General features: G+C 63.4%; 1 protein-coding gene across 1 annotated transcript; it reads right to left on the reverse strand.

Moving 5' to 3' along the window:
- Nucleotides 1-5,117: 5,117 nt before the first annotated feature.
- NTSR1 (neurotensin receptor 1) lies at nucleotides 5,118-38,164 on the reverse strand. Its single transcript, XM_012772918.2, has 4 exons — nucleotides 37,475-38,164; nucleotides 11,279-11,480; nucleotides 6,908-6,998; nucleotides 5,118-5,367 (listed from the first exon to the last, which is right to left on the reverse strand). Exons 1-4 carry the CDS (start codon nucleotides 38,162-38,164, stop codon nucleotides 5,118-5,120), a joined length of 1,233 nt encoding a protein of 410 aa, XP_012628372.1.
- Nucleotides 38,165-55,969: the final 17,805 nt, after the last annotated feature.

Consider the following 55,969-nt stretch of genomic DNA (forward strand, 5'->3'; position numbering starts at 1 on the left):
TAAGGGCTGAGCCTGGGCTTCCCTGGGGAAGCCTGTTGGTCTCCCCGCTTAGCTGACTCAGGAACTCCAGATGTGCGGGTGCTCTGCCCCTCGGGGGGTGCCCCCAGGCCGCACAGATCTCAGCATTCTTCCCCCACCCCCCATTGGCCCTCAGGTGTGCGTGCCTCAGCCCTCAGGTGTGCCTTCACCTGTGCCAGGTGCTTCACTGCAGGCTGAGTGGGTAACAAAAGCCTCAAGGCCCCTGAGGGGCAGGAGCGCAGGGCACCTCTTCTGGATGCTGGGGGCAGGACGGGGCAGCAGCCAGGCTGGGCCCATGTGCCACAGGGCTGCGGGGCCAGGAGTCGTTTGACCAGAGCCCTTGGTGTCCTGGAAATGGGACGGGAGGTGTCTGTGATTTGCTGGTCTGTGTTTTCTTTCCGTGAAGCGTGGTTCAGAGCCTGGGCCCACGGCGGCCACACGTTATTAGGGTTACACTTACATTTGCGTGTTCTTACTCTAAAGAGAACTATGTTGTCTAAACCCAAGAATTTTATTTTAAATAAATGTAGCCGGAGTTTAACAATGGCCGTTGGTGGATCGGCCAGCTGTCCACCACACCCGCTGCCCTGGCGCGGCTGCCCCTGTCAGTGTCTCACTGTGTCCTCCCTGGGGCGGAGAGAGGACCTGGGAGGCCCTGGGTGGGGCATCATCGGCGTCTGGGGCTTGAGCGTGTGCAGGGACCTCGTGCACGGTGAACATCTTTGATTTGGGGGTGCAGCACCCCACGCCCTGTCCCACATGCCTCTGCCTGGTTCCCTCCCTCCTGCCACCACCCGGCCCCGCCAGCCCCACCAGCCCTGTGGGCAGCATCTTGGTTCCCCTGGCCCTCGCTGGCCTGCTGGGGGCCCAGGGGGCGTTCTCACCTGGCACAGTTCCTCAGGTGAGGGAGAAGCTGCTACCCTGCGGGTCCCTCCCGCCCGGGCAGAGGGGCTCTGGGAGGGGGAGGGGCAGGCCTGCCTGAGGCCCCACAGCCAGGTCGGAGCCAGCACAGCCCCGTCCCACCGCCCCAGCATCCCAGCGTGCAGAGCAGGTGGAGATGCCTCCTCAGGGGGCTCGCAGGGTGGGTGGCCACGGAGCGCGTGAGGGCTGATGGGACAGTGGTACCCGAGCACACGGAGGCCGTGGGCCCACAGGCAGACCCCGGGGCCACAGGGGTGACCGAAGGACCCTGTGTCCGTGAGCCCCAGGGTGGTGGCTTGGCCAAGGCTCCTGGTGACACCCAGCAGGCACCTGCCCTTAAGTTCTATTTCCTGGTCGTCCTCCCTCCGGAGATGCGGCAGGGAGACAGTTCTCCACTCCATGGTGGAGACGAGAGCGGAGAGCCCAGACGGGGGGCAGTGTCCTGCCCTGGGCACCCCCGGGGCTCCAGGGGAGAAGTGCAGCCCAGCGGCTCCCACTGTCCTGGGGGCTGCAGGCGTCTCCACTTCCCAGCCCTGGGCTCCACCCCTGGGAGGAAGCGCCAGGCAGCACAGCCCCTAGACTCACCAGCCTTAGGAGTCGAGCGCCACCTCCCTGCCCGGGCCCCCTCCCTCCTGCTGCCGTCCATGCCCGGCCGCCCTCTGCCCTGCCCGGGGCCTGAGCTCCTCCCCCAGCTCATGCTGTCTCCCAGTGGTGCGGAGCTGGGATTCGCCAGGCCTGTGGGACCCAGCACCCACACTCCTGACGGCTTTGCTGCCCTTTGGGGAACAGTCAGCCTCGGGGGCCCCAGCACGGGGAGTGCCACCTCCCCCAGGGCCCCACACCCTGGCGCTGGCTCCCTGGGCCCTTCGGCTGCCACAGCTGGGGGAAGGTGGAGCCCCCGGCCGGCCGGAGGCTCTCCCACTCTCATCCTGCCTCTGCCGGGCCTCTGCACTTCCCTCCGGCACCCAAGGCTTTCCGGAGACAAGCCGTAGGTCGGAGAGGACCCTCCCGGAGACCCCACAGTCCCTGAGCTGAGCAGGTGCAGCGGCGGGTGGGCTGTGCCCCGCATGTGCACTGTTCCCACCCGAGCGGGCGCCTCGTGCCCAGCTCCACAGGCCGAGCGATGGGTCTCCTGCGCTCTCGGGGTCAGGCAGGCAGGAGAAAAGCTGCCTTCGCCCTAAAAGGAACACGCCAGAAAGGGCCGGGCCGGCCACACCAGGCAATGTCCGAGCCACCCCGGCCCCGGCTTGGGAGATTCGGATGAGGTGGAGCTGCGAGGTGCCTGGGAATCGTATTTTTAAAGCTCCCAGATGGTCTGGAAACCCCCAGGTGGAAGTGCAGGAGCCCTGGGGTGGGGCTGCAGCTGGGGCGTCTTCCGTCCCCTCGTCTGTCCCCCACGGGGGCCTGGACTGGGCCACAGACTCCTGGGCTGGGTGGGGGGCGTGGAGACCAGAGCTGAGTGCTCACGGGACCCCGTGGCCCTCTGCTCTGAGCCCTGTCTGTGGCAGCTCACAGATCAGGACACGGGCTGGGTGTGGCGGGGACTTGCCCTCCCAGGCTCCTGGTGGTCACCAGGCTCTGCCTCCGGAGCTCTGGGGGCCCCCAGGGCCTTCCTCCTCTGCTGTTCCCGGACGCACGGCAGGGTGGGCAGGGGGTGTGCAGGGGGTCGAGGCCCAGCCTTTGGGAGGTGTGACCGAAGCCCAGGAGTTTGGGTAAGGGGCCCAGTGCAGCCGGCTGCGGTGCATGTGGAGCGAACGGGCAACGGACGGCGTGGAGGCTCTCGGCATGGGGGCTGGTGCGGGTGCTCGGCCTCTTTATTGAGGGACACGGGGTTTGTTCTCGTAGACTGCAGTGTGGCGGGGAGGGCGGGTCTGTGGCCGGAGGCGCTGGGGCTGTGCCATCGCTGCTGGGCGGTCCCGGGGACCCCGGACTCCACCAGCACCGTGCGCACAGCTCCGGGTGGCTTCCAGAGTCACGTCACCACACGGCAAGTGCTCGGTGGCCGGGTGGGGCGTCACAGTGGCTTGTCTGGGGTGTGGACAGGTGGCCCCGCTGACACCAAGTGTGTAGGTGGGAACATAAAGCTACACCAAAAAGTGGACTTCGGGTCCCAGCTGCAGACACCCCCGGGGGGCCCCCACCAGCCTGGGCTGGGGAGGGGGGAGTCTTCTCATCCGCCTCCATCCCAGCACAGCTTCCGCCCTCTGTGGCCTGAGTCCTCCGGGACAGACGGGCTCCAAAAGGGCACAGGGTCATGCCTGCGTCTTAGATGGGGAAATGAGTTGAGGTTCAGAGGAATGCGGCCTCGTCCAGTGCCCAGGTCTGGGGAGGGGTTGAGGCTGGACTGTCCGGCCCCGAGTGCAAGGTCTTGCTCAGAAGCCCGTGCCCAGCCCCAGGGGCCTTAGGGTTAGGTAGACTCTGAGCCACTCTCGGGGCAGGGGTGAGGGCTGTGCGAGCTGGACCCTCGGGGTGGGTGAAGCCCCACTGCCCAGAGCAGACCCCGAGAGAGAGCTCGGGGTGGAGGAAGCCCTCTCGCTGCACGTGCGCCTGGGGTCCACAGGCCTCCAGCACTGGGGCGCGGCCGGCCTGACCACCCCGCTTGTGGGAGGGGAGGTGTGTCAGGAAGCTTAGCTCCTGGGCCTGACTGCCCGGCCCGGTGCGTGGTGAGCTGAGGGGTCTCCTCCCAGCCAGGTCTCTGAGTCCTGAGCCCACGCTGCCCGGCCAGCACCCCCTTCCCTTCTCAGCAGATGCTGGTCCAGGGCAGTAAACACCTGCGTTACCAAGGACCCAGCTTCCCTCCCGCCTGCCTCATCCCGAGACCTGCTTCTCCTGGGCTCAGGCGACCTCTGGAGCCAGGCCAGTCCCGCCCGTTTGGAGACGGCTCCTGAGACCAAGCAGGCGCCGCCTTTCCAGGCGCCAGGCCAGGCTGCTGGCGGGTGACAGATGAGTCTGCCGCGGCCTGGGGCTGCCGGCCAGCTGGTGCCTGGACGCACAGCTCCCCGCTTACCTGTGGCCCGGGTCCCCGGACCTGGCGTCTTGCTCGGGGACTGGATGCCAGCGCCTGCGGCCCGTGTCTGCCCTTCTCAGGGCACCCTCCAGCAGCCGAGGGGGCCTCTGCCCTCATTGCAGTAGAGCACAGGGGCGCTCACCTGTCCTGGCCAAGGCCACCTGGGCAGGTGGGGGGCCAGCGCTGCCCACCCAGAATTCCCTCCGCTGAGCTGGAGGTGCTGAGGCCGGGGCCCCCCAGCACGGCGTCCCCGCAGATCCCCCGGCCCTGGCTGGCGAGGACAGGTGGGCGGAGAGGCCAGGGCCTGGGTGAGCCCAGGCCAGCCCCTATGTGTCCTTCTTGGGTATGTGGCGCCTGCCCCCTCTGTGGGCCACGGCTGCGGGGGCCAGGGTTCTGGGGGGGATTCTCCGCCCCCAGCAGTGGGTCCTGAGCCCGGCCAGGCCTCAAGGGGGTCAGGGGCTCCCTTGGAACTGCCCTGGGGAGGCAGCAAGCTGGCTGGTCCCAGGAGGGCCTGGGTTCGAGGCCCAAAGCCTGGAGCTGGGCAGAGGCGGTGGAGGCTGAGAAGGAGCCCGGGGCCCCCAGCCCTCTCCAGGTCCATCCAGTGGGCGGGACGGCCCAGGTCCTCGGAGACACCGTCACCGGAGACAGCCGCCCGGCCGCCGGGGCCCAGCCCCTACCGGCGCCTTTCATTTTCTTCTCTCTAGACATCCATTAGACTGGAACAAAGCAACTGCCTGTCCCCGAACACTAATTTCTCCTTGTTAAAGGCCCTTTCTGGATCCGGGAGAGGAGCAATCTCTTGTTCTGGCTTCAAAGAGGAGAGGGGGAGGGAGAGGGAGAAGGGGAGGGGGAGGGGGAGAGGGAGAGGGGGAGAGGGAGAGGGGGAGGGGGAGAAGGGGAGAGGGGGAGGGGGAGAGGGAGAGGGGGAGGGGGAGAGGGGGAGGGGGAGAGGGGGAGGGGGAGAGGGGGAGGGGGAGAGGGGGAGAGGGGGAGGGGGACGGGGAGAGGGGGAGAGGGAGGGGGGAGAGGGGAGGGGGAGGGGTGGGGGTAGGGAGAGCTAGGGGCCTCTGGGGCGAGTGTGGGGTCCCAGGCCTCCTCGGGCCACCGCCCCAGCTGGCCTCTGGGGGCCCCCACCGCGGCCGGGTGCCCCTGTGAGCGGGGGCCGCAGGCGCTAGGACAGCGTCTCCCGAGTGGCGTTGCTGGAGAAGGTGTGGTTGCTGGACACGCTGTTGGCCTTCCTGGGGAACGCCGGCCGCCGGCGCCTGCGCGGCCCCAGCGGACAGAGGCAGGCCAGCGTGGACAGGAAGATGTGTCGGAAGTTGGCAGAGACGAGGTTGTACAGGATGGGGTTGACGGTGGAGCTGACGTAGAAGAGGGCGTTGGTCAGCATGTAGAAGTAGTGGTAGAAGTCGTAGAGGAACCTGGGCGGGCGGGGGGGGGGAGAGGCGCTTAGACCCCACCAGGCCCGGCGGGACTCGCGGGGACCCCAGGCAGGGTCCCCAGAGTGACGGCCGAGGCCGAGGGTGGCCGGCCGTGGTGGCCCGGCCACTAATTAAAAGCTACGTGAGAAGTTTTTTGTTTTTTGTTTTTTTGAGACAGAGTCTCACTCTGTTGCCTGGGCTAGAGTGCCGTGGCGTCAGCCTAGCTCACAGCAACCTCACACTCCTGGGCTCAAGCGATCCTCCTGTCTCAGCCTCCCGAGTAGCTGAGACTACAGGCATGCACCACCATGCCCGGATAATTTTTTCTATATATTTTTAGTTGGCCAATTAATTTCTTTCTATTTTTAGTAGAAATGGGGTCTTGCTTTTGCTCAAGCTGGTCTCGAAACTCCTGACCTTGAGCAATCCTCCCGCCTAGGGCTCCCAGAGTGCTAGGATTGCAGGCGTGAGCCACCGTGCCCGGCCTACGTGGGAAGTTTCTACACGGATATTCCATGAAGAATTGCGGGGTCTGGTTTCATGATGAATTCCGGGGTCTGGCTTCTCCCAAGGAGTTAGAAGTCCTGGCTGCCCTCTTGTGGCACCAGCCTTCTGCTCCCGCCCTGCTCTGCCCGGGGCACCTCTCGCGGCAGCCACCTGACTGCCCTTAGGGTCCTGAGCATCCGGGGGTGGAGGGCTTGCTGGTCCCCCACCTAACAGAGCAGCCAGGGCTCCAGCCTCCCCAGCCTCTGGGACGGCCGTGGGCCCCAACCCCAGTCTGCTCCCCGCCAGCCATGGGTCTCGCTCTCCTGCCGGGTGGTTCTGTCCCCCATGGGGTAGCCCCGAGTTTCAGAAACCTTCTTTCGGGCTGTGCTCTGCTCCCTGTGCCTGCTCTGGCCACGGGTCACTGTGGGGAACCCGTCACCCGGATCTGGCAGCCTGGCAGGGTTTGTGCCGAACACCCGCTCTCCCTGCCGGGAGCCCAGATGGGTGCCCCCGTGACCAGCCCCCGAGTCGTCCCGTGAGATGGCCCCAGGAGGGACTCTGGGACCCTTGTCTGCCCCCCCCACTTCACCCCAACTTCACCCCAAGCATTGTCCCCTTTGCAGGCTTTGCCAAGTGTCCTTTTGCTGTAGGAGGTCAGGGCCCTGAGCGTGGCTCCAGGCTGAGTCCTGGGAGTCCAACCTGGGGAGGCCTTGGGCCCCGACAACTGCCACGGACTGAGCAGAGGCCCCCATTTCCTAGTGGAGCCCCCCCGTCTCTCTTCGGGCCTCAGGGAAGCTGCCTGGGGCACCGAGTCTCTCAGGACCGATTTTCCCGTCCTGCTCCGGCCTGTCCTGCAGAGCACATGCCCGCCCTGTCCCCCCACAGCCCCCCGTCAGGGCACACCCACTGCCCAACAGCCTCACAGATGCCTGAGGGGCCGCGGGGGACCCACCGAACCCAGGCCCTGCTCTGGCCTCAGCAGCAACCCGCCCCAGCCCCCCCCCCCCCGTTCTGGGCTCACCCCCCACCCCACCCCCAGCCTCCCCGCACTCACGGAGTCCACTGCTCGTCCGAAATGTAGCAGAACATGAGGCGCCGCACGTGGTAGGGCAGCCAGCAGACCACGAAGGCGATGACCACGGCACCTGCGGCACAGAGACTCAGGCTCAGAGACAGAGAGACACAGGCCTTGGGGAGACACGGGGAGAGGTCCCACGTTCCTGGATGGCAGGACTCAACATTGCTACGGCGTCGACACCACCCCAGGCCAGCCACAGACTCAATACAACCCCAATCAAGTCCCAGTGACGTCTTCTGCGGAAATAGAAAAATCCGCCCTAAAATTCACACGGAAGCTCAAAGGATGGTGGACAGCTAACACAGTCTTGTCAGAGAAGCGTGAGGGTGGAGGTCTCACGCGCCCTGACTGCACGCCCGCTGCGCGGTGACAGTGACGTGCCGCACAGAGACACACGTGCAGCCCAGCAGAGCGTGTGGCTGTGGCCTCGCGCGGGGGCCGAGGCCATTCTCTGGGGGAACCGTCTCTAACAAAGGCCGTTGGGAAAACTGGACACCACTCGCGAAAGCCTGACGTCGGGCTAACACCTCGCACAGACATTCACTCACGCTGGGCGAGAGACCTAAACCTGAGACTGACGCTGTGAAACTCCTAGAGGAAAACACGAAATAAAAGCGTCACGACGTTGAATTTGGCAATGATTTCTTGGCCATGACACCAAGAGCCCAGGTCCCCAAAGAAAAAAATAGATAAATTGAACTACGTAAAAATTTAAAACTTCTGTGTACCAAAGGACATTTTTTTTTTTTTGCGACAGATTCTTGTGCTGTCACTTGGGCTAGAGTGTAGTGGCATCATCCTAGCTCGCAGTGACCTCAAACTCCTGGCTGAAGCCTTCCGCCTCAACCTCCCCCAGTAGCTGGGGCTACAGGTGTGTGCCACCACGCCAGGCTAAGTTTTTTCTATTTTACTAGAGCCGGGGTCTTGCTCTTGCTCACGCTGGTTTCAAACTCCTGAGCTCAAGCAATCCTCCTGCCTCGGCCTCCCAGAGTGCTGGGATGACAGGCGTGAGCCACCACGCCCAGCCCAAAGGACATAATTAGCAGAGTGCGTCAACTCACAGAGAGGGAGAAAATATTTGCAAATCACCTATCTGACAAGGGGTTGGCACGCAGAGTACACAGAGAACTCCTAAAACCCAACAACATAACAACAAACAGCCCGATTCAAACACGGGCAAAGGACTTCATAGACGTTTCTCCAAAGAAGATATAAATAGCCCACAAGCGCAGGAAAAGATGTTCAACATCGTTAGTCACGGGAGGAATCAAAGCCCAGCGGGTCACCAGCTCCAGTCCACAAGGGTGGCCGCCGAGGCCAGGGCTGGCGAGGGCGTGGGGGGGCGGAGGAACCGAACCCCTGGTGCTGTCGGGGGGATGCACAGCGGTGGGGCTGCTGTGGAACACAGGGTGACACTTTCTTAGAAAATTAAACACAGAATTGCCACATGATCCAGCAATTCCCCCTCTGGGTGCGTGCGGGAAACAATCCAAAGCAGGTCTTGGAGACATCCGCTAGCCGCGTGCCTGGCAGCGACATTCAGGACCGTCAAGAGGGGGAAGCGAGGAGGGACAAGCGGATGAGCAAATGTGGGACAAACACACAGCGGGACGTCACTCAGCTCACAGGGAAGGAACCTCCGGCCCATGCCACGGCGTGCCTGAGCCCTGAGGACATTATAAGCGAACTAGGCCAGACACAGAAGGGCAAATGCCGGGCGGCCCCAGGCACAGGAGGTCTCTAGAGGAGACAGAGCCACAGAGACAGACGGCGGGAGCGGGGGCTGGGAGGGTGGGGAGCGGTGTCTAGTGGGGACGGCCTCGGGTGGGCAAGATGGGAACGCTCTGGAGACGGTGGTGGCAGGGGCTGCACACCACGCCAGTGTGCTTGGTGCCTCTGACCGGCACACTCACAAATGTTAGGGTCGCACACTTTATGCCATGTGTATTTTGCCAAAATTAAATAAACAAAAAACCTGAAAAGGACACTTGGGCAAGCTCCCTCCAAGCACGAGGTCCCAGCGCCCAGTGGTGTGGGGCTTGCCAGGGAGACCGTGGAGGGCAGCACAGCGGTTGGGACCCGGCTCTGGGCTCGGCCCTGTGGCAGGTCGCCGTGCACAGCTGGGCGGGGCCCTTCCGCTTGTTGGCCTCGGTTTCCCTGTCTGTGAGATGCAGGGTGGGACCCTCGGGGTCTTCTGGTTTGAGGCTCATGTGGTCTGAGAAGGAGACTGAAGTCTGGACCCCACTGAGCAAGGGGACCCCCAGGTTCTCTGGGGGCAGAGTGGGAGCCCCTGGAGGCCCAGCAGAGCCCCACGGCGGCTCCCTCCCCATCAGCCCAGGGGCTGCGGGTGGGTTAGTTCCTGACCGGTCAGGCCAGGCGGGGATGGGCGTTCGGACCTCTCGACAACACCACGGGACTCCCAAGCAAATGAAGTCCAGACAGACCGTTTGCAGAGTCTGGGCCGCGGCCCTACTACTCGGTCACTCGTCCTGTGTCTGAAATGCAGATTCCTCCATGTCCTGGTCTCATGGCAGCCCCAGGCTGAGGCAGGGACCAGGGGCCGGGAGCGGAGTGGACCAGCTGGCCCTTGCGGGCCCACAGTGGCGACCCCCGGCCCCAAATCACTGCTTCCTTGGGCGCACCACGGTCCAACGTGGCCAGTGCATGCGTTTGCTGCCTCAGTGGGGCCCCTGCTCCCCCAGAATGCAGGGCTGCCCTCACCTCTGTGGCCCCCACATCTGTGAGCAGATCCAGAGTTGGTGCTCAGTGAACCAGGTGGATATTTGAGTGCGTGAGTGAGTGCGTGAGTGAGAAGATGAATGCATGAATGGATGAATGGATGGATGAGGGAGGATTGGATGGAGAATGGAGGGATGGGGTGGAGGGAGGGGGATGGAAGGACAGGGGTGGAGGGAAGAAGCGAGGATGGAGGAGGGGGTAGAGGGAGGGGGATGGAGGGATGGAGGGAGGGAGGGAAGGATGGAGAGGGGAAGGATGGAAGGGGATGGAGGGAGCGGGAGGGGGGATGGAGGGAGGGAGGAATGGAGGGAGGGGGATGGAGGGATGGAGGGAAGGAGGGAGGGAGGGGAGGAATGGAAGGAGGGGGATGAAGGGAAGGAGGGGAAGAATGGAGGGAGGGGTATGGAGGGAAGGAGGGAGGATGGAGGGAGGGGGAAGGAGGGAGGGGGATGGGGAGATGGAGGGAGGGAGGAATGGAGGGAAGGAGGATGGAGGGAGGAGGATGGAGGGGGATGAAGGGAGCGAGGAATGGAGGGAAGGAGAGAGGGAGGGGAGGAATGGAAGGAGGGGGATGAAGGGAAGGAGGGGAGGGATGGAAGGAGAGGTATGGAGGGAAGGAGGGAGGATGGAGGGAGGGGGAAGGAGGGAGGGGGATGGAGGGAGGGGGATGGAGGGGATGAAGGGAGCGAGGAATGGAGGGAAGGAGAGAGGGAGGGGAGGAATGGAAGGCGGGGGATGAAGGGAAGGAGGGGAGGAATGGAAGGAGAGGTATGGAGGGAAGGAGGGAGGATGGAGGGAGGGGGAAGGAGGGAGGGGGATGGAGGGAGGGGGATGGAGGGGGATGAAGGGAGCGAGGAATGGAGGGAAGGAGAGAGGGAGGGGAGGAATGGAAGGGGGGGGATGAAGGGAAGGAGGGGAGGGATGGAAGGAGAGGTATGGAGGGAAGGAGGGAGGATGGAGGGAGGGGGAAGGAGGGAGGGGGATGGAGGGAGGGGGATGGAGGGGGATGAAGGGAGCGAGGAATGGAGGGAAGGAGAGAGGGAGGGGAGGAATAGAAGGAGGGGGATGAAGGGAAGGAGGGGAGGGATGGAAGGAGGGGTATGGAGGGAAGGAGGGAGAATGGAGGGAGGGGAAGGAGGGAGGAGGATGGAGGGAGGGGGATGGAGGGGGATGAAGGGAACGAGGAATGGAGGGAGGAGGATGGAGGGGGATGAAGGGAGCGAGGAATGGAGGGAAGGAGAGAGGGAGGGGAGGAATGGAAGGAGGGGGATGAAGGGAAGGAGGGGAGGAATGGAAGGAGGGGTATGGAGGGAAGGAGGATGGAGGGAGGGGGAAGGAGGGAGGATGGAGGGAGGGGTAAGGAGGGAGGGGATGGAGGGAGGGGGGAGGAGGATGGAGGGAGGGGGAAGGAGGGAGGGGGGATAGAGGGAGGGGGATGGAGGAAGGGGGGAGGGAGGGAAGGACACTCCTCCGCCTGTGGAGCCAGCACTCCTGGGTCTGGGCCCTGCCTGCACCATTTGCTGTCTTCAAATTCGCTCTGGTTTGGGGACTTGCAGCCTTTGCTGCCCCTGGCCCCCCGCCCACCCCGGGGGCCCGGAGGTTACGTACGTAAGACCCGGACACCGTGCCGCAGGGCCTGGACCCTGCCGGGCTCGATGGACATGCTGAAGGTGCCCTGCTGGTCCCCGACCGTGCACACCTGGCCCTGCTCGGCCGCCTGGCGGACCATGACGGTCAGCTTGTTGGCAATGATGGTGTTCAGGACAGAGATGACCACCATGGGGAGCAGGAAGGACATGAAGGTGTTGACCTGCAGAGAGGAGGGGGCGTCAGACATGGCCGCAGGAGACATCGCCCGCCCGCCCGCCTGCCCCTGGGCGTCTGCCGCCCTGGCTGGGGCTTGGGGCCTGGACTGCGGGGCCCCAGGTCGGCACAAGCTCAGAAGGGCGTGTCCTATCCAGGCTGCCCCGATCAGGCCGTCCCTGGCCGCCCATCTCCAAGCCCGGCTTGCAGCTGTCCCCACCCAGCTTGGAGAGGTTTGCAGCCTCCCTGCCACCTGGGTGAGCCCTGCGTTGGGGTCTCGCCTGGAACAGCAGGGAACAGACTCTGGGGTGTCCCGGCTGTGGCAAAGGGCAAAGCTCTGCGTTCTCAGGTGTGGACATGCCGTGTCCATGACAGCCGCCCCTGAGAGTGGCTGTTTCACCCGGGCCGTCCCCAGGGCCTCCCGGCCTGTACGCAGACAGTACACGTGGACCCTCCTCCTGCCCACCCTTGCCTCTCAGAGCATTGGAAGGTGTGTGGCCCCTTTGTTAGCACCTGGGGCCCTGCCTCTGATTCCGATTAGGACCTGCAAGGCTGGGCCATCGTGTCTGCCCCGCCTCCGGGGAAACTGAGTCTGAGAGAGGCTGCAGGTCTGGCCCAAAGATGCCGGCTCAGAAGTGGCTGGACCTGGATCTGAACCTGGCCTGTCTGAGCCCAGGCCCGGCTCCCGTGGGGATGCCAGGCTGCGGCTTTGTCTCCGCAGGTGCCCAGCAGGTGGCGGGGACAGGGACAGCACACATCAGAGGACACAGTGGGAGCCAGTGGGGCTGCAGGTGCCCCCGGTGCAGAGGTGCCCCCCATCCCTGTGAGCCTCAGACCCCATGAGGATCTGGGTCATGTCAGGAAACGGTCCCTGTCCCGGGCTCTGCCACTGCCTAGGGTGCCCCGAGCAGAGCCTGTGTCCTGCAGCCGGCACCTGTCACCACAGCCCTGCCGAGGACAGTCAGCCAAACCCTGCCAAGGGGGCAGTCGCCAGACACGGGCAACCACCAAGAGGTGCCGGAAGTTGCTGGAACTCCAGCTGGCCCACTCCCTGGGCCTGTTCTGGGCACTGGCCGAGGTCCCTCTGGAGACCCCGCCCCTCCCACAGCAGCTCCAGGCTCCGCTCAGGCCTGGGAGGCCTCCTGGGAGAGGCGGCCTGAGTTTGCTCCAATTCCGAGTGAACAAAGTTCTGCAGACAGACTGAGGGGCCCTGCCCTCGCCAGCTTGCAGCCCCACACTCTTGCTACCTGCGCTGCTGGCCCCAGGTGGGTGGCAGGTCCGTCCTTCCCTCCCTGAGGGGGGTCCGGAGCCTGGCGCCCATCCCACCCCCTGGTTTTCTGTTGCTTTTCCATGTGAAGCCCTCCCCCCGAAGGACGGCAGGGGCTGCCGAGGTCCGAGGGGCAGGTGAGAAGGCACCGTGCCCTCCAGGGTTGCTGGGGGCACCGGGTGGCACAGTCCAGTCTCAGGAGACAAACCAATTCCCCGTGAGTCACTGCAGCCCGGCTATGATTTAAACATAACGAGTGTATCCAACACAGACTGTAAATGTCAAAACATTTGAAATACCTCACTGAGCCCGGGCAGCAAAAATAGCTACCTCTGGGGGCTGGTGGCAGCCGGAGGCTGGCGGGGCGTAGGGTCTGGCCCCGGTGGCTGTCCCCGCTGGAGCAGTCCGGGCCCTTGGTCCTGGGGTTCCCGGACAGAGTGGGAGCAGGCTCCTGCCCTGCAGGGCCCCCTGACCAGAGGCCATTGCTGGGCCACGAGATCGTGGGGCAGGGGTGCGGGGCCAACGCTGCCTTGCAGAGGGAGGGCCGCCTTCCCTGGGCTCCCCGCACCTGTCTGTCCTGGAGACCAAGGCAGATCAGGAAGTGGGATACAGGGGTGCACACTCGACTCTTGGGGTGTGGCTTCTCCAGCCCAGGCTCCCTGCACCTCTCTCCTGTGCTGCACCCCCACTTCCCCACGACGAGCAAAGGGGAAGGCATGCGGTAGGCGTGTGCACGCGGTAGGCATGTGCGCACTCGCCGGGAAAGGGGCCGTGTCCCACGGGAGGTGGGAGCAGGCTCGGCCGTGGGGAAGGACGGGCCCCTCCCTGGACAGGACTCGCTCACATCCTGTACGTTCCTGTACGTCCAGTCCCTGCAGAGCACACAGCTAATTGCACGGACACACTGACTCTACAACTTAAATGGAAAAAATAATCTAAGAATAGCCAGGAAGGTTCTGGACAGGAGGCGTGACGGGCCACGAGACGGCCGACCCAGCCTCTGGAACGCGCTGGCGGGCGCTTTGCTGAGAACAGTCTGGCCGGACGGACGGACAGACAGAGCGGGTGCCTGGTCAGACGGAACCCCAACTGCGACGGGACGGCATGTGGGTCAGCGGGAGGCAGGCCGTCTCGGAGCAGCTTTGGACGGCGGGGGGCTGGACGGGAAGCTGGACCTGTGTGGCCGGCGTGGCACCGATGCCCTTGAGTGGCAGGGCCCCCTGCCCTGGGGCCGGCCGGGTACTTGGCAGCCCGGGGCTTGGGCCCCCGTGGCCGGGTCTGTGACTTGGGTTGGTGGGGCCTCCCGGAGCAGAGGGCCTGGAGGCAGACAGCGATGTCAGGACATGGCAGCCCCTACGGGCACCTGTGTCCCTGCAGTGTCTCCTGCCACCTGCGCCGCCCTGGCTGCCAGACCTCCCCTCTTGGCCCCAACTCCGGGGGGCTCCAGAATGAGCTGGAAATCGCTGGCTGACAGGCAGGGCCTCCGGGAAGCAGCCTGGGGCTGGCGTGGGGCCCTAGAGCCGGCTTGCCCCACGGCTGGCAGGCAGTGGCCTGGGGCAGCTCCACGGTGGCCCCTGCCTCAGCGCTATTTCTAAAACAGGGGCCCTGAGGGTGCCCGCCCTGGTGCCCAGAGCACCATGGCATTCAATGCACGCAGGGCTAGTGTTTTGGGGGTGGACTAAGAGGGTGAGTTGGGTGGGGGTGGGGCTCCAGCCTGGAAGCTGGGAGAGGCCACTCCAGGGCCACGGCTGGCGGGGTGGCCCGAGGGGGCGCTCAGGTGGCCTGGCCTCTGCCCTCGGGCATTTGAAACTTCGCGTGGGCGGCGGAGGTGGAGTGGAGTGTTGGGAGACACAAAAGTGAACAGAGGTGTGTTCAGGGGCAGCCGCAGTGGGGCGCAGCCTGCACACAGCTGGGGTGCACCTGGCTGGGGGGGTCACCCTGACACAGCTGCAGACAGTGGCCTGGGCCCCTCCACCCCGGCAGGGTGCTCTCAGCCCTGTTCAGGCTTCCTCTGAGGAATACGGCTTGTTTGTGCGGGGCCTTTTTCTCTCTAATTAATCCCATTGTGTTCAGAGAAAGGCAGAGCCGTGGACCCACACACGCTTCGAGGCTCAGCAAGCCGCCCGCGGTGCGTGGGAAGGTACAAAACACTGCTCGGGATGTTTGCAAGCCCAGGGGCCTCGTGAGACAGCTACTGAGGGGGAGGCAGGGAAGGGGCCTCCTGCCCTAACCCTCCCCACGTGCAACTGCTGGGCCGGCCTGGTCGGCAGGGACTGCCGCCCCAACAGCAGAGGAGCCGCCCCCCGGGCCCAGGCCAGGGCGACCCCTCTGACCTCCTGGCTGACTCCAGGCAGAGAAGGCCTAGACCCAGCTGGACACCGGAGCACACTCCGGGGCTCTCTTGACCCCGTCCGGCATGATGTCATTAACTCCGGAAACGCCACGAGGCAAGGTCCCAGCGTGGCCTTGTCTGAAATAGCAAAACTTCTGGGACAACTCAGGTGCCCCCACTCAGGCAGGTCGGCGAGTCACACCTGCTCCACGCGGCTGTGGAGATGCTCCAACGGCCACCCGACACGGTGCTAGGGAGGAGCCGCAGACCCACTCGGGCGGGGGCGGCTAGAGGTCATCCCCGCCAGGCCCCTGGGGGTTAGAGCCCCACAAAGGAGCTACCTGCACAAAAATAAAATTGAAATGAGCAGATGCTTTTGGTTTGCCTCTCTGTGGATGTGTCCTGTGACGGGTACCACCAAGGCCACCTCCCTGTCCTGGACCTGGGAAGAACTGTGGGCAAACTGTGCTGTCCCTCAGTCCCGTCTCTGCACCTGGGCACCCCTCCTCCCCCGGCACCTAAGAGCAGCTTGCACGTCCTCCCCACGGCTCTAGACGCTGCCGGGATCTGGAAACCAGAGCTGTGGGACTCTGCCCAGCTGGGACGCACGACCCACCGTGGACGAGAGCCTGGACACGGGACACAACTCGAGTGGCATGTCCCTCTGTGGTCAGCAGTGAGCTCCGGCCCCTGCACCTGTTCTCAGAACCGCCCGCGTTTCTGGGCCGTCGTGTGGAGCAGCAGGGGGAGGACGGGGCACTGGAGTCCGCAGGGGCCACAGAGTCATCCTGGTGACTGCGAAACCACGACAGGGAGGGGACGAGAGGGACAATGCAGTGTCCAGCAAGTCCTTGGCTGCCACAAAGCAGTCACGTCACCACCAGACAGCTCTACTATGCAGATTTGGGCCCTATATAAAAATCAACATTTCGAATCACTCTCACTGACGCTTTCTCGCTGACATGGCGCCCTTAGCAACCGCTCCGGGTCCCTCACGGGAGCTCAGCACCTTGCCCACACCTCAGTGACGCCCACATCCAGTCTGTGACAAGAAACTGCCATTATCCTCACGTTACGGGAGAAACCCGGACCGAGCCACGAGTCCCTGGGTCTCACCCACAGCCCACGCCTTGGGCCTTACACATGGAGGACAGAAGTGTGGACCAGCAGCTGCTGGGCACGGACCACAAGCCCAGGGGCCCTGGTCCTCGCTGGCGGAGCTTGGCAGTGACTCACCCTGCTTCGCAGAGGGGACGCTTTCTGTGGGTCACCGCCAAGCTTTGCGAGCATGTTGTCCAAAGCCCACAGTCCCGGTGAGCTCTGGGGACTGAGCCTCCCCTGCAGCCTCTGTCCACGCTCCATCTCGTGCCTTTCTTTAGTCCCTTCTCCTCCACCTGGTCCCTGCAGGGAAAATTCTGGTTTGGAATTTCTGTGGTGTTGGAGTTAAGAGAATGCTTGAGCCGCAGGGAGTTCAGCACCACGGACAGCGCCGGTCGCCACTGGAGGGGGTTCCCTGACTGGCAGGGGTGTGGGCTGGGTAGGTGGCTGGTATGGGGACTCCCAATCCAGCTGGGGTCAGGGGCCCTTCCAGGAACACTCCAGCCCGAGTCCGGACCCTCCTCTGAGGTGGGTTAGAGGTGAGCCACATGTAACCTTGGCGGGAGGTGCTGCCCTCTCCTGGGCTGTGTAGCCAGCAGCCCTCCCTGCCTCCTGAGTGCTGGAGCTGTAGAGGCCGCTCTCTGGGCGAGAACTTGGCAGAGCAGAAGCCCCCAGAAGCCACATCCTGTCTGGGCCCGGCTGTGCTGCAGGACTGGCACCAGCCCGGCTGCTGGGAGACCACGAGGTCAGCCCAGAGGTCCCCAATCGGATTAGGAAAATGGACTTCCCGACATGCCCGCCTTCCCCCACCTGCTCTGGCGAGCAGCCCCCAGGACGGGTGCTCCCCTTGCTGCGCACAGCAGGGCGGGGGCAGGGCCTGGGCTTGGCCCCGATCCCCTGAGACTGTGGGTGGGCTCCCCGTTAACCGCTCTGAGGCCAGCATGTGGGGCGGCCAGTGCTTTGGGTCGTTTGGGCACCTTTCACAAGTGACCTGCAGCCTATGCAGGTGGCAGCTGGCCCTCAGGGGCTGTGGCTAAGTGTCCGTTTGCCGTGCTTTCAAATACTCGTGGCCTGAACGCCCACCGGAATGTTCAAATCAGTGGGTGTCGGCTAAGTGGCAACAAACGAGGCTTTAAAACCCTCGGCGAGGGTGGGTGGCACAGACAGCAAGCAGGTGGGTCCTGGCCTGGGTCTCGGCCCCTCCTGTGCCCCAGTGAATCTGAGCAGGAGGAGGCTTGGTGGCCGCTTCCCTTTCACGTCTTGGACATGGAGAACAGCCCACGGGGGGCTGCCCTGGGCTTGAGCTTTTCCTTGCAGAAAACGGTCCTGCCCAGCGGCTCCCGGTTTGAGTGCCGGCTGCTGCTCACCCAACTGAGACATGAGCCAATTTAATCAGGTTTGCTAAGCCTTTTGTTTGCATTTTTCTAAGACGTAGGGCACTAATTTGACTCTGAAGGATTAGAAGTGGGGCCAACTCACTTAGCACAGACCGCTTTGGAACCTCAGCCTGCGCCTTGATGGAAGCCAAGCCGTCCACACAAGCTCCTGCCCCCAGCTGGAGAAACCCTGGCCGAGAGGACGCTGTGGTGGGTTTCCGGGCTGTGCCAAGCCCTCCGCTGTGACCAGGGAGGCGAGGCTGCAGGCTGGGGCCAGGCGGTGCTGTTGGGGAGCCCCTGCCCCCAGCAACACTTGGCTTTGTGCTCACAATGTGCATTTAGGAAAGCACTGGCTGCGCCCGCCATGGCGCCGGGAACGGTGTGCAGGGCGCCCCCCACCTGTTCTCCGGTTCTCGCTGGCAGCCCCGCAATTTCCAGTGTGTTTCCTTGCCGCGTAATTGTGTGGGCAGTTCGGCAAACATCCTGTCCCTGCCAGTGTCTAATTGCCCTCCCTGGCAGAGCGGGTCACCGTGCTTCGCCGTGGACATCTGGTTCCACTCAGCGTCTCGGTGCCGCTCAACAGCATTACGCTCTGCACTCTTCACGTGAATCTGATTACGGCAACACAGAGCTGCGTGCCCCCCCATGGGAGAGGCTTCGGGGGTGGCCGGCATGGGGGCAGAAGGCCGGGGGAGGACTCATGTCCCCAGAGTCCCCGGCGTGGGAGGGGCTCGCTCTGACTCAGCCGCTCTGGGCTGGCACCTCCTGCCGCACTGGCTGCCCTGGCTGGGAAGGGGCCTGTGACACGTGACAACCAGGGAGGCCTCCTGCCAGCCCGGGACCGTGGGCCTCCGCGATGGCCGTGAGGAAGAGCAAGCCCTCCTTGAGGACCACCCAGCCACGCGGGGCCCTTGTGGGACCGAGAGCCGCTTGGCCCCTCTGCTTCGTGACGGCTCAGCGGGAGAGGCCCTGCCGTGGGTGGCGAGAGCCCCCCGTTTTCTCTGTCTTTAGACGCCGGGGGGTGGGGGGGGGTGAAGATCGAGGCAGGCCGGGATTTCGGTTTTGCCAGGTGACCCGGCTGTGTCCCCCTCACGTGGGACCTGCTTGCTCCCTGTGATGGGCCTGCCTGTCCTGAGATCTCGGCTGAGCCCCTGAGCCTGGCCCCGGCCAGAGGCCGCCCAAGGCCGGAGCTGCCCTCAGGGCCAGCATGAGCCTGTCGAGTCCCTGGCCCCCACCGCCCCGTGGGCAGGAGGGTGGCTGCGCAGGGACTGCCCACCCAACCAGGCGAGGCCGAGGCGCGGGGCCCCCTCAGGAGGCATTGACATTCTCTCTGGAGCAAAGATGTGTGGCTCTCGGCTACCACCAGTGATTTCCCCTCGGTGCCGCTAGCGGCTCATCAGCCCGACCCTCCTCCTGCCGGAGCTCCCTGGCAGCGGAGGCAATTTCGGGGCTTTCTGGCAGCCACTACGCTCACGGCTGGGAGACAGACCCCGACTGCAGACCTGAGCAGTAGTTCCCCATCTGGTCGTGGAATGTTCCAGAACTCTGGCTGCATAGGCCTTGTCTGTCCCCATCCCTGGGTCCACTCAGCCCACTCTGCACCCTCCAGGGCCCTCCAAGTGCAGCCCGTGCCCCAGGCCCCCTGTGCCCGACCCTCGCAAGCAGCTGTTGGGCACCCCCCACGTGCCAGGTGCCCTCCCGAGATGGGGTCAGCGGGGGGTGGGGGCAGAGGGACAGGCCGTGAGGGGAAGGCTGTGACAGGACCCGGGGAGCACCAGGCCCAGCCTGGGGACAGGTGCTCACTGGATGGGGGAGCAGAAACTCCAGTGCTGAAGGCCGTGGCTGGGAGACAGCGCAGGGCACGTGCAAGCAGGTCACCAGGGCCGGGACCCGTGGGGGGAGGCGAGGCGGGAAGCAGCTGCAGCCACATCTGCATCTGGGCTGCTCCGCAGGCGGGCAGAGCCGGGAGGGGCCAGGGAGGGCCAGGACGCCGTCTGCACTGGGTGCACTTGAGTAGGGGTGAAGTGGGAGCTGGGGGGTGTAGGCGTGGGGTGAGGGTGGGCAGAGAAGGCAGCTCTCCGCAGGGCGGGTCCCTCTCTGGGCCTCCCCCGGAGCCTTGCTGTGGGGCTGGGTCCCCGGAGGGCCCTGGCGCCAGCTGCCCCCGTGCCCAACACCCGGCCCCGCGAGAGGCCCACGGGGCTCACACAAAGCCAAGAAGCCTGACCGTGAGCAGAGGTGCGGCCGTGGCCCTCAACCCCGGCAGAGGGAGCCCCATGGACACTCACCCCAGCGTCCTCCCTCCGGACACACGTCCTGGGACAGGGCTGGCAGGTGTTTTCTATAAAGGGCCAGAGAGCGAGTGATGCTGCTTTTCCCGCCAGGCGGACTCTGTCCCTGCTGCTCAGCTTGGCCGCTGTGGCCAAAACTCCGCTGGCGTGGTGAGCAGGCAGGCTGCGCGCCAATAAAGCTTTATTTATAAAGACGAGGGCTGGATTTGGCCACGGCCGCAGTTTGCCGTCCCCTGTCCTGGAAGCCTGTGCTCACGACCACGGGACACACTTGGGCACGCAGATCACAGCACCATCTGCCCGGGAGACACTGTCACCAGCCTGAGCAACCCCGGGCAAGGCGTGTGCACACAGACTGCACCTGCTCCCCCTGCTACGGAGCAGGAAGGGAGGAGCGGGGGGCCTGTCGGCAAGGGTGACAGTGTCCTCGCCCCCCACCCCCTGCTGGGGGCAGCGACTCCCGATTCCAGGGCAGGCCGTGGGCCCCGGAGGGTGGTACACTTGGCTCACGGAGACCCCTGGCCACTCCCGGGGAAGCCGTCTCCCAGGCTAAGGAAGCCTTTCTTTCTCCCTTTTTCCCTGGATGGTCCACAGCATGGTTTAAAACAGCCCCACGAGTGGGGGGCACTTGGCCGAAGCACAGGCAGGTTGCTCTCATGTTTCATCTGCCCCTTCGGCCTGAGCCCGGCCAGCCTCACGTGGCTCCCCCCACAGCCACTGGGGGTGGCGGTCCTGGAGCTGCACTCGCGGGGGGTGATCCCTGGGGTTGAATGATCTTCCCTGCACACGTCTTCACTGCTGAGGTTCTCACGGGGTCCTCCTCCCACCTTTCATCTGACGATTTGAGTCTGTCCCTGTGGAAAGGTCCTACGGAGACCCTCCTGTCCCGCACCCCCGCCTTCCTGGAGGCACCGGCGGCCGAATTCCCGCTGGAGCTGTCAGTCACCGGCCGAGCATGCTTGTCGGGCAGGGGCCAGGTGTCCGAGAAGTGGCATCTGAAGACAACAGCACAGGTGTCCCCGGGCCTCCCTTGGCCGAGCCTGGACACCTGAGGACGGGCCCTCGATGCCTCTGCTGCCCTGCAGGTCGGCGCCACGCACCGTGGACATGCAGGGCACCCTCGGCCCCGCACACCGCGGACGAGCTGTTGTGCTCCGGTGGCGTGGGCAGAGCTTGTGGCTGGGACGTGCGGGCAGGAGGCCGGGATCGGTCGGTGCCACGAGGCCACTGCTGCTTCTGGCCAGTCTGTCACCACCCTCGCCAACGGTTGGGCCAGGTGAGACCAGGTCTCCCGGACCACGGAGGCTAAGGGGGGGGTGTCCACAGCAGAGCCGGGGCCTGGGGACAGGGCGTGCTCATGGCTCATAGCTGTCAGGGGCCCCCGTGGCCCAGGACAGATCCGATTGGCATGGCCATTTCCCTGTGAGACCCATGCGTGGTTCAGGCTGAGTCCCTGGACCAGATGCTCCGTGGTCCCCACGTGCCGGTAAGCGGCACTCGGCTCGCCCCGGCACGGCAATGCCGTGTCCTCACGGTCACCGGAGGCTGTGTTGTCATCAGCACCTCGGCCCTGGGTGTCATCTCAGGCGGGGTGTCTCCCTACACAGCCTGGCCTGCGGGGCAGCTGGTCACGCCAGACCTGCCCATCAACACGACTGTCCTGTTTCCCTGCCAGCCCCTCGGCCAGGGCCAGGCGGTCCCAGAGAAAGCCAGGCAGTTTCTCCCGTGCCAGGCTGCCCTCCCTTCTCGGGGGGCCCCGGCCGCTCCCCGAAACAGAGGTGGAGTCAGTCGCCTGCCCCTTGGCTGGAGGCACCAACCCTGCCAGCCTCACGCTCGGGATGGGGCTGCCTGCGTGGGAGGAAGCCCTGCTTGGTCTCCGGGAGGGAGGGGCCAGGCCCCGTGAAGCCACCAGATGACCGAAGTCACAAGAGTGACCCTGACGATGCCAGCTGAGCTGCCCAATTTGCCATCCAAAGGATCATGAGCAAATAAATAATTACAGTTTTAAGTCAGTAAGTTCGGGGCTGTTTTGTTACGCGGCAGATGTGTGCGTTTCTGACTTATCACTGGTTCCATGTCCTCTCTGGGGACACCCTGCTCCAATGGCGCACAGCCCTGAGGGCTGACGAGGAGCCCGGGGTGTCCTCCCGTCTGCTCTGTGCAGGTGAAGTCAGAACGGGGCCCCGCAGAGCAGCCCGACCACAGCACCTGCGCCCACGGCAGCCCTGGTTCCAGGTGAGCTGACCCGGGCCCTGCGAGGAAGGGAGGAGTTTCGGGACACACTTCCCACCTGGCTCACACCTGGCTTTCGTAATCTCCAGGCTGGTCTCCCCGACGGACGGCAGTCAGCACGTCCAGAAGGCGACCGCCAGGCTCCGAGCAGTCCTTCTTGTAAGGACGAGGGTAGTTGGTACAGACCCTAAATCTGGGACTCAGACCAGACCCCCCCAGAGAAACCTGCACCAGTGACTGCTGGCCAGAGCCCTGCCCTCACCCTGCGGCCTCAGGGTTCCTCTGGACCCTTGCTGCGGCAGGGAGGGCACCACACCCCTGCCAGCGCCCCACACCCCTGCCAGCACCCCGAACCCCTGCCAGCACCCCGAACCCCTGCCAGCGCCCCGCACCCCTGCCAGCACCCCGCACCCCTGCCAGCGCCCCGAGCCCCTGCCAGCGCCCCGCAGCTCCGCCCGCCGGGCCTCCACCTGCACCCTCCCCACACGGAGGACTCAGTCCCTCATGGCGTGTTTGTCTCAAAGAGATAATTGTTCATTTGCGGGACTTGGAGTGTGTCCAGGCGGCAGCGCTAGGGCTTTTGTACCTTGCGCAGGCGGAGGCCGCAATGGGACGTTGATTGCTCCGTCCCCACTAGGCCCGTCGAGGAGCCGTGGCCCCACCTCCTCTGCCAGCCCGTGATGGTGATCATGGCCATGTGCGTAGCTGTGAATGGGGCGGCTGGGGCCAGCCGATTTCCACGTCCCCTGCCCCTCAGCTGAGGACCCCGCAGGCCAGGGTCCCCTGGGTGCCAGGCAGGGGAGCTGGTGGCTGCTCAGAGCCGGAGGGCCTGGCTCCCCTGGCGCACACACCACCCTCGGGTGAGGCCCCTTTGTTCTCACTGGTGCTGCCCATCCCCCAGGGCTGGTGTCCCTCCCTGCTTCTCCCTCCGTCCCTCCCTCCTGTCCCTGTCTCTGCCTCCGTCTTTGTCTCTGTCTCTCCCTCCCTCCTCCCGCTAGAAGCGACCCCCACGGCCCCCAGCCTCGCGGGGGACGCAGCCTGGAGTGAGTCCAGTCAGTCACAGCCGACTCTCTGGAACTTCTCTTTCTGAGAGGGAAAGCTGGAAGGGACTGTGGGATTCCCAGCCGGGGACCTGCCAGCAAATGCTCCCAACTGTCCCCAGAAATGCCCATCAGTGCCCATAAAGGAGAACAGCTCGTGGTGTCAGCTGACTGCTTCGGGCGGGATCCAGGCCCCTCTGCCCTGATTCGGGGCCATCTCAGCCTCCCCAGACTTAGGGGAGCCCCCAGGGCAGGGCCTGTGGGAGGAGACACTTCTCTGCTGGGGGTGACCGAGATGCACTCTGCCTGACACGTCTTCTCCCCAAAGACACCCTCAGGCGGCAAGTGACATTCAGATCACTGGGAATTTGCAAGTCCAATGCCGGCATGAATATTCAGGGCGCTGGCTGCTTGGATACCACTGGGCTGGGTGGCCACGCCTCTGTGCATGACGTGGAAGTCCCGCCGTGTGGTGGCTTCCCACGTTGGAAGAACGTTCCAAGGCTTGAAGGCTGCCAACTGCCAGAGACCCCTCTCACCCGGTGTCAGCAACGTCCTCGGCCGGGGCCACCCGCTGTGCTCACCCTGACCCCAAAAGCGCTGGGGAGATGTCAGCCAGAGAATGGCCCCGCCTGGCCTGGGTGGGGGTGGAGACGAGGCCGAAGGGGCCTCCTGTTAGGTTTGGACTCACTTTTCTCAAACCTAAATGGCTTTGGGGAGTCAAGGGCTCCCCTGGCTATGGCCATGGCCAGGGCTGTAGGTGTGGGCTGGCCTGGGACGCCCCCAGCAATGAGCCGTGCCCGGTTCCCCAGGCGCGGACAGGACAGGAGGGCAGACGGCAGCCACATGCCAGGGGTGTCAAAGGAGGGGTCTGGAGCGGATGCCGTGGCAGTGCCGGGGATGCGGAGGGACATCTGATTTCTGTGACGGCCGTGTGACTGCCAGCCCAGGGGACCCACGGACCCGTTCCTGCCCTGCCACGGCCGTCCCCAGCCTACTGGGCGCAGACGCGTGTGTGACTTCAGCGCAGAGGCCCAGCTGCCGGGCGTCAGGGACGTCCCACTCGAACCACAGCAGGGCGGGGCAGCCCCAGAGACGTCCTGCTTCAACCGCTCAGCTGCTGAGAGAGAAGCCTGGAAATCTCCTACGTGGACCTGCGTCCAGAGACAGCGACACGGCAGCCGTGTCGCGCCAGGTGGGGCTGTCATTACTCTGCAGAGGCCACCTCGTCCGATACTCACAACAGTGCCGACGGGGAAACTGAGGCGGGAGGGCGTCACCCAGCTAGCAACCACCTTCAGGCCGTCCGTGCCCGGCCTCCGGGACCTGGTTCTGGCAGCCGGTGGCTGGTTGCCCTACGCCCTCCTCCCAGACTCAGGCAGGGCTGCTGTGGATGGAAGTGCAGGACGCAGGGGGACCCAGGGCACGTGCTGGGGTTGGTGGGGGACCGGGAGCTGCCCAGCTGGGACGCTCGCTGCTGCTGCTCTGCCGGACTCACCTTACCTCCTTTCATTGCCGAGAGGCGCAGTTGCGGGTGGAGCAGCAGGAGGGGCGGCCCCGGCTACCGCCAGGCACAACTGCCAGGTGGGGCCCCCCAGCCAGGGGCTTCCTCTGGGGCACCCAGGCGAGGAGCCAATGCTGACAGTTTGCCCGGTTCCCCACCCCAACCCGGCGGCGGGGGATGAACACGTACCCCAGCCCGCCAAGCTCGTGAGGCCTCTGCAGCCACCAGGACGGACAGTGTCACACGCTGGCTGGGGGGCTCCAGTCGTGGGAGCAAGAAGAGTGAGCAGTGATGGACCCAGCCGCAGCCGTGGGGACACCAGGCTGACAACGCAGTGTGTCTCTGGACACGGGTGGGACAGGGAGGTGGAGAGGACCTGGGCTGAGGGGCAGACGGACGCTGCCCAGCCGGGCTGGAGGCTGGAGGAAGCCGTCGGCATCCCTGTGCCTCAGTGGGAAGGTGGGGACATTGCTTCTGCTTCGTAGAGTCACCACGGGACGTGCCGAGGCTAGGCATGGAAGGCGACGCCCGCTGGGCCTCCCTGCGCCCTCGTCCCCCGAGGGAAGGCCACAAGATGCCCAGTGCTGGGTCTTGTCTTGTCTGGGCCTGGGGGCCGTTCCAGGCAATTGAGTTAGGGGCTGCACCTGGGGGCTGTGAGGTCACGCCCGGCCCCTCTTCTTCCTTCCTTGCATTTATTGACGGGGCCCACCCCTCTCCACCGGGGACCAGGGAGCCCCGACCCACGCCGGGGGAGCCGGGAGCCAGGCGGGCAGCACCGGCCGTGAGCTCTCGTGGCCGGGAGAGCTGGCCTGGCCACTTTGTCTCTGCCCTCGTGGTGCAGTGGGGGGTGACTGCCGGCCCCAAGAAATGGGTCCACAGGACCTGGGGCTGTGACCCCGTTAGGGAAAAGTGTCTGCAGGTGTCACGAAGGGTTTTGAGATGAGACCACGCTGGACAGGGTGGGCCTAAACCTAACGGCAAAAGTGCTTAGAAGACACAGGAGAAGCCGCGTGGAGACAGAGGCTGGAGTGTTGCAGCCTCAAGCCAGGGGTCCTGGAGCCACCAGGGGCTGTGAGGGACAAGTAAGGACCCTCCCCAGAGTCCCCGGGACACCTGGCTGCAGACCCCGGCCTCAGGAGCGGTGAGAGGAGAGGCTGCACTTATGAACGCCCGCGGTGGCACTTCACGGGGACAGGCCCCGAGACCAGTGACTCGAGCGCCCGCGAGACCCTCAGAGGTTTCTGTGGCCCCACGACAGGCAGAAGCACAAAAGGTGTCTGGGGTTAGAGCTTCTGAGAGGTGGATATCCGCCCCGGGGCTTTAACTGGGAGCGTTCTGAGCGTCGCCTGGCTGATCCGACACAAATGTAGGTATTTTTAATACATTAGACAGGCTCCTTTTAAACAAGCTGTCAGGGGAAATAACTGCAGGAAGTTTAGCGGGTGTTAACCTTGTCTAAGTGCCCTGCAATTACCGGCTGCTCGTCTGCACTAGTGTGACGGGGTGGGGGCCTCGGAGACCCCTCCTGCTCCAGAGACGTGTCCTCCGGCTCGGGGCTCGCTTCCCGGCCCCATCACTGCCCTAGTGTCCGAGCGCTGCCTGGCCCTTGTCCCGGACCTTCCCGGCCCCTGAGGGCACAGAGCTCCCCGCCCACTGTCCTGGGGGGATCCAATCAGGACTGTGTTCCCTGAGCCCCGGGGCTAGGGCCCAGGTGCCCCATCTGCCCCTCCTCCCAAAGTGGGGTCCAGCCCCAGGTGGTGGCTCAGGTCCCCAAAGAGGACAGTGCCCCTCTGCCACATGGGCCTTAGAGCCGGGAAGACTCCAGGCCCCGACCCCGCGCCAGGCCTGTGGGCACCGCAGCACCTTTCAGGCGGGCCCTGCCCACGCCCCTCCCATGTGCAGGCTGCAGATCTTGCTCATGGCCAACCTGCCGTCACGGGAGGACCACCTGGAGAGCACCCAGCGAGCCAGTGTGGGCACCTGGAGCCACATCCAGAGATACCCCACTGAGTCTCCCCAGCTTGGTTCTGCCTCCCCCAGCCCGGCAGGGCAGCGGGACAGCGAAGGGCAGTGCTGGGGCTCCCCACCCGGAGGACAGGCCAGAGAGGGGAGCCTCAGGCCGTCTGGGAGGGCCCTTGGGCCCGGAAGACCCCTGCCCACGCCTGCAGCTTCCGTCCTTTCAGGATCTGGGCCGGGGTGAGCCCCGGTCTGGCCATCCTGGGGGCAGCCCCTGGAGGATCGGTCAGGCCCAGGTGCGACGGCTTCTCCCTCATCTCCAGGCAATGAATCGCAGCCCGGACAGCCGCTTCCTACTGTGCACTTCCTGCCGGGCGCGCGGCCGAGGCTACGGGGTTGCAAACCGGCCGGGGGAGCCGCCCGCTGGACGGCCGATGCTCGGCCCCCCTGACACAACCCAGACCCGCGCTCCGGGCCGACACCCGGGAGCTGGGGGTGTGCGGTCCTGCCAGACAACCGGGGAACGATCCTGGACAGCGGCGCCCCGCAGCTGTGAGCGGTTGGAACTGGGCGACTCCCAAGCAGGACTCTTGCCCAAACAGCTCCAGCACTCTCTGAACTCGGAGAGGCCGGGAGTGTGGTTTTATTTTAAACAGAGGAACTGTTTTTGAGTCTTAAGAGCACAAAACTCTCTGAAGAATGCTCTTAACCTTTAAATATGTCAAAGGAGAATTACTGAAATTTACAATAAACCTACCTTTTAACAGACAAGGGCCAAAAATGTTTAAGTCCAAACAAGGTTGCTCTTTTTCATAAGCCTCAGGCTGAGATTTACTCAAAGCCTTGGGCTTCACGTTTCTAGGATAACTGTGTTTCTTTGTTATGTACTCTTTTGCAACATTGTTTTAATAATTCCTTTGAGCTAACATATTTTATCATAAGCCGCCTCAGATTTTGTTGAAAGTAGCCGGTGTTTAAAGCCTACAGACGACTGTTCCTGGGGTCCTGGACTAGCTCTCCTGCCGTGAACAGCTATAAAGCTGCACGCACGTGTCCGGCAATTGTGTTCAGACCACAGCCTCAGACTGTGGCCCTGCCCTGCGGGGACACTCACAGGCGGGCTCGTAGTCACCCATGTCCCTCCCTGGGGGGCATTTTCTGGATGGAGACATGGGGGCCGAGGTCTGGGCATAGCTAGCTGCCCTAGCAGGAGGCAGAGGTCAGACTGTGGCTGGGAAGTGGCTTCAACCTGCACGGCAGCCCCTAGAGAGGGGCCCGCAGGTCGGGGGTCCTCAGAAGGGGGGCCCTCAGAGGCCTGGGGGTGCTTTCCTGGGGCTGGGGCTGGCCAGCTGAGCCCACAGACCAAGATGTTGGGAGCTTCTTGGAGGCAGCTGGCGATTGGAGCAGAGATGGTCACACAACAGTGTGCATGTGCTTAATGCCACTGAACTGTACACTTAAAATGGTCAAAGTGGTAAATGTCATGTGAAGTACATTTTACCACAATAAGAAAAAAAATCACTGTCATTCACCATATTAACTGAGTAATGAAGAAAAACCGCATGATCATACTAATAGACACAGAAAAGTCATTGCACAAAATGCAACATCCATTCATGATTAAAAAAGAAAAACTCTTAGGAAACTAGGAATAGAAGGAACCTTCCCAACTTGATAAAGAGCTTCTACTAAAAACTCTAACTAAAAACTTCATACTCGGTTATAAAGACTCAAGACTTTCTCCCTAAGGTCCAAAGCAAGGCAAGGACTGACGCCTGTCCTGGTCATCACTGTGGCCAAGCCGCAGCCGGAGCAACGGAGCAAGGACAGGAAACAAACGAGGGAGGCGGAAAGGACGAGCTTTGTGTCCACAGACGACACGACTGACTACTGGAAATCCCAAGGAACCCACAAAAGCCTTCCACAATTAACAAGTGTGTTTATCACCGTTGCAAGATACAAGATCGATATACAAAAACTAATTATATTTGTATATGCTAGCCATAAAAACATGAGAAACAGAAAATTTCCAAAAAAAAAGTTCCATGTGGAACAGCATCCAAGACATGAGCACTTCGGTATAAATCTAGTAAAATACGAGTAGGATCTGCCTGCTGAGAACTATCACCGATAAAATAAATCGGAGAAATCCTAAACAAATGGACAGATGTCCTGCGTTCATGGATTGGAAGGCTGATGTCAAGAAGCCAAGTCTCCCCTGACGGTTAACACAATCCCAATCAAAATCCCAGCAGGGATTTTGTAGATACTGACAAGCCAGTTCCAAAATCCATGCAGAAAGTAGAGGAGCTAGAGTAGCCAGGACAAGTTGGAAGGGATGGGCACAGCTGCAAGACTCATGCTGCCTGCAAGTCTTACTGTGGCACTGTGGTAATCGCAGTAATCGCGACGCCGTGGACTGCAGACCCAGACGTTGGTCACGGGGACAGTTGGGAGCCGGGATATAGACCCCACAGACAGGGTCGGCTGACTCGACTCAACTGAGGCACAAAGAACCTTCAATGGAGAAGAGATCATCTTTCCATAAGAGGCGCCGGAACATTTGGATTAACCATGTGCAAAACGAAATATGCACGTATATCTCACGCCTTGCAGAAAAGCTAGCTGGAAATGGCTCACAACCATCAATTAAAACAATCACATTTCTAGAAGATAACACAGAGGAAGATCTTTGTGGCTTTGGATTAGGCATGGAGCTCTTAGACACAAAAGCACAACGAATAAATATTTCTGATGTGTCAGACTTCATCGAAATAGCGATCTTTTGCTCTGTGACATTCGATGTTAGGAGTACAAAAATATGAGCCACAGATGGGGACAAAAAATCTGCAAATCACACACAGGACTAAGGACCTGTACGCAGAACACACTTGGAGACGCTCAAGACTCAACCATAAGGAAACAACCACCCAGTTTTAAAAATGAGCAACTGGAACAGACACTTTGCCAAAGAGGAGATACAGATGTCAAATAAGCACAGGAAAAGAGGCTTAATATTGTGAGTCACTGGGGAAATGCAAATTGAAACCGCAAGATACCACTGCAAGCCAATTCCAGCGGGTAAATGAAAACAAACCAAAACCAGAGCGTGCCGACACCAGTGCTAGCCAGGACGCAGAGTGACAAATTCACTGCCGGGGACATTCCGAGTGGACGCTCCAAGGGAAACAGGGCCTTCCGTGCGGCCCGGCCACCCGACTCCCGAGTGCTTACTCCCGAGACGTGGCAACGCGCATTCACACGGAATCCCGCGTGTGAGCATTTGTAGCTGCTCTCCTCATAATCGCCCAAACCCGGAACACCCCCACTGTCCCTAAGGGGCGAACGCAGAATCGAGACGTGGGGGCTCCACACCACGGACTCCTCCTCCCAACAAGAGCCCCCAGCTGCGGGCGCAGGCGCGTGAATGAGCCTCGATTGCCGCGTGTGTCCTGGAGGGGTCTGATCCGGGGACTGCATCCCGGACGGCCACGCGTGTGACACCGGAGGGAGGGGCTGCGGTGAAGGAGAACCGATCGGCGATTGGCGGTGGCCGGGGGCTGGGGCGGGGGTGGCGGGGTGGCAGAGCAGCGCCGGGGGTGGGGACTGGGCCGTGTCCCTCCCATGGGGCTTACACAATTGCGCATCAGTCAAAGCTCACAGATGCAAACAAGCAAAACAGTGGTGACTGTTACTGCTTGTAAATTGAAAGATAAAACTAAAACAAAGAAAAATGTGTATCTATAGTAAGTGCCTGTGAAAGTAAAATTTTAAGGCTCACCCCACCACCAGCTGACTGAATGGACCCCCTCGTGGCCCAAGGAATACCCTAAAATTAAATTGTCTGCCAGGAGGAGGAAGGTCAGACATGCCTTATGCCCCCCTCCCTTCTTGGGGACTTCCTTGGTAACCCATTAACAGGCCTAAGGGTATGCAAGACACACCATGTCAATCCATGTCTGGTGTCTCATCTCTGAGAACAGCCCCTTATGTTAAGACATTCCAAGCCTTTAGACAAAGCTTCATGTCTTTAACCAATTACAAGCCAAAAAATCTTTAAACCCACCTATAACTTGTAAGCACCCCCCCTTTCAAGATGTCCCACCTTTTTGGGCCAAACCAATGTATGCCTCCCACGTATTGATTGATGGCTTTTTACCTGTAACCCCTGTCTCTCTGAAATGTATAGAAACCCAACTGTAACCCAGCCACAGCCAGTCCACTTGCCCAAGGCCTCTTGGCAGTGGCTCCGGGTCATGGCCCTCAAATTTGGCTCAGAATAAATCTCTTTAAAATTATTTTGCAGAGTTTGGCTTTTTTCCGTTGAGAACGTCCAACCACTTTTTTTTGCTGCCTTCCCCGCCCCCACCCGGTCTAGGCCACCTTGGTCACTCGCCTGGGGTGTGGCAGCAGCTTCCTCACGATCGCCCGGCCCCAGGTGCCAACAAGGCAGGCGGAACAGTCCCTCGCGGCACCAGGGACGCCACGCCGCTGCTCGGGTTCTCTAGACCAGAAGGTGCAGCCTGGTCTACGTCTCCACCCGCGCGGCGCCGCGCTCACCCCCTCCTTCACGCCCGGCACCTGCCTGGCGTCCTCCTGACACCTGCCCAGGTGCCCTGCGGTCTCCCAGGGACCTTCCCAGCCTGCACCCACCCTCCCCACTGCACTCGTCCCTGTCTCCTGCTCACGCACCGTCCTGTTTATTTCGCTTAGTTCCTTCCTGTCTTCCCTGGAGGGCGGTGGGCTCCAGGGTGGGGCAGAGACTTTGGCCAGTTCCGCTCACCGATGTCCCCACCGTGCCTGGCTCGCAGCAAGTGCTCGGTGAGCGAACGAGGAGTGGAGGAAGGAAGCAGGCCGGTGGGGAGGAAGGAAAGGATGTCGCCCCACACACCCAGAGGAGAAGCCCCCAACACGGGCGCTGGAGAGGCCGGGCTCAGGCGCGGCCTCCAGGCTGCAAGTGTTTCTCAGAGGAGGCGGGCAGACGCCGACCAGGGCCCGTGGCTCCCAGACCTAATCGGCGCGGGCACGAGGCTGGGGCTCCCTGCAGGACCCTGCCGTGTGCGAGAGCGAGGATGACGCACTCACGTGGGGAGGACTCTCCTGGGAGCCGAGCAGCTCCTGCGCCCTGAGCAGCACGGCGGACGGCCCGTCTCTCTGCAATCACAGCTGTTAGCAGCGCAAACCGCGGGCTGGGACCTGAGCCCCTAACGGGCCCCAGGTGTGGTCCCAAGTGCTTTACTGCATTGACTCACTAAACCACAGAGGAGCCCTCATGTCCAGTCGGCTGGCAGGGAAACTGAGGCACAGAGGTGGCACTGCTCGCCCAGGGTCCCGTAGCCAGCGTGAAGCCGGGCCTCGAAGGAGGGCAGCGCACCCTCTCTGGCGGTGGCAGAGTGGGGCCGGGGACGCTGGGCAGCGGCGGGGCTCTGGGGCAGGCAGACCCCACAGCGAGACCCCAGGAACACGTCCCCGCCGGGAGCCGAGACCCAGGGCCCCACATCCCTCTGTGCCAGTGGGGGCGGCCGCTCCCCAGGTGCCTCTGGTCCCTTCGGGCCTCTGCGCCCCCGCGGCTGCCCAGGGCAGGAGGACCTCGAGGGGCGCCAAGGCTTATGGGCGAGGGGACCTGGCCGCCCCGCGCAGCGTCAGGATGGGACTTCGGGCTCCCCAGCGCCTTGTCGTCTGCAGACTCGCTGAGGCGGAACCACGGGCGCAGACAGCCCTCGACAGCAGTCTGGGGGTCTGACGGGTGCCTGGCTGTGTGGCCCCCCACAGCCACAGCCCGACGCAGAGTGTCCGTCACCCTGTGGTGCCCCCCCCCCCCCGCCGCCCGACCCTCCCCCGCTGCTTCCTGCCCCGCGCTCGCTCGGCCCTCCCAGAACAGCGAGTGACTGACGGAACAGCGAGTGACGGGTGACAGGCTGGGCCACCGTCGCCCTGGGGTCTGGCTTGTCTCAGCCTGTGACGTGGGATTCCGAGGGCATGAGTCACCGAGTCACCGGAGAGAAAGTAGAAGAGAGGTCGCAGGGCTGGGCGGGGCGTGTAACGGGGACGGAGCTTTGTTTTGGGGAGACGAGAACGTTCTGGATGGTGGTGGCGGAGGCGCAGCAGCTCGGAAGTGCTCACAGCACGGAACTCGCCGGAGCAAACAGTCAAGACGGTGCATTGTATGTTGCGTGTACTTCACCACCATGTTTTAAAAAAGGAAAGTTTGAAAAAAAACACACAAGCTACTGGATGACCAGAGGGGCCGGTATTTCTGTGGTTGAGGAAAGCCAGGCGGCTCTGCCTTCCGGCACTCACGCCCAGGCCTGACGCCGGCCCTGCGCACTCCGCCCAGCGGGGACCTCACTCCGCCTGCGGCGCACGCTGCGGCCCAGAGCAACCTGCCGAGGACGCCGCCAGGCGCTGAGCTCGAGGTCACGAGGTCTGGCCTGGGGTGACCTGCTCACGGGGTGTCCGACGGCACAGGGCAGCTGCTCCCCCGCCCGGCCCCTCAGCCCCGCAGACGGGCCCAGGACACACCGCATCCCTGGAGAGAACACCTCCTCAGACGGCCGTCAGTCTGAGCGCGGGCCGGCCGGCTGGGAGAGCTGACGTCTGGTCCCCACGCAGAGCCAGGAACGCAGGGGCCAGGGGACATCTCCCTCCAGGACTCCAGGCCAGGTCTGAGCCGGCCGCGACCAGCTCCGGGCCCCTCGTGCCCCTCACCCGCCCGTCTCCCCTGGGAGCCTGACCCGCACCCTGGGGAGCAGCAGAGGGTCGGACTGGACGCCCCTGCCCGGGGGCATCTCCAGGCTCCATCCCTGTCTGGCCAAGGGTCCTTCCGTGAGTCCTCGCCCTGCAGTCTCTCGCCCGGCCCCGCACAGGCCAGGCCCTCCCTCCTCCCATGGCCTCCGAGCCGCAGCCCGAAGGCAGATTTCACGAGCTAGCCCCGTCCTGCCTGCGTGCGGCATCTTAGCCTTTAGAAAACTCTCAATTGCAAAGTCTTCAAACGTGCACAAAGAGCGTCATCAACACACAGCATCGACTCCAGGCCGAGCTGGTCTCAGCCGCAGCCCCCGCGTCCCCTCCCCTGGCCCGGCTTCCGCAAGCCTCAGACGCTACGTCGATGCGGCTGCCCCACGTCAGGTCTTGCGGTCTGGGGACGTCATCACGTTTCTTGGCATGAGGACGGGTCACCACGGCTGGTCGGCACGTCCCTGAGTCTCTGTCACCCGCAGGCCCTGCTGTTCGTTCGTGGGACGGCTGGTGGTTCGCCCTGAGCCTTCCTGGCAGGGAAGCCTTGCGCACTGCAGCCCGACGGCGCGTTTGCCGCGCCCCTCCGAGCCGGCAGCCGCGTCTGGGGCTGCGCCAGACTCAGCTTCGCTTGATCTTCACCGGGGGCCCTGTGAACCCCACGACCCGGCCCTTGACTTGGCTGCTAAAGAGCCATTAAATGGGGCTTGCGCTCTTGCTCCTGCGCTGAGCGGCTGAGCCATCCTGCACCAAGACTCGCCCTCGCCTGCCCCTGCGTCGCGGTCCGAAGAAAGGCAGGAAAATGCAGGATCCCCTCCCAAATGCGTGGATGTTCAGGCGAGGACGTGTGCGGCCCCTTCCCTCCCGCCAGCTGCACTCCACCCCCAGTTGCAGACGCGAGAGCCGTGGCCATGCGTGGGCGCCGTCCTGGGGGCCGGCTGCCCGCCCCCTTGCAGCAGTCTCTGCCCTCGGGGACCCACACCGGCTCCTCCTGCAGCTTCCCCATGAAGAGGAAAGTTCCGAACTGCAGACGGGGAGGACAGCACCAGGTGTGCGGGTCCCAGCACCTTGCTCCACGCGAGGGTCCCCACGTGCTCCTTCCTGGACCGCAGGGAGCGGGCGGGGGACGCCACACTCCTTGGCCCGTGCGTGTTTCCAGAGAACGAGGGTGGGGCCCGCAGAGCGGCCCCGGGCACAGGCCAGGCCTGACCGAGCGGGAACCAACTTTCTTCCCTGTGGACGGACGCAGGCCCCGCTGCCTCTCCCTCCTGGAGGGGGCTCCTGGGTGCTCCCCTGCCCTCGGAGGGAGGCCGGGCCCCGGAGTCCGGGTTTGATCCTAGCGAGGAGCTGGTCTGTTTGTGCTAAACACAGACGAGCTTTTCCGAGCAACAGGGACAAGGCCGCGGGCTGAGCCCCAGGTCGGCACTAATGAGCCATGATGAAAGGGCCCTCGGTGGCCGCGGACGGCAGATCTGATGGACTCGCTTGTGCCTGGCGGTGCGGCAGGGCTTGCTCTGCTGTGTGCCGTGGGGGCAGGGGCCTCTGGAAGCCGTTCCGAAGGACACAGCCACCTAAGCCAGATCTGAGCCGGACACCCGAGCGCCCTGGGTCTCTGTCCGTGTCAGTGCCCTGGATGCACACTCGTGTGCGTGCACACGCTCCCGGGGTAGTGAACACAGGACTCATCACGCTCACCCTGCGGTCAAAGCGGGAGGCCGGGCCTGGATTTCAGGGGCCACGCAAGTTTCAGGGTCAGTCCATATGGACAGGGGCAGGTGTGTGTGTCAGAGCAGGGACAGGACAGTCCTGGGGGAGCCCGGGGGCACCCTGAAGGTCCCTGAGCCTGGCTCCTCCCCTCAGTCACCCTGCTGGCCCCGGGCACACGTGCCAGCTGCCAGCCTGGAGATGCGCAAAGTTAGCACCAATCTTACCAGCAACCCCCTTCGTTTCTAGACCCGATTCTGTTTGCAAGTGCCCGGGGCAGAGTCTCACTGCTGAGGAGGGTGGCAGGCCGGTGGGGACACGTGGGCTTTCTGGAAAGGCCAACCTGTTTTGGGTAGACGGGCCGTTTTGCTTGGCCAACCCCTCTACCTTCTCAACATGGTCAAGGAAGGGGACACAGGGGCCAATGTCCAGCTCTGCTCGAGCCACGGTTTGGAAACAGCAGACGTTTGCCTGGATCTGCCAGACAGTCCAACAGCCCCCACGGGGACCGTACAACCCCCCACCCTGGACCAGACCCTCCATGGGTTTGGCAGCTGGTGGGGCGGGGGCGGGGCAGGCCCAGCCTCTCCTGTAAGGGACGCCCCCGTCACGAGCACGGAACAGCCAGCGTGCAGGGCCCGTGCAGCCTGGGCACAGCCACTGGCTGGGGATGGGAGAGTGGCCTTGTCACCAGTCAGTCGCTCCCAAGCCCCCTAAAGACAGATGGTGACGACGATGTCCAGGGGCACTAAGGAAGCCAGAGCGCGTTCGGCAGGTGCCACCTGCCCAGGGCCGCCGCTCCACAGGTGTCTGAGGGGGTCGGCACCTGAGCAGCTGGACCAGGCACACGGCACTCTGGGGCCGGGTGATGTCGTGTGGGTGTCCAGTTCCAAGGGCCCAGCGGAGGGTCCACAGGACGGGGACATTTCGGAGGGCAGGGCCGGGCTGTCCTCTCTCCCTGTGCTGCAGCGTTTGTTTGCAATGACTGCGACAGACCACATGCTCCTGCCCAGGCCTGGGGGGCGGAGGGGCGGGGGCTGCGTGCAGCATCTCCAGGTGGGCACTGAGCACATGGACCCCCACATGGCGATCTGGCGCGGGCTGCTGCCCCCAGGCCCCTCGACCAGAGGCCCCCCAGGGAAAGCCCATCACAGACAGGAGGCAAGAGAAGGAGCCTCGCAGGAGGTGGAAGGAAATTTCCCCCTCTGTTCCCACTCGTGGCCCGGCCGCGTCTGCAGGGACCTCGCTGGGGAGCTGACCTCGCTGACTCACCCCTGCTGGCAGCTGCTCAGGCGGGGACCTCCCCACGCGGGGACACCTGTGGCCACAGGTTGTGCACACGGCGGGGGACAGGGGTCTGGCTCTGCTGCCACAGCCCACCTCAGTGGTGGTCAGGGGAGGGTCAGCCAGGGCCTGGGGGGGGTGTGACAGGCAGGCGGCACCCTCCCTGGCACTGCCATCTCCCCGGCGGGCATGCGGCCACACACTGGCATCCGAGGCAGCCGAGGAAGTTCTGCGGGAGGGGGCTGAGGCGGGGGCTGCCCCAGCCCCTCTGGCTCGGCAGAGAGACCCTGCCCAGACCCTCCTACCCCCTGCCCTCCTCAGCCCGCCCTGGGAGGGAGGGAGCCCCGACCCCCGAGGCTGCCCAGGTCCTAGAGCCCAGATGCTATTCAGTGTCGTGTCCGCCCGACTTCCCCTGTGGACACCCTCCCGTGTGTGTTCCCAGCAGAAACACTGCCACGACCACCAGCAACAGCCGTCACCTGTGAGTGTGTCCACGTGCCGGGGCCCACGCCAGCCCTCCCACCAGGGTGCCCCAGTGCTCTCCCTCTTGGGGCAGTGCCATGACCACCACATTTTGCAGTTGGGGAAACTGAGGCTAACTGGGAACCAGCCCAAGATGGCATCAGCTTCAGCTCTGACACTCAGGCTTGTGCCGAGGCAGGGCAGCCCGGCGGCACTGAGGGGCCGCTTTGGGGCATCTCTGCAGAGGAGAGGGTTGTACCCTCTTGGGGGCAGGAAGCCTGCCGAGAAGCAGATGAAAGGGCCCCCTCCCTTGAAAGAGGCTGGTGCCAGCCCGTGCAAGTTTCCGTTAGCTGCTTAGGAATTTGGAGACACCGGAGGTCCATCCACGGACCCTAGGGAGGTCGCTGGCAGGGTCTCCAGCCCCCCTCAACAGAAGGGCCAGATGGGGGCTGAGCCTGGCGTGCTGGAGGGGTAGGAGGAAGGGTGTCTGCCCCCCCACTGGGCCCCTCCCTGCCCGGCCTCCCCAGGGGAGACTTTCCCAGCTCTCCACTCCTGGACCACAGGGTTCCGCCCCACTGGAACCTAACTTTGGGGTGTGGGAAAGGGGAGAGCTGAGGCTTCCCCGGGCGGATGGCCACCGGCGCCCCCTCCAGCGTCCCAGCCTGGCGCCCAGTGGCCCCTGCCTCCCCTCAGCCCTACCCCCACCCCCGGGAGGCTGCTCACCTGTATGACGGCCTTGACGGTGGCAGTGCGGACGGTGGGCGTGCACACCAGGCCGCCGGGGTGCTGGCCGTCGGCGCTGCGGTTCTGCTGGCCCATGGTGAACAGCATGGGCACGGCCAGCAGGCCCGAGGCCAGCCAGATGGCGCCGATGAACTTCTTGGTGCGGCTGCGGGACATGAGGGTCTTGGCCTTGAAGGGGTGGCAGATGGCCAGGTAGCGCTCCATGCTCAGGCTGGCCACGTTGAGCGCCGTGGCGTAGGTGCAGGCGTCGCGCAGGAAGTAGTAGCCGCGGCAGACGGCGTCGCCGAAGGCCCAGGGGTGGTGCACCCAGATGAAGTTGTACAGCTCCACGGGCATGGCCAGCAGCAGGATGAGCAGGTCGGACAGCGCCAGGCTGCCCAGGTGGTAGTGCACTGTGCTCTGCAGGTGCTGCAGCGACTTCTTGCGCGCCAGCGTGAACGCCGTCACTGAGTTGCCCACCGTGCCCGCCACGAAGAGCGCCAGGTACACCGCCGTCACCAGCACCTTGGAGTAGATGTCGGTGTTCACGTCCAGGTCGCCGCTGGGCGCGGCGAGGGCGTTCTCAGAGGCGTTGCCCGAACCGTCGCCGAAGCCGGGGGCCAGCAGCGCCGCCTCCAGCCCCAAGCGCGGCGGCCGCGGGGTGCCGGGCGCGGAGCCGTTGAGGCGCATGGTGGGTGCCGGCCCGCAGCTCCGTCCCGCGCTTCCGCGGCTGGAAGTCCTGGCGAGAGCGGCGCGTCGCAGGCGGGGATGGAGGAGGAGGGGCCCGAGGAAAGGTTGCACGCAGGAGGGCGAGCGGGGCGCCGTCTAGCCGGGTGGCGCCGGACACGGATCGCGCTGCCCCTGGGGCGCTCGGGTTGCGCTCGCCACGAGCTCTGGGCTCCGCGCTCCTCTGGGCTCCCGGCTCCAGACCCGGCGCTTCCTCGAGTCCCCTCTTGCGGCAGGCTCTGATCTCCAAACACCCGGGGGCCCTGGCCAGGGCGGCAGCGCGGTCCTGGCGCGGACGGAGCTGAGCGCACGCACCGCGGCCGGCGCGCTCCCCTCCCTCGCTCAGCCCTGCTCCCTCGCGCTCTCCCGCACCGCTCCGCTCCGCACGCCTCCCGCCCGCCCCCGCCCTCCCAGCTCTGGAGCCTCCTCCTCCTCCTCCAAGCAAGCGGCGCGCCCAGCCTGGGGGCGGTGGAGGGAGAGGGAGGCGCGCAGGCTGCCGTCCCCGCCCCGCCCGGCAGGCCGGCGGGCCCCTCGTCCTCCCAGGGGCAGTGCGGCTGGGGTGGGCGCCCGGGCACCAGGCTTCCTGGCAGGGGCCGTGGTTGGGCATTAGGTATTTCCTGCCGCTCTCCCCAGGGCGGGCGGCAAGGGCCCCTCCTCCCCGGTCTGCCGAACTTCTCCTGCCCTGGAAGGGGAGCTTCGTCTCCTCCCCATCCAGCTTGCTCAGCGGGCCAGGGTGTAATGGGGTGGGTGGGCAGGGATGCGGCTCCCCGCTGGCAGGGCTGGGCCTCTCCGCACAGCTGGCTGGCAGACCCTCCCTCCTGGGTGCCCATGGGTGCCAGCGCTCCAGAGCGTAGACCGCCCGGGGCTGGGGTGGAGGTGGGGTAGCACCACTAAGTCTGGGAGGGGTGAGCGAGGGGAAGCAGAAACACCACCCCTGCCCCTGCAGCCCCTGTGCCTGGCTCCAGGGTGGTCTTGTGCTGTGGGGAGTGAGGGGCACCTCTGCGCCCCTTGCTCTGCTAGAGTTGGTTGTCCGGGCCGCCCCGAGGGCCCAGCAGGGCTGGGAGGATGCGAGGCGGGCGGGATCCTCTGCAGCCCTCCACACACTCACCCCTCCAGGGGCCTCCCCAGGGCACCCCGGCCTGCCTTGACAGCCTGCCAGGGCGAAGTCCTGGGCCTTCCCCTCACCTGCCCGGCGCCTGGAGGGGCACAGGCAGAGGTGGCTGGGCACAAGCTTGCTGCCATCTCTGGGCTGCCCAGGGGCCCCCGCTGTCCCCAGCCGGCCCTCCCCTGCACCCCGCCTGCCAGCAACAGCTCTGCATCGCCTGGAGGGCCGGGTCAGGGCCTGGCTGGCTGCACCTGCTGCACCTGCAGAGGAAACCTGAGCAGGTGGGGGGCAGTGGGGTGTTGAGGCAGGGGCTGGGCCTGGCAGGGAGAAGTGGGGCTGAGGAGCTATTGTGCCCCAGGTCCCGGTAGATTCTGTTCTCGAGCTGCTTGGGCACGGGGAGAGCTATTCCGCTGAAGCCCAAAATTCACATCAGGGAGTCTCAGCTCATAAAAACAAGTGCTTAAATATTTAGCCTTTAGAGGAAACAAAAATATTCCCTTTGCCGGAAGCCAGCATGGCAGGCTCAGGGGCTGGCAGACGGGGTTTGAATCCTGGCCTCTGCCTAACGTTCGGGTGAGTGTTTCGGCTTCCCTGTGCCTCGACGTAGCATCTGTATGGCGGGAACGGGAACGGGGTGGGTGGAGGCTCCTGGCGGGCTGTCGGGATGGGTCTGGGGGGGCCGTGTTGGTGGGTTGTGTCCCAGCCTGGTGGGGCGTGAGGCGAAGTGTCCTGTCCCACGGAAGAGGGCTCGAGTGGGCCAGGTTGCCCTTGGAAGACACAGTCCTCCGGTTACTGACAGGGGTTCGTGCTGGGCCCCGAGTGTCCCACCGTGCCGGAGAGCCCTGGTGCCGGAGACCACGGGAACAAGCTCACTGCTGCCGCCCCGGGGACACCAGGGCCCGACCGACCGTGGGCTGGGCCACCTGTTGTCCCCTGGCATTCACCCCTTCGACAGCCGGCCACGGCTGCACAGGTGGCCACCAGCAGAAACGCGCTCCCCTGGCCCTTGAGCCCTCTGTTTGGTTTGCAAACCCCTGACCTTTTGGCTAAGCTGGCCTTATTTTCAAAGATTTCTTTTCGAGCTAGCCGAGGAGCTTAAAAAATCATAAAAGGGGACTTAGCACAAATATTATGACAAGGCATTTGCCTAAAACCACCTAGGAAAATGTCACTTGGAAGGCCTTGTTCTACACAAAGTGGACGGCGGGCCCGTGGAGGGCTGCCTGGTGAGCACGTGGGCTGACGGCACTTCCGAACACTCGGGAGCCCGGCGGCCCAGTGGCCAGAGCCTCTCGGGCCCCTGTTGTTTGCCTCTTTCTCCTCTTGTTTCCTCAGCCGGGAGAGCAGCTTCCTGAACAGCTGCGGCTCTCCAAAGCCAACGCTGGCGAGGAGCTCAGGGAGGGCAGAGCCTGGTCTCGTGCCCGTGGGTGACCCAGCCATGCCCTGGGCCGGCCCGGCTCCGCCCGGACACGTGGAGGCCAGCACAGCCTGGGGAGTGGGGCTCTGGGGCAGGGGCATCTGCCTGTGAGCTGGGGAGCCTCGGAGGCCTGCCGCCTCGACCCCGGCACCCCAGATGCGTCTGTTGGAGACCGGGAGCTGTCGACGGTGTGGTGCTTCTGGGATGCAGCGGGACTGGGGGCTGGTGCCCGGAGGTGGGGCTGGGTCTGGTGTCTGCAGTTCCCATGTGATGCGGGCAAGGCGGCGTCCTCACTACCCCGCAGGGCGCTGCCTGTGCCTGGAGTGGAAACCAAGTCCCAGCAGTCGCCTGGTTGGACACTCCCGAGGGCGGTCCCCTGTTTGTCTGCTAACTTGTCCCACGTCCCTCCAGTGCTGCCTGCTGCGTAGCAGGTGTCTGTGGATTTCTGCTGGGCGAGCAGAGCAGGTATGATGACGGACAGGATGGGTCGGGCGGTGGGAACGTGCAAAGCCCACCGTCTTTTCCCAGCAGGCTCCCAAGCTCTGGAGTGCCGTCATCTCTCCAGGCAAGTCCCCTCTCCCGGGGCCTCTAGACACTCTTGGAAGACTCTTGCGAGCAAGAAGCCTTCTTACTATGAGTAAATTTTAAAAAGAGGCTGGGCGCACGGTGGCTCACGCCTGCAATCCTAGCACTCTGGGAGGCTGAGGCAGGAGGATCACTCAAGGTCAGGAGTTCAAGATCAGCCTGAACAAGAGTGAGACCCCGTCTCTACTAAAAATAGAAAGAAATTAATTGGCCAATTAAAAATATAGAGAAAAAAATTAGCCGGGCATGGTGGCGCATGCCTGTAGTCCCAGCTACTCGGGAGGCTGAGGCAGGAGGATTGCTTGAGCCCAGGAGTTTGAGGTTGCTGTGAGCTAGGTTGATGCCACGGCACTCTAGCCCGGGCAACAGAGTGAGACTCTGTCTCCAAAAAAAATAAATAAATAAAAAGTAAGTTCACAATGACACCTGCATCAGTTATCTATTGCTGCATAACAAGATACCCCAAAACTCAGTGGCTTAAAACCACAAACGTCCAGTATCATGAGTAGCAGTGGCTGGTTTCCGGCGAGGCCGCAGGCTGGAGGGAGGACCGTATTAATGAATGTGTTTAGCACCGGGGAGGATATGGGATCGGCATAATTGGCAGAGTTTCGCTGGAGACCTTCCCTCCCACACCGTGGAAACTGCACATGTTCCAGGACGTACATGTTCCAAGGAGGATTTTTTAAAAATAGAGCAACACATGTACATGTGTAAGCAAAGTGTCAGTGGCGGGGGGGGGGGAGCAGAGCGTCTTCGTGGCCCCCCCACCTGGCTGTGCTCCAGGCGTCCCGGGCTGTTGGCAGATAAGCCTCTGTCGTCCTCACTTCTCCTGCTCCCAGGTTGCACCTGGAGCTCCGCCAGCTCTCTGGAAATGTGAGCTGTGTGCAGGGAAGGAACAGAGGAGGGACGGCTGTGGCGGTCCGTGAGCACTTCAGCTCCCTGGCAGGCCAGGCTGAGACCCGAGGGCGTGTTGGGGCAGGGATGGGCTGGGGTGGGGCGTGGCTTCGAATCCCAGCCCCCCTGCACCCCGACCTGCAGGCTCCTCAAGGTGAAAGGCAGACGGCGTGGTCGCGCAGGGTGCCGTGCGTCACCGGAGTGGACACCAGCTTTGCCGCACGCCCGTTGGGGGCCAGGCCAGAGGAGAGGCTGGGCGGGGACAGCATGACCCATAATGGGGACCCCACGCCTGGCCCTCTGCAGAGTGAGGACGTGGCGGCGGGCGTGGCCGTGGCCGTCTTGCAAGCTCGGCTGGAATGTGGCTGTCTCCAGAGGCACGCGGGGCCCGGTCGGCGTCATGGACACGCAGGCCGTCCTGCCCTGGGCTGGGTGGCCACGGCACGGCACCTGTAAGCCCCATGGGGTCATGGCACAGGCGGGCAGGGGAGGGTCCGGGTGGGATGAGAAATGCACCCTGGCTTTTCCGGGACGTGCCCGGTTGTAAAACCAGAGACCTGGGAACTGCAGCAGCCGGGCGCTGGGCCCCTTGCTAGGAGAGATGTGGGGATGCCGGGTCCTGGACCCCTGCAGGGGACCCCACACTTTGCTTCTCCGCCTCCTGCCACCCTGCAATGGCAACCCCACCCCAGGGCCTCCTCCGGGACCACGCCTTACCTCTCCTTCCCAATCCCACGTCACCGGGGCTTCCTCCACCTCCCGTGGCTGGGGTGCACAGAATCTTCTAGTTCACACCCGCGTGGCTCCGTGGGGAGCTGCCTGTGCTGCAACAGACTCGAGTTTAAACCACGTGTTTCCTCCAGGCGCGGATTTGGCTGGTGCTCTGATTCATGCAGTCGCCAAACACACGTCAACACGTGTGTCTCTGCCATCTGCCTGGGGGCCGGGGAGGCGGCCGGCCGCTCCCTCTGCCTCCTGCGAGCTCGGCTCAGGGGCTCGCACCTGGTGGGCTGAAGTGGCCAAATTCTCTTGTCCCCAAATGCCACCTGTCTTCAGAGGGAGCCTGCAGCGTGTTGACTGAGTGTTGAGTGGTGCTCGGGCACCTGTGGGGAAGCACCTGTGGTCTGTGTGTGCAGATGTGTGCAAGCACACGCGTGTCGGGCTCCCGAGCACGGGGCCCTGAGAATCCCAGTGGCAGGAACAGGCCTTTCCAGGCCCAAGTCCGAGTCCCCACGGGTTGCTCTGTCCGCCCTCCCACGGGGGGACGTGCCGTGCGAGGGATGCAGCACCCAGAGTTGGGGGAGCCGGAGCCGTGGGCTGAACGGGTGGGTGAGACTGGTGTGGCCGGAAGGGCGCTGAGCCCAGTCCAGGCGCCTGACCTCACTCCTTCCCGCCCAAGGGGGAAGGTTCCCAGGGTCAGAGTGCGACACCCCCTGGGCAATAGAAGCCCCCTCCCTGCTCAGCTCCGGCTTCCAGGCTGAGCTGTGAGGCCTGAGGACAGAGGGGCTCCCAGGGACGGGCCAGCCTGGGCTGGGGATGGAGGAAGTGGAGGTCCAGGTGGCCACAGCTGCTGGGCGGCTGGGGGTGGAGTGGGGGACTGGCCGGCCAGGCCCTGCTGCCCCAGAGGAGGGGTGCTGTGGGGAGGACCTCGGTCATGAGGTTCCCATCTCCCCAGCTCACAGGACTGGGAACAGGGGCAAGAACAGGCTTCCAGCCTTGAGGGCTTCCTGCCCACCCGTCCAGCTGAGTGTTGGTGACAGGCATGCAGGGGTGACAGGCAGGCAGGACTGCCACCTTCTGGGACCTCCCGTGCTGGGAGGGAGGGGGAGAAGCCGCTGCCCCTACCTGTGGGGTTGGCGCTCACTGCAGGGGCAGCGTGGGGAAGGGGTTGGAGCCGGCGTCAGAGGTGTGGGGCGGGGTGGGGTGTGGGGGACACTCTGCTGTTTCCTCCCAGCCTAGGGGTCTCTCACCTTGACCCTACGCGCAATCCCAGGGCCGGGCATCAGGGTGGGGAGCCGGGGCTGCGGCCAGACCTCTAGCGCTGTCCCGGGGCCACAGGGCCCCTCCCAGGGCACTGGCTTTGTCGCCCCGGGCTTTGCACCCTGGGCAGAGTCAGCCTGTGGCAGGAGTTCACCTGGAATGCCCTTAGCTGGCCGTGCCCTGCCCTCCCCTCCTGTTCCCGGAAAACCTCCTTAGCGACTGTGCACGGGGCTGCTGCTCCTGGGGAGACGCCGCAGCACCCACACCGGGCGGGAGAGGGGCCCCTGGTCTTCAGGGTGATCACGGGTGACGGGGGCTCGCTGCTCTGTGGGACAGAATCAGACGTTGCAAGAGCCATGGCGGCCCCGAGTGCCCAGCCGGGGGACGGGGACGGGCAAATGGCCACACCCAGGGGGGCTCCAGACAGCAGGAATCTGTTCTCCTGCCGGCAGGTGTGTGGCGTGCAGAAGCCTCCCCTTTCCCCGGGGCCTCCCCGCCGTTGGCACACCCAACTCTCACCCCTGCTCTCGGGGTGCCCGACCGCACCCAGGGGGTGGCCCCGCCAGGCTGAGGGGCCACGGGGACCTCCCTGGGTCCCAGTCCTGGGGGGCCTGGGTGGGGGCCGCCAGACTCCCGCCCCTCCCCCGCAATTCTCCGGGGCGTGTGCAAATGTTAGCTGGCGGTGGGCGCGCCGGCTGGTTGCTTTTCCCCAGAAATCTCTTTTAGCATACGAGCACAGCTCTGCAATCTGGTTTGTAAAAATACCGTCGTTGGAGGAGAAAAGAGCATTAGCTCAAGGAAAATGTGCTCCAGGATAAATGAGCAGTTTGAACGTGATCAGATTATTGTGCCCTGCAAACTAACAGGATCTGCTGAAATCTCACCCTCTCTCTCCTGTACATAAATATATACATGCTTTGCCCGTGTGCACACGGACTTTATCGTCATGGTGGCTGGGGTCTTGCGGATGCCATGTGGCTGCGTGTTCCCAGTACTCTCACATGCATCGCCTCCTTTGATCTGCACACGCCTCCCTCCCTCCCTCTCTCTCTCTCACACACACACTCACGGCCATACATTACATATTAAATATGTGCCCATATATAACGGGTGTGATGGCTGAGAGAGATGATGTTATTTTATTTTTCTTCTAGAAAAGCTGCCGGATGTCACTGAATGAATAATCTCGCTGTCAACATCTTAATGACCCTCGAATCTTGGAGTCTGCTCTGTGGTCTTGTCTCAAATGCCACTTTTGTTTGACGAGCACGTCCTGGGGGGGGGGCGGGTCTGCTCCTTTGTTAGCCAGACAGCTGGCACCTGGACGCGGGAGGGGACATCTGTGGGGTTTGCTGGCCCAGGCCAGGGCGTCCCCACGATAGTCTGTCACTGCTGCTGGGGCGCAGGGGTCTGCACACGTGAGGGCCCACCCCTTGGGGTCTGGGGCGGGCTGGCCCCATTCCCACGGCCCCAGGGATTGGCCCAGGGACGGGCGTGTGTCCCCAAGGCAGACCCTGAGTGTGCTCCTGCCCGCTGCGGGGTGAGTGGCTCCGGTGGCCGCAGGGCAGAGCTGGGGATGGGAAGAGGCATCACTCTGAGCCCGGGACCCACCTACCGCCACCTGCCCGCCCTGCCCGCTCTTCCTCTGGGGCTTGACTTGGGTTTGCCACCTGCACTTGTGCGCAGTGACCGCGGGCACTTGGTCACAGAGGGCAAGGACACGGGCGCAGCGGCCGTCACCGGTGGATTCCCGAGGGTGTCGAGTGATGTTGACTGTGATCTGAGGACGGCCCTGGCGACGGCACGAGGCCGCCGTGCTGGGAGCCGTCAGAGCCGGCAAGGCGTCCCGGCTCCTTCCACGATCTCCATCTCGCCGTTGGAGCTCACAAAACAAAGCTGATGAAACAAAACAAAGAAAACCGGTTTATTGAATTGCAATTTCCTGCCTTGAGGAGAACAAACTCTCAAGTAGTGGAATTGGAACCAGTAGGGTGTTTCTTTTTCATTATTAAAGAATAAATCTCAGAATTAGTCCATTAGCGTATTCGCTGCCCGGTACAAAGATGTTTATTTCCTTTCACGGCCACCCGGCGTGGAGCAAACGGTGAATCTGAAATAACGGCAGGAGCGAGGGCGCCGGCTCCCGCCTGCACCTGGGCGGCGGGCGCGTGGAGGGCTGACGCTGCCGCGCTTCCCTGCCGCTCAGTCTTGTTCTGTCCCTGGGATTCCTGGGGCTCCCCCAGAGCCTCCCCTGGGCAGGAGGGACTTCAGTGCCCGCTGGCCGCCCGCGGGGCACGTCCTCTCTTGAGCTCAGTGTCCTCCCCTGGAGGACAGGAGTGACGCCAACCACGCCCCCGGGGCTAGTGCGGGGGACACTGTGGCCCCAGGTTGTCTGTGTCCCCAGGTCAGGAGGAGACCCAGGAAGCACCCAGGGGTGCAGGGAGTGAGCCGGGCAGGGAGGCCGCCAGTGAGAAGGGTGCGCCAGTCACCACCTCGTGCACCCGAGGCCTCCTCTGGCTGGGGATGGTGGCAGTGTGGCCACCCGCCAGGCAAGGAGCCTGGTGACTACCTGCTGCACAGGTGCAGGGCAGGTGCCAAGCCAGGGGGCCTTCATGCAGGAGCTGGCCGTAGGCGCCAGCTCAGCCTGGAAGGGGTGGGGCCATTGGGGAATGAATGCCCCTTGGATGTGGGGTAGGGTGTGTCCCTCTGCTCGGCCACAAGGCCTGGCTCTACCGTTCCTCAGCGCCCCCCATCCCCCGAGGTCTCACCAGCCCTGGGTGGTCCCCTATGCTGTCTCTTGCCCCTCCCCTGCCAGCCAGCTGACTCCCCAGGGCTCAGGCAAAGCCTCTTCTTCCCCAAGACCCCTTGACCGGTCGGTTTGGAAGCCCCTGTGCTGCTCACTGTGTCTCCCGCGGCTGTCCAGCCTTCAGCTATCATCAGGGGCCTCTGGAGCAATGTGAGGCCCAAGTTAGGACGGTAACACTTGGGTTTAGAGGTTCCAGCCTGTTTCGGGGTACATCTTCCATCTGCCTGCACATGGAGCCTTCTCCATCTGCCTTTTCTCTGTGGTGCTCAGAGACCCTCCTCCTTCTCCCTGCACCATCCAAATCTGCCCTTGGCAAAATAGCTGATCTGCTAATACAGACTAAAGGGTAAATGACTGCTAAGGCTTAATGACCCTCTTTTTCGTTTTCCCTTATAATGAAAGATTTATGAAAGAAAGAAAGAAAACAAAGATCTGACTCTGGAAGGGTGTCCAGCTGGCGGGGAAGGTGCGCTGGGGCCAGAGGGCCCTTGGGGGGCTTGGAAACACCAGGGGGCTCGCCCTTCAGCAGCGATCGGCCCCTCCCCCTCCCTGCGCCAGTGTCTTCCGCCTCCCTCCCGCTCTGCCACTTGACGGAGCTTTGTTCATTCCAGAGCTTAGAGCCTGCGCTCCCCACAGCCGGACGTCAGAAGAGTAACAGGCTCCCCGTCCCTGCAGCCGGCTGTCCTGGTGAACGGGGAAGAGCCCGTCCCCTGCTCAGCTGCGAGGGGGGGAGTAAAAGCTCAATTAAACCTGTGTTTTGAGATGTGTCCTCCTGAATAGCTATTTAGATGTCACCTGTCATCCTGTGCGGGGAAGCGCCTCGCTGGGGGCTGGATTCTCACGGAGAAGCTCAGCTCACTGTTCCCAGCAAACCTGCTGCCGCTGGCTGCTGTGGGCGGCTCACTCCAGGAAGGAGGCTGCCCTGCCCAGCGTGGCCAGCCCTCCCCTGGGGCTCCTCCCTCAGCCCCTCTCCACTCAGCCGCTCTTGCTGCACTCTGGTCTGAGGGGCCGGGAAGGGCTTCATCAGTCAGTCGCTGAACAGGGAGAGAGGCTGTGGGGACACCCAGGGACCCCATCCACCTGCCCTGCAACTCCCAGAGGGGGAGGAGGGGAGGGGAAGGAGAAGGGAGGAGGGGGGAGAGAGGGGAAGATGAGGAAGGAGGAGGGAGGGAAGAGGGAGGAGGGAGAGGAGGGAGAGGAGGGAGAAGGGGGAGGAGGGAGGAGAGAGGGGAAAAGGAGGAGGGAGGAGGGAGGAGGAGACAGCCTGGGGGAGGGCTCCCTGCCACCAGCTCTGCACCCCACCCCTGCGCTAACTACCACACACGCCTGTGAGGACTCCTTACTTCCTTAGGGAACAGGCTTATGCGCCTGTTTACATAAAACCTTAATTCGGAAGCGAGTGCTCCCGCTGTGTCTCCCAGGTGAGGACCCCAGCCTCCTCCGCTCCCGCCGTCTTTCCGTCTTGCTCTTCTGTGCCGGCGTCAGACACAGGCGTTTTTCCTGCAGGGGCAGACGGGCCGTCCAGCCTCCGGAGAGACGCGGGCTTCGGACTCAGCCGTGACACCGTCAGGCCTGGTGGAAATGCAGTTAGAGGAGAAGGACTTGCGGGGCGCAGACCGTGTCTACCGTTTGCAAACCCGTCCTCTGCTCCTTCCGGAACAGAACGAGGCAGAGGAGGAGGAGCACCCACGATGCCAGGCCAGGCACGGGTGGGAGTGACTGTGGCCGTGACCCTCCCACCCTGCCCACCTGCCCCACCCGCCCACCTGTCCCACCCTGCCCACCTGTCCCACCCGCCCACCTGTCCCACCCTGCCCACCTGTCCCACCCTGCCCACCTGTCCCACCCTGCCCACCTGCCCCACCAGAGGGCCCACAGCCTCCCCTCCCCCGCCCGCCCACCCCGTCCTCATCCCTTGTCCCCTGCTCTGGCGAGACACAGCGAGGTCACCCGGCCCCACCTCCGCATGCGGTGGCCTGACCCCGGCTACCCTGTTGCCGACGCTGGCCCCTCCCTGGACGGGGCTGTGGGACACGCGGCGCGGCTCCTGTGCGCGGCCCCCAGCCCCTCCGGGCACAGTGGGAAATAAACAGCGATGTCGTGATTGCGATTGTGCTGCGTGGGTGACGCAGTGGTTCACTCGGCGTGGGGTGAGGAGGGAGGCGGGGGCTGATTGGCCCCGACGAGTGACCTCCAGCCGTGTGATCGCCTGGCCGTGGCGCTGCCAGACCGCGCAGGCTCCTGACTTGGCCTCGTGAAAACGAACAGCGGAGGGGGGCACTGAGGGCGCTGCACGCTCAGGAGGTCGGGGACAGGCTGGGCGAGAGAGCGCAGGGACCTCGGAGGCCTCGACGCGAGTGACGCCCTGGCGGCCTGGGACGAGGCAGAGACCCTCCCGAGACCCCAGCCCCGCGGGGGCCAGGGCGGCCGGGCTCCGTGCGCAGGGAGGTCCCCGTGGTTCTGGCGGGCATGCTGGCGTCCCAAACCCCGTGGACTGCTGGGGAGGAGAGGCCTGGCCGGGTCCACTGCTGAGCTGCCCCGTGCCTCAGTTTCCACACCCGTCAAGCGAGGCGATGGTGGTTTTAGTTATTTAATACACGCAAATTGCGCTTCCCATAACCCAGACACCCCAGTGGAGCTGAGACTGCGGTATCAGCCCTGTTTTGGAGATGGGGAAACCGAGGCACTAAAGGTGAAGTAAGACATGCAGGCCCCCGGGTCTGCCCCGTGGCCTGGGGGACCCCGAGGTGCTGCTGGGGACCAGTGTGGTCACACGGAGTGCAGGGTCACCCCGCATCACCTTGCACCTGTCTTGCGGTCGCGTGGATTGAGAATGAGACACGCTCTGAGGAAGGCGCCGGGCGAGCCCGCCCCTGCAGACCCGGCGGGGGAGGGGGTTTGCCGTGGCGACACGCCCTGGCCACGTGCTGCCGCCGCCAGCCCCTGGACTACGACCCGCGCAGCCTCGACTGCTGGACGCGCAGCAGCTGCACCTCGGTGGGGCGTGTTCACGTGTCTGAGCACAAGCAGGTACCGCCTGGCACGGCGTTACGACCCGATGGGACGACGGCATGCGGCGCGTGAGCGTGTCCCACCAGCCTGCCTGCTGTCCTCATCCTCACCTCGTGTTCTGTGGCTTCTGTCCTGGCCAAGTGCAGGGGCCGGCCCGGGAGCAGGTGCCCGAGAGCCGACACGGGCGGGAAGAATGATCGTGGTGAGTTACACACAGCAGAGATGTAATTACCGCGGGAGCCGGCTGGGAGCAAATGGGCTACGCGTGTGACAGTCATTAGACGCTACCACACGCGCCTCTCTAATGTGCTGCGGGCTAAAATAAATCTAAATGCAAATCTAGTTCAGACCGACCGCCCACAGCTCTCTGTCCGCGTCCCGCGAGGAGCCAGCACGGTGTGTGTGTGGGGGGAAGCGCCTTGGAAGTCCTCACCCGCCCGCACAGCGGGCCTCGGGGCCACCGGCCTCCAGCCTCGGGCCGGAGCGGGACCGCCGTGCGGCTGGCGAGGATGACGGCCATCGCGCACGCTGCGTCCCCAGGGCTCTGCGTGGACAAAGCGATTAATCCTCACCGTGCCCCGTAACGGGGGTCGGGGCCAGGGCTGTAGCTAATTAGCCTGCTCCGGAGGTTTTCTCGGCACAGGAGATAGAACTGCATGTAACTTAATACACACAAGCACACGCACATGCACACGCACACAGACATGGACACACACACACGCACATGCACACGCACACAGACATGCACGTGCACACACGCACATGCACACGCACACAGACATGCACGTGCACACACGCACATGCACACACACAGACATGCACACGCACACATACATGCACATGCACACACGCACACACAGAGACATGCACATGCACACATACATGCACATGCACACACGCACACGCACACACACAGACATGCACATGCACACACGCACATGCACACGCACACACATGCACACACACAAGTACCAGTAAAACCAGGAAATCTGAATGAAATTGGTGGGTTGTGCCAAGGTAAATTCCCCTGATATTAAACTACAGGTTTGTAAAATGCTACCATTGGGGGAAACTGGGCCAAGTGTACAAGCCATGTCTCCTGTGTCATTTCTTTCTCACAACTGCGTGCAAATCTACCACAGTCTCAACTTGAAAATAAGAGGAGGGAACATCTGCCGACTTACTCCCGTGAGGTCAGCACCACCCTGACGCCGGAACCGAAGACAGGGCGAGAACGTAACCCTGCAGACTGCCGTCCTTCCTGAGCCTGGACACAAGAACCCCCCACAAATCGGCGGTGTCCCGAGTCCAGCCACGAGTCAGAGCACTGCGCGCGCCAAGGGGGGGCTCGGACCAGGAGGGGGAGGCGGGCTCGGAGTTCAGGAAGCTGCGTGGGACCTGATGCCAACAGCCTGGCGCTGACGTCAATGGACCCAGGGATGGAGTTCAGCAAAACCCAATGTCTGTCTGTGGTTTAGAAAATCAGCAGATTAGAAATACGAGGGGGAGCCTCCTTAGAAATAGAAGGAAGGGGAACCGCCTTAACCTCAGAAAGGGCTTTTGTTAAAAACAATAGATACAGCTCCCCCCAAGGTAAGTGTGTCTCCTCGCAGCACTACTTGCGGTTGGGGTAAAGGTTCCAGCCGGTGCAATAAGGCAAGAAGAAAAGAAACCGAAGGCATACAGATTGGAAAGGAAGAAATACAACGTCCGTCTTCACAGAGGGCGTGGCTGTCTCTGTGGGCCGGCCACGGATGCCACACAGAAGCTCCCGGGACGAACACGTGGGCCGGCGGGTTGCGAGATTCAGGGTCAACACACGCGACTCAGTTCTATCTCTGTACGACAGCAAAGGATGCTGGGAATCGGAATTTAAGACTCAATAATGGTGCCACAAAAGCAAAATCAATTGCTATGAAAGCCTTTGTGGCTCTTGTGAATCTCACCAGCGCCCCCATCAGACAAAATCTGCAGCGACAGCTCCGGTCGAGTCACCCCCACCCCCGCAGCCCCCACGCGGCTTTGGAGCAAAACCCTGTGTGTAGCGTGCTGGGTCTCCGAGCACAGCCTTGAGTCTCACTGGGGACCTTCGCTCTGTTTCAGAGGGTCAATCAACAATGCTGAAATTTTGTAAAATTAAATTCTCAAGGGTCTATGAATAAACCTTAAGATTCCTGCTGTTTTAGCAAAGGGTTTCAGTCCTGTCCCTGCCTTGGTCCTTACCCGTCTTTCTGGCTGTGGTCTTCGACACGAGGTCTTGTAGTAACTTGAGCTCTTTTGCCACCCAAGAAGCTTGGAGTGAAAAACAGTCTTTAAAAAATTTTTATTTTGAAATTATTGTGCAGTAAAACTGGCCTTTCTTTGGTGTATTATTCTGTGACTTTTAACACACGTATAGATTCATGTAACCATCCCATAGTTGGAATATTCCCACCACCCAAAACTCCATCGTGTTGCCCTTTTACAGTCACTTCCTTTCCGCTCCTGAGCCCGGGCAATTACTGGCTTATTCCCCATCCCTGTGGTTTTGCCTTTTTTGGGGAATGTCGTATAAATGGAACTGTGCAGTGTCTAACCAGACAGAAAGGATCTGACTCTGTCACCCAGCACAGCGCCTCTGAGACCTGTCTTTGTTGTTGTGTGTATTGGTAATAGTGGTGCCTTCCTATTCGTGCTAAGGTCCTGCCACGGGATCTGTGCCCACACCAGCTCCTGCCACGGGATTTGTGCCCACTCTAGCTCCTGCCACGGGATCTGTGCCCACTCTAGCACCTGCCACGGGATCTGTGCCCACTCTAGCTCCTGCCACGGGATCTGTGCCCACTCTAGCTCCTGCCACGGGATCTGTGCCCATGCCGGCTCCTGCCACGTGATCTGTGCCCACACCGGCTCCTGCCACGTGATCTGTGCCCACACCAGCTCCTGCCACAGGATCTGTGCCCACACCAGCTCCTGCCACATGATCTGTGCCCATGCCGGCTCCTTCCACAGGATCTGTGCCCACGCCAGCTCCTGCCACGGGATCTGTGCCCACGCCAGCTCCTTCCACAGGATCTGTGCCCACGCCAGCTCCTGCCACGGGATCTGTGCCCATGCCGGCTCCTTCCACAGGATCTGTGCCCACGCCAGCTCCTGCCACGGCATCTGTGCCCACTCTAGCACCTGCCACGGGATCTGTGCCCACTCTAGCTCCTGCCACGGGATCTGTGCCCACTCTAGCTCCTGCCACGGGATCTGTGCCCACTCTAGCTCCTGCCACGGGATCTGTGCCCACACCGGCTCCTGCCACGTGATCTGTGCCCACACCAGCTCCTGCCACAGGATCTGTGCCCACACCAGCTCCTGCCACATGATCTGTGCCCATGCCGGCTCCTTCCACGGGATCTGTGCCCACGCCAGCTCCTGCCACGGGATCTGTGCCCACGCCAGCTCCTTCCACAGGATCTGTGCCCACGCCAGCTCCTGCCACGGGATCTGTGCCCATGTTGACTCCTGCCACGGGATCTGTGCCCATGTTGACTCCTGCCACGGCATCTGTGCCCATGTTGACTCCTGCCACGGCATCTGTGCCCATGTTGACTCCTGACACGGCATCTGTGCCTATGCCAGCTCCTGCCATGGGATCTGTGCCCACGCCTGCTCCTGCCACGGGATCTGTGCCCACACCAGCTCCTTCCACAGGATCTGTGCCCACACCAGCTCCTGCCATGGGATCTGTGCCCACACCAGCTCCTTCCACAGGATCTGTGCCCACGCCGGCTCCTGCCATGGGATCTGTGCCCACGCCGGCTCCTGCCACGTGATCTTGCACACGCTGTTTCCCCTTCGCCCTTCGCCTTGGGTAGAAGCAGCCTGAGGCCTCGCCGGAAGCTGAGCAGGTGCTGGGCGGTGCTCTCGTGCGGTCTGCAGAGCAGTGAGCCAAATGCACCTCTTGTCTTCATAAACTACCCGGTCGCGGGGTGGTGTTCCTTTATAGCAACGCTGTCGGACGAGGACAGAGCTGGGACGAACGCTCGTGCACACGTGTTTGTGTGAACACAAGGGCTTGTCTCTGGGAGCAGGACTGTGGTCACAGGAAGCTCAGGTCTAACTTTACAAGACGCTGTTGGGGGGGGTCCAGGGTGGCCGCCCTACTCTTCACGTCCACCAGCGACGTCGGAGAGCCCCAGTCGCCCCGTGTCCTCCCCACGCCTGGTAAGGGTGGTGTCCGCGGTTCTCTTTGGAGCCCGTGAAGTCCCGGCTCCTTCAGATTTCCTCTAAGTCTTGCTCGAACACTAACGCTTTAGAAAGACTCAGCCCCTTCCTCCTCGTGCGCAGCCAGAGGGAACCGGCTAGAGTTCCCGACAGGAACCTCCTTAGCTGGGTCGCCCGGCCTGGGAGGCCCGTCTTCCACCGCGTCCCTGTGGGTGGTGACGCTGCTCAACCGTCCCATCCGCTGCTGCCTTGCAGGTCCCTCCGCCAGGTCCTGCTGGCCCGGCCACACTCTCCTCCAGGTTGTTGACGGCAGGGTCACCAGGCTACGACAGCAACAACCACCTCCTTTCTGCACAGAACCGGGGCTCAGGCACAGCTCCCTGGGGACGGCTCCTCCCTGTGTGTGTGACAGCAGCGGGGTGGCTCACCTGGGGACCGGGGGTCCGAGGTGGCACCGCCCGGTGCTGGGAGCTGGTGCACGTGCCAGGGCTGCCCCTGTGGTGGGGCTCTCGCTGGGTTGTGAGGGCGAGCACGCCCAGAGGGACCTCCCCACTGAGGCAGTCCCAGCCGCCCGCCCCGGCTCCAGGGTCGGGCAGAGACCCCACCTGCTTATGAGGACGCCGTGGGGTTCTGGCGCAGCAGGCAGAAGGGGGTGCACGGGGTTCTGGCACAGCAGGCAGAAGGGGGTGCACGGGGACGTGCCTGTGACCGTGGCTGGAACACGCCGTCTGCCCCAGGGCAGTCCACGCATGGGATGACTCATGTTCTTCCCAGCCTCCCGCCTCCCTGGGGAAGCAGGCAGGGAGGGGACTCGTGGTGCAGCCAGACCCCGGGCCCCACCCCCCACGCTGCCTTCCTGGCGACGGGTTGCCGCCGTGGGACCCTCGCTGGAGAGCCAGTGACGGGGGCCAGGACCTCGTCTGCTTGTCTCCAGGTCTGGAGCAGTGATGGGCGCACGCAGGCGCCCGGCGATGCCTGTGTCAAGTCGCACACCCTGACATGCGCCCTCTGAAGTGCGCAGTGCAGTGGCTTTTCGTTCCGCTCACTCGCAGAGTTGTGCAGCCGCCGCCACGCTCTGACTCCGGAACGTTCCGTCGCTGCTCCCGCCCGCACTCCTCCCCCATCCCCCTGCCCCAGCCCTGGCGACCACTGATCTATGTTCTGTCTCTTCAGACTTGTCTATTCTGGACATTTCCCATACACGGAACCATAAAATATGTGGGCTTTTGTGTGTGGCGTCTTTCACTCAGCACACTGTTTCCGGGTCTGTCCACGCGGTGGCCCGCGTCAGAGCCTCCTCGTTCCGTGGCTGAATGATATTCCACCCTGTGGACGGGCCACGCTCATTGTTATTGGTGGAGTCAGAGGCGTTGGGGTTGGTTTCGCCTTTTGGCTGTGACAGGCAAGGCTGCCGGGGACGCTTGGAAGACGCATTTGCATTTTGTGTGGCCACACCCAGGAGTGGAATTGCCGGCCACACGTGGGGAGACTCTGGGTTCAAATCTGGTTTCCCAGGTGGGTGTGCCGTTTCTTCTCCCCTCTCCCCCCCCCCAGGGCGTGAGTGTCCCGGGCTCCCAGCATCTGCGCCACAACGTGTCACTTTTTGGTTGGTTCCTCTCTGCTCCTGGGGTCCTGGCAGGCGGGTGGCAGCGGCTGGTCGTGGCTTTGGCTCTGCTTCCCCAACACCGGCCACGTCAAGCGTCTGGGCATTCAGCCGTCTGTTCACGTCGTCTGAGGAAACGTGGATTCGGACTCTTGGCCTGTCTTGGGGCT

This window comes from Microcebus murinus, chromosome 16 (genome assembly GCF_040939455.1).
Source record: "Microcebus murinus isolate Inina chromosome 16, M.murinus_Inina_mat1.0, whole genome shotgun sequence".
Lineage (NCBI taxonomy): Eukaryota > Metazoa > Chordata > Mammalia > Primates > Cheirogaleidae > Microcebus > Microcebus murinus.

Excerpts from the sequence above, each read along its gene's own strand:
- NTSR1 (XM_012772918.2), bottom strand. The coding sequence starts at position 38,164 with ATGCGCCTCAACGGCTCCGCGCCCGGCACCCCGCGGCCGCCGCGCTTG. Across the intron at positions 11,481-37,474 it reads CCGTCAAGGCCGTCATACAG|GTCAACACCTTCATGTCCTT; the intron begins GTGAGCAGCCTC and ends TCCTCTCTGCAG. Across the intron at positions 6,999-11,278 it reads GCACGGTGTCCGGGTCTTAC|GTGCCGTGGTCATCGCCTTC; the intron begins GTACGTAACCTC and ends TCTGTGCCGCAG.